General features: G+C 39.9%; 2 protein-coding genes and 1 long non-coding RNA gene across 4 annotated transcripts; 1 reads left to right on the top strand and 2 right to left on the bottom strand.

Annotated features, from left to right (window-relative positions):
* Positions 1-21,511: 21,511 nt before the first annotated feature.
* LOC146502172 (uncharacterized) lies at positions 21,512-21,963 on the bottom strand. The gene is made up of 2 exons (XR_014869321.1): positions 21,799-21,963; positions 21,512-21,574 (listed from the first exon to the last, which is right to left on the bottom strand). It is a non-coding gene; the product is annotated as an uncharacterized LOC146502172 (long non-coding RNA).
* An 11,279-nt stretch (positions 21,964-33,242) lies between these two features.
* On the top strand, positions 33,243-43,300 carry txlnba (taxilin beta a). Of its 2 annotated transcripts, none has more exons than XM_085133813.1 (11): positions 33,243-33,396; positions 36,177-36,405; positions 36,524-36,605; positions 37,340-37,425; positions 37,537-37,707; positions 37,977-38,171; positions 38,421-38,540; positions 39,293-39,367; positions 39,980-40,072; positions 40,313-40,408; positions 41,680-43,300. In XM_085133813.1, the coding sequence occupies exons 2-11, from the start codon at positions 36,193-36,195 to the stop codon at positions 42,931-42,933; spliced, it is 2,385 nt and encodes a 794-aa protein (XP_084989939.1). In that variant the 5' UTR covers positions 33,243-33,396; positions 36,177-36,192; the 3' UTR covers positions 42,934-43,300. The 2 variants fall into 2 exon arrangements, with proteins under 2 accessions (XP_084989939.1, XP_084989940.1); XM_085133814.1 differs by lacking the exon at positions 39,293-39,367 and adding an exon at positions 39,169-39,243.
* A 14,165-nt stretch (positions 43,301-57,465) lies between these two features.
* slc35d3 (solute carrier family 35 member D3) lies at positions 57,466-71,628 on the bottom strand. Its single transcript, XM_085133743.1, has 4 exons — positions 70,498-71,628; positions 67,575-67,785; positions 63,406-63,563; positions 57,466-63,325 (listed from the first exon to the last, which is right to left on the bottom strand). Exons 1-4 carry the CDS (start codon positions 70,720-70,722, stop codon positions 62,594-62,596), a joined length of 1,326 nt encoding a protein of 441 aa, XP_084989869.1. The 5' UTR covers positions 70,723-71,628; the 3' UTR covers positions 57,466-62,593.
* Positions 71,629-72,089: the final 461 nt, after the last annotated feature.

Here is a 72,089-nt window from a genome sequence, read left to right as displayed (position 1 = left end):
CTTATCCTTTAAAATGATTTATTGCTTACTGATTTAATGAAACCGAAACTTGGGGTTGTACAGGGTCACCTGGGGACCCTGTACAACCAATGTCTGGATATCCACACAGGCTTTTCATGTCATTCTGAGAGAAACTGGCTATGCCATTTTTCAAATGTGCCCTCTGAACTTCAGATGAATTCTAATGAAGTTTGGTTTAGACGATGGGGATTCTTGCCTCTTGCTTCGATGTGCTCTGTAGCTGATGCAGTATATTAATTTTGGTGCTGACTGGATTCACATATCTTGCCATCTTCTGAACAATCACAAGAAAATCAGTAAAACGCAATGCATATTTTCAGTCCTGCCATTTTAAAAACTGTCTTGCTGCCATAAAGCATGTAGTAAAACTAAAATGCAGCTCGGTTTGACATCTCTTCTTTTCCAAGTTTTTTCCATTAAATTTGCACAATTTTTGCTGCTTATGTTAGAATTATCTTAATCAAATAATGTTTAACTTGAAAGTTAGTTCCCAAGGCTCTTAAACAAGCATTATTCCCACTGCATATACAGCGGGTAAAATAAGCATTTAAGCGCCACCAATTTTCTGTGTATATATATTTCGAAAGTTGCAACTGACATGAAATTCTCACCAGATGTTGGTAACATCCAATCCACACATGTAAAGAAATCAAACTATAGATGTCCATAAGTTAAGTTATGAGTAATAATGAGAAATGACACAGGGGAGAAGCATTGAAAACACTTAGTGAAATGTATTTAATACTTTGTACGAAAGCTTTTGTTGGTATTGACGGTTTCAAGATGCCTCCTGTATGGAGAAACTAGTCGCATGGATTGCTCAGGTGTTATTTTACTTAGAAAAATTTGTGATGTGTTCGATACTTATTTCTCCTGCTATAAAACCACAGCCTTTACCTATACCCAATAAATCCATTGGTTCATGTCTAGATTTTAACCACTGTTTGAAATTGCGGAGGTGTTTTTTGAAAGCTCAAGGACCATGATAGTGGTAAGATTAATAAAATCCTATATGATGTCTAAATAAATACTGATGGTTTACTGATTTTAAGCTTTCAGAAATTGTTTTCCAAACTTTTCAAAGAAGAGAATTCTTGCACAAGTTTTGCTTTCCTACATTGATGTTTTTTATGGGTGGGTGGAGAGTGCCACTCTCAAATCTCTAGTGGCAATATATTACTTAGTGTTGAGATTCATCACTGGAGAATTCATATTGGACACACCTTTTCTTCTAAAAACACTGGCTTGCTGTTCATTTAATTTTGTTCATTCGTTTTATTTATAATTCATCTTGCAGCCTATTAATCTTATTCATTGCTGTTAAGCTTTGTTGTGCCACTTTTTGCAGCGCTGATATATGCATACTCGTACAGGCTGCACTGTTAGATTTCTGTAAGATACAAATGGTATGATATCATTTATAGAAAGATTTTTAGGTGCAGAGAGCTTCACAGTAACTGATTCAAACTACAGATCTCGTACTATACAGACCGTTACACGATGTAGGTCAAAATCCTTGGGGAAAAACATACATAACGTATTTATTTATGCTGCCATGCATTAATCAAAAAAAAACTTTTTGTCTATTTCAGGACTAAAAAAACAAAAACAAAGGACAAGCTTATTTAATTTTCAGAGCTGAATTCAAATTCTCTTAAGTCTTGATCTATATAGGCGTCAGTTTCTGTGTTACCAAAATATAGCTCGGTAATAAAAGATGAGCTTGAGGGAGCAGCTCATCCATCTAACCATTAAATATACATTTTTTCCTCAGTAACATTTATAATATCCTGACTCAGGGAATGAAATAAAAATAAATCACCTCAGCGTCTCGACAGACGAGCAAGCAGAATCCATTTTCATAATGTGAACAAAAAGTACTTCCAAACACTTTGAGGGTCAAACGCTCCATAACTTCTGTCAAACAGCTAACAGGCTGAATTATACCTAAAGGCTACCAACTCTCTAAGAACTGAACAAGACCTCTGAGAAATAAAACAAAATTAAAGCACACCTCTCTTTAACTAGTGCCTCTGCCTGCTAACCCTGAAGCTCCCGCATCACCATTCCCTACGCTTCCTTTCCCCCCTTCAATTTATACAAATTAAAAGCTCTGAGCTGTGGTTAGATCCGGCATTACCACAGATTAACTTACTCTCACACTAACGGATACAGTCTCCGCAGGCTGGCGGCCTCCTGCATGCAACATGGCGCCCATGACTTTTATCTCAGACTGACAGAGGCAGCAGGGCGTGCAGAAAGGATGCTAAATAAAGGACAGAGCTTTAATTATGCCACTTGATGTATGCACAGGGAAAATTAGTGGAGAAATTGATGCCAAAAACAGACGCTAAAGCACTTTAGAGGTTACATAAGTAGTGATTTGTAATGAATTTGGGTGTTATTCCCCCAAGAATTAATTGTCTTTATAAAATTAGTACAGCCAGTTAGTACAAATCCGCTCTGACCTATATACTTTAAATCCAGCAACAGAGGCTCAGCTAAGAGGCATAGTTTATTTTAAAGATATTAACATGCGTTAGCGACCATAGCAAATCACTGTAAACAAGAATGAAGAAAAAGTACTGAAAGTCAGAAAAGGTGCACATCAGTAAAAAAGTGGAAAACTGATGAAAAATGAATGCTTCTGTCAATAGTTTCGATTCATCACAAAAATTATTGTCCTTCTTTGGATTTTTTTTAGCTTTTGTTCTTTGATAGAGTCGCATAAAAGTAGGTTAAGCATCTTAGAGCTGATTAAAAATACAATTATAAAATAGTAATTGTGTCAGAAGTGTTTCTATAGACATTCACAACACTGACTTAAACCAGCATTTTGCACCACAGTCAACTGTAAACCTTACAGACTCCATACAGGCAAAAAGGTGATGACTTATTTTTTCCACTTCCAGTAATGAAAGAGAAACTTTATGATATCAGTGTCAGATGTTACATCACACCTACCTTGATTCAGTGTTAGAAAATGCATTTAAACTTATAGCATGAAGTATTTATTCTGGGCACTAGAGAAAGAAAGTGAAAAGAGTTTTGTGTTTTAAAAAAATTAAAAAAAAATTAACAGAAAAAGGCTGAGAAGAAGAATCTCATCCAGGTGTGGATCAGACAGCGATTGTGTTGATGAAAGGCACAAAGCAGAAAAACAACAGAAGTGGGCGAGATGGAGAAGGCCGCTTTTGATGTTTCCTAATAAGTATGTGACTAACAATGTAATAAAGATGGGTCTGAAAAGACAGTCTGCTTCATCTCTGGTGAATCAGCTCAGTCCCCTTTTTCCACAGCCACACCTGGATCAGGTAATAACCCGTCATATATGTTCCTGCAAAATCCAATAATACTGTTTGTGAATGTCTGTGATCCCTGGTATTAGATGCATAGCTGTTCAGATTTACACACATGTCTGTAGACTAAAGAACTTGATTTTCTACTGATTTTAATGAACTAATTTTAGTAGAAGCAGCAACTCCAGCATACCACAGTAAAGTCAAAGTGCTGAACAACAATTAAAAAGCAATACAAGTTATTGAACAACAAACACAAAGGGATAACAATAATAATTAAATTGTTAAAAAGAGAGTAAAAAATATAAAATGATAACAGTGAATATTAAAAAATACAATAATAAAAGCAAAAGTCAAGCACTGCGGAAAATAACTCAGTAACCTATAGCTAGTGTTACATACCGGTCTAGGGGTACAGGAGCACAACATAGGGGTTTAAAAGGAAGGTAACTCCGGCCTGGTCCCCGGAGCCATACCCAGAAGCCAATTAGCAAATTAAGGTGATTTTATTGTTACCAAACTGAAAGCTTTAACTCCGGGGTGAACAAGGGCCAAAATAACAAACAAAATAAGCTATTCCAAGAAGGCAGGTGCTACCTAAACCCTGTGTGAAACAAAAACCAAACAAAAGACAAGCGCTACCCCTAAACCCCTAATCGAATAATTTATTTTACTTGTTTCCGGTTTAGACATAATGATTCCCTTGTTCCCCAATAGATTCTCCTACTTGCACATAAATCTGTCATGAAAGTAAAGCTGTCAGACAAATGTGTATGTGGGTATAGCACTACCAATTAATGTGACACAGAGCAGGGGTATCTGGTGATTTGTTAATGACGTCTGAGCATGTGAATGAATATACGCCTATAATTAAAATAGTTAGATTTAAGCTACAACACTAAACTTTGGTATAGATCAGGAAAGCCAGGATACAAGTCTTGAGCCATCTTTGATGACATTTTGCATTTTACCAACAGTTTTGCTCAAAAAAGATGCTTTTCCACCACGTATAAAAAGAAAGAAAATGGACACATTTAGGCATACTTTTATCCTCTCCGTAATAATCAGTATAGTACCTTTTGTGCCACTAATGTAAAGTCTGTAGTATTATTCTTCTAGTCTATTGTTTGATTTGACAGCCAGTGAAGACAGTTACCATCCGTTGTTTTTTTTCCACCTGGTTTTTATTTGATGTCTTAACAGAAAATCATAGGTAGATCTGTTTTTGAGTTGCAGTGGAAACAATGGTTTCCCTCTGAGATCACTAAAATATCAGACAGTTTGTCTGCTTTAGAAAAAAAAGCAATGTGGGAGACGGACCGTCAGGCTTTTCTTTAAATACAAAAACAGTGTGTACTTGCTTTTATTTTTGACAGGTGAAATTACAGCAGACCCATCTTTTCTAAGGCATTTGAGCTAGAGTTTAATTAAACTACATCTACAACTGAATCTTGAGCTCCTGTGTAAGTGCAAATGTGTGTAACATTTTAACTTTAATCATTTATTGCAACACTCAGTTACTCTGCTGTAAAAAAAAAATCAAGGTTCAGGGTTACTGCTAAGCATGTGTAATGCACTTTTATTACTGTAAGAAATAAAAACAGCAATACGTTACTGAGAAAAAGGCATAAAAGCATAAGGTCTATTAGCTTGTATTAGCTTATGTTGTGGTGATCCTTGGGTTGAGGGATGGGTGTTCATACTGGAGTGCAAAATTAAAACCAATGGAAGATGGACAAGAAAAGTTCAAAGCCATCAGGGCCTCAGTTTAGAGAAAAGAAGAGGAAGAGAAACGAGCAAAAGATACAGATAAGCAGATGTGTCATTGGATAATGGCAGGTTTGATTTGATTTGATTTGATTTGATATACCTTTATTAGTCCCACAAGGTCATCCTGAAACAATCAGAATCAGAATACTTTATTAATCCCTAAGGAAATTATGTGCGTTACAGTTGCTCCAAGAAGAAATGGTAAAAATAGTAACAGTAACAGACTAAACTCCAAACAATACATTATGTTACAGATTTTAAAATTAATTAGTCTTTGTCAATTGTTGATTTGTCCTGTTCTCATTGTATGACGAATTATGATGGCTGTTTGGTAGCCGTTTGCATACTATGCATACTCTCTCTCTCTCTTCATGTGTGTGTGTGTGTACAACAGCTTTATGTTAATGTACAATCCTTAATATGTTTTGTCTGTGTGGGTGAGTGTGTGTGTGTGTGTGGGGGGGGGGGGGGGGGGCAGAGGGAGTGTTCGCCCAGGGCGCCATACAGGCTAGGACCGCCACTGAGTATAACTTATAACTTAACTGACTTAACTGAATATAACTTATTCAGTTACGCCTTATAAGATATCAGCTCAGACAGTCCCTGCAGCAGAGGCTAAATGCTAAAAATACAAAACAAGAAACCCCACCTGCTTTATTTTTCAGGTCTACTGTGCATTGCAAGCTCTTTTTTTCTCCTTTTCTGAAAGTAATCCTTTTTTCCTATTTTTAAAAACTTATTCATTTCAAAAAAATTTGTATTCGCATTGTAAACCATAAACCAAAGTTTATTTTTGATGATCTAAGGTGGTTTTTGTTGCAACAACAGTCTCCCCCGAGACATGTGAGAACTTATTGATAGTCCAATAAAATAATCTGTTCTGTGCAGGGAGATTCTGTAGCACATGAGTGCTATGAGTCTAAGAGACTGATCAAGCACACCTTGATAAAACTGAGTAAAAAAGATCTAAGTGCCTCCAGCTGGTGTAACAGAAGGCACACAGCTTTGTGTCATACAGCTGATTGAGAGTCAACATAGGAAATCCTTCAGACTGATGAGAAGATGAGACTTCAGGGCTGTTGACTTTTAGTGTGAAGCAGCTTGGAGTTGTTTGTTTGACTTCGCCGCAATATAAATACATCTGTGATCTGTTGTCAAACAAGCTCTGCTGGCTGAAGGGGATTTTGTCTTGTAGTAAATATTCAGCAGTTGTGACAGTTGGCAGTATAAAGACAGTGAGTCTAAGAAAAGTTCAACCTGCTTCATTCACATACTGAGGAAAGTTCATATATTAAACAAATAAAGTGAAATGAGAAAGTCGGATTATCTGATTACAGCCGCAACTCGTACAGTCAGTGTTGTGGCTATTCTGTTACTCTGCATGTTGGTTCATGACATCAGCTCTAGAAATATGCACTCCCTTGATTTCATGGTACTAACAGAAAAGCCTGAAATTTTTTATTAAAATCTGTGTAGCAGGAGCCGTAGATGCAGGTTATGGTCAGTGTCTGTCAATAATTGTCATTAAATTATTTTTGCCATTATTATAAGGTTTATGGGAGCAGGAGTAAATGACTTTTCCTTAAACCTTTCACAGTTATGTATTTACACCTTTTGTGTATTTTAATGTAATTCTTTCCCTTGTGCTGCTGGTCAGTGCTCAGCAGAGCACAGTAGGCTATCAGCCTGGAGAGGTTGGGTTAAAAAAAGCACAAATTCATTCAGCCCACTATCTTGCTGCCTGAGTGGGAGCCATTAACCCTACAGCCGCCCACCCAGCACGCCCCTGCGGGCGGTTTATCCTTCAAGCTCGGGTCCTCTACCAGAGGCCTGGGAGCTTGAGGGTCCTGCGCAGTATCTTAGCTGTTCCCAGGACTGCACTCTTCTGGACAGAGATCTCTGATGTTATTCCTGGGATCTGCTGGAGCCACTCGCCTAGCTTGGGAGTCACCGCACCTAGTGCTCCGATTACCACTGGGACCACCGTTACCTTCACCCTCCACATCCTCTCGAGCTCTTCTCTGAGCCCTTGGTATTTCTCCAGCTTCTCGTGTTCCTTCTTCCTGATATTGCTGTCATTCGGAACCGCTACATCGATCACTACGGCCGTCTTCTTCTGTTTGTCTACCACCACTATGTCCGGTTGGTTAGCCACCACCATTTTGTCCGTCTGTATCTGGAAGTCCCACAGGATCTTAGCTCGGTCATTCTCCACCACCCTTGGGGGCATTTCCCATTTTGACCTCGGGACTTCCAGGTTATACTCGGCACAGATGTTCCTGTACACTATGCCGGCCACTTGGTTATGGCGTTCCATGTATGCCTTGCCTGCTAGCATCTTGCACCCTGCTGTTATGTGCTGGATTGTCTCTGGGGCATCTTACACAGCCTGCACCTGGGGTCTTGCCTGGTGTGATAGACCCCAGCCTCTATGGATCTTGTACTCAGAGCTTGTTCTTGTGCTGCCATGATTAGTGCCTCTGTGCTATCTTTCAGTCCAGCTTTGTCCAGCCACTGGTAGGATTTCTGGATATCAGCCACCTCCTTTATCTGCCGGTGGTACATACCGTGCAGGGGCCTGTCCTTCCATGATGGTTCCTCGTCTCCCTCCTCTTTCTTGGGTTTCTGCTGCCTGAGGTATTCACTGAGCACGCTGTCAGTTGGGGCCATCTTTGTGATGTATTCTTGGATGTTCGTTGTCTCATCCTGGACTGTGGTGCTGACACTCACCAGTCCCCGGCCCCCTTCCTTCCGCTTAGCGTACAGCCTCAGGGTGCTGGACTTGGGGTGAAACCCTCCATGCATGGTAAGGAGCTTTCTTGTCTTTATGTCAGTGGCTTCTATCTCCTCCTTATCTATCTATCTATCTTATTTATCGGGGTGGCTGTAGCTCAGGTGGCAGAGCGGATCAGCCACTAACCAGAAGGTCGGTGGTTCAATCCCAGGCTGCTCCAGTCTGCATGCCAAATATCCTTGGGCAAGATACTAACCCCATCGTGCTCTCCGATGCATCCATCGGAGTGTGAATGTGTATGAATGTTAGATACTTAGCACTTAAGCTTAGAAGTGCTTGTGGGAATGGGTGTGATTGGGTGAATGAATTAGCTGTATAAAGCGCTTTGAGTGCTCGGACAGAGTAGAAAAGCGCTATATAAGAACCAGTCCATTTACCATTTACTCCTTTGGCCAGCCTATTACCCCAGCAGGGTACCTGATCACGGGCAGGGCGTACGTGTTGATGGCCCGGATCTTGTTCTTACCATTCAACTGACTCCTCAGGACTTGCCTGACCCTCTGCAGGTACTTGGTGGTTGCAGCTTTCCTAGCGGCCTCTTCATGGTTCCCATTCGCCTGCGGGATCCCCAGGTACTTGTAACTGTCCTCTATGTCTGCAATGTTGCCTTCTGGTAGTTCAATCCCTTCAGTTCTGACTACCTTCCCTCTCTTTGTTACCATCCGACTACACTTCTCCAGCCCGAACGACATTCCAATGTCATTGCTGTATAGCTGTATAGCCTGGTAGTGTGGATCAGTGAATCGATGTCTCGTTCACTCTTGGCATACAGCTTGATGTCATCCATGTACAGGAGGTGGCTGACAACTGACAATATATTTATATATAAATATATTTATATATATATAAATATATTTATATAAATATATTTATATATATATATATATATATATATATTAGGGGTGCAACGATACACAAAATTCACGGTTCGGTTCGGTTCGATACTTTGGTGTCACGGTTCGATATTTTTTCGATACAAAAAAAATGTTCATGCCTTTTTATTAATTTGTCATTTATTAAATTTTCACGGCACATTCTGCACCACATCTCTGTGCGTTCATCATTTGTTTGAAGCCAGCTCACCTCCTGCAACCACTTTTCAGAGAATACGCGCTTCTTTTGTGGTTCGGACTCCTTCTGACATTTCTTTGGAGGTGGAGGAACATCACAGTAACTGCTTAAAGGAGCTTCTTCGACATCTTTAAGAGTTCTAAACAAATGTCTGTCCTCCTGAAAATCTTATGTACGCAAACACGCGTTGCAACTTCTTATCTTGTGCGGGTTTTTATTTTGACAGCGAATGCGCACTCTGCGGACCACTTATGTGCAGCCCTGGTTATTTAGCTCGTCATATTGCAGCCACAGAAATTCTTTTGTCCATGAAACCATAAAGCTGCACTTTCTTTTTTCCTTATAGTCTGATTTGTCATAACCTTTCCGTTTTGTGGTAAGCTTTTCTTTGGCTGTCACTTCTTCACGCTGACCTGTCTTATTTGGCTCAGCAGAACTAAAATATATATCCTGCTGCTTTTACACACGCACTAACATAACGCTCAGCGATTCTCTGCGCGATCAACCTCTCACATGTTTAAGCTGCGGGAGATTTCACTTGTCATGTTTGCATAGTAAGCTAACGATTGATAAGACGATGTCAGAGGAATTGGTGCGCAAATTATCATCACTCACCAATCAGTACTGTCGCTCTCTATACACAGTTCACGCGATTGCAAAGTGAAAGCAAAAAACAAGCGCAAATTCAAACGCGATTTCAGTATGTCACATATTGACAGTGGCCGATGCCAATGACATAATTACCCAGCTACATTTCCAAAAGAATGCAAAAGCATTGACATATATTTTTCCTTCCTAGGATAGGCCGACGGGCAGGGCAGAGATAGATTTTGGTAGCCCGACTGGAAAAAAGCCCCGTCGGGCTAGCGATTTTGCGAGCCCTGTATCTGATTGAGGAATCACTCATCTTTGGAAAAGAGAGTTTATTATGGAGAAATGTCTCTTTCCAAAATAAAAGCTATACTATACGCTTCTTCTGGGCTATATTCTCAGCAGCATATTAAACATATCAGGTCCCCATAAGGAGAATCGTGTGCTAACGGCTGTCTAAATGACTCGGGTAAAGTTTGTAGCATGCTGCTTGTTGTTTTTCTCTGCTTCCACTTGTCTTTGCACTAGGATGATGTCGGAGTAAATGTGCAGTCATATTGGTTGTGTTCCCACTAGTGCTGTCAGCGTAAATCTGAAATGACATTAACGTCACAACACGGCAAATCTCCGTTAACGAGCTACCGCGGATCACCTCATGAGTGGGGCTGGAAGACGTCAACACATTAACGAGCTAACTGCGCTAACACACTAGTTCCCACCAATTGAGCATTGCTGGCACATCCAACATACTGTTTTACTTTTGTCCATGACAGGCTTACCTTCAGGGTCATACATCACATGAAAACCAAAATAGTTCCAAACGCCAGATCTGAATGAGGGTGGGGGAGGTTCAATTTGCCATGTTGCAACTAGCCTAGCTTCTGTCTCGCTAGCTTGCCCTGCGCTCAGTGAATCTGTGTTCGACTACTCCGCCTAGGCTGCACTGTCGAGCGCAGATCCACTGAGCGCTCAACACAGACAGCATCATCAGAAGGAAAGTTGATAAAATAAATTAAAAATGTTGTATCGTTCGATACATATGCGTACCGAACCGAAAGCACTGTATCGAACGGTTCGATATCGATACGAGTATCGTTGCACCCCTAATATATATATATATATATATATATATATATATATATATATATATATATATATATATATATATATATATATATGTGTGTGTGTGTGTGTGTGTGTGTGTGTGTGTGGTGTTTCCTATTTCTATCATAATCACATGGTTACTGTTCATCTTCTCATCATCCTTGTGGCTCAACCAGCCATAGTGGCCACATTTGGTTTTTTTCTGTTTTCATTTATCCTTCCCCTTAATTCACTATATTTTCTTTTTTCCATTATTGTTAACACCTTCTACAAAACCCTTTACTCCCATTAAATTTGTTCTCTTGCTGGAAAAATGACTAACAGAAACAGTCGGTGGTAGACATATGCAAATTGTCAAATGCCTAAGGCACCTTGTATCTATGGAAAATATTTAATATTGAGATTAAATTCCTATCATTGTCTATTTGAAGATGTGCCCTTGAGCTTTAAAAAAAAAAAAAACGTAGCAATTTTTTTGACATGAAACAACTGAAGTGTAATCAATTCATGTAACAACTGCTTTCACCTCAGCTGTTCATGACTGAACAGCTTGGTTTTGGAATCAAACCAAGCCAGGTGGAGTGGAGATTGAGTTAAGGGGAAATATGGGGGAAAGTTCTAGTCTTTTTTAAATATATATTAAAAAAAAACATTATCCTTACAAATCAGTAGGGAGATAAAGTTTCCCATGTAAAAGTAACTGGGAATATACAATTATTTAGAATTTATTTAAAGCTAAAATTGCTCCTGAAACACCACATTTAAAATAAACTCTTACTATGCTTAAAAATAATAAATGATTAAATAATAACCAAAGCAAAACAAAGTCTTCAGAGTTCAGTTTACTAGAAGAACCACACACAGCTCGTATGCTGCAAAAATGCTGACTGCCACAGGATGAACTGTGTCCTGAGTTTATACTATAAAGTCTAGAAAGGTATTACCCAGGAAGGAGTAGCATGTGCAGAAGCGCAAGAAAAAGTACAAAAAAGCATAGCACATAACTGCAGTATATCATCGTAATTTTAGATGTCAACGTCTTAGATGGAGAACAGCAAATAACTGAAATATGACCTGCTACAGTGAGGTAAAAAGAGACTTGACACCCCACTTGTGCTGTAGAGGTGGCCTTTACTTGCGAGATGTCTGACTGGCGATAAATTCTGAAGTCAGATGTGTCAGATGTAAAGTTTTATGGGTTGTTAATGAAGATCACATTTGTCTTTGTTACTGAGAACATTGCTGTGTTTTTCGCCCTGAAAAACTTCATTGTAAAAATGTGAGCTGTTTGCAATTCAGACTTTATTTACATTCAAAACTTTACTTGAAATCTCCAAAGTTTGTTCAAAGATGCCAAATATGTCAGGCTAAATTTTTAGGATGATGTTTAAAATGATCTGTAAGACTTTATACTTTGTACTTTATTTAAAGTAGGATTTAAAGGATTGAGAGGTACAGCAAGTAGGAATCTCTTTATAATTACTTGGACTAGAGTTCAAACAGCAAATGTATAAGCATCTATGTTCTTTGAAGTTTACAATAACAAAGTGCAATGACCACCACCAGTAGGCAAACATGGGGTTAGTATCTTGCCCAAGGATATTTGGCATGCAGCCAGGAGGCAGCCTGGGATTGAACCACCAACCTTCTGATTAGTGGCTGACCTGCTCTGCCACCTGAGCTACAGCCACCCCCAGATTCATCTAAGAACCAGATATGTGACAACACTAATGTAAATATTATATTTTTAACTATTAATAGACCTCTCTGCACTGAATCATAGTTGTTATTCATCTCTGTCTCTCTTCCACAGCATGTCTTTATCCTGTTTTCCTTCTCTCACCCCAACTGGTCGCAGCCCCGCCCCTCCCTGAGCCTGGTTCTGCTGGAGGTTTCTTCCTGTTAAAAGGGAGTTTTTGCTTCCCACTGTCGCCAAAGTGATTGCTCATAGGGTGTCATATGATTGTTGGGTTTTTCTCTGTATGTATTATTGTAGGGTCTACCTTACAATATAAAGAGCCTTGAGCTGACTGATGTTGTGTTTGGCACTGTATAAATAAAACTGAATTGAACTAATACTGGGGAAAGGTAATGATTTAACAGATGCAAATAAAATCAGCCTACAAACAACCTCAGTGCTCGTTTAAATCTTGCTACATGGAAACTGACTTGGCTCCAAAAAGGAGACCTGAAATTCCAACACCACAATGGAAAAGTCAGAGTAAGCTCAATGCTTTCAGGGATTTGAACAGCTGGCTGTGAACTAGTTTCAGCTCCATCTCCTGTTTTCAATGGAAAAATAAATAAACTGTTATTTTGTCTCATAGGTTTATGAGACTCAGAAAGTCCATCCATTTTACCTTTTATTTAATATTGGCACAAAAAGCTGCTGTCAGCACCCTTGGTGCTGTGGGGGGAGGATGTTTTCAGCCATATGACTTCTCAAGGTTTATGCCACTTCCTCTCTTGTCAGCCGTTTCCAAGTTCCAATTTAAATAAGTCTGTGTTTACCTCTCTCCATCTTTTATTCATGCAGCAGACCTTGAAGACATCCTGAACTGTGTCAGCTGGTCTGCTGCTATAACCTCCACTAGTTTGCAGCATGCAGCTATGAAGACTCAGACAGAAAACAAAAACTCTGAGAAGCAAGAGAGAGATTTTATGTAGTTAGAGAAAGAAAAGTTAAATAAGCAGGAAAGGTTGGCACAGTATTTTGACAGAAGCTCAAAACTTTCAAAGAAGACGTGGACTCAGAATAGAATAGAATATAATAGAAATATTCTTTATTTCCCCTCATTGGGAAATTTTTTTTTTTTTTTTTAAAAAGCAAGAAGTGAGTGACTGTACAGGGCAAATTTACAACATAAAAAAGTGCTGTACAGTTATTAAAAATAGCATACTCAGAGTCAAAGAAATGTCTAAAGTCTAAGAGCTGCTGGGAGGAAGGACGTGATAACGCTCCTCTGTGCACTGTGGATGCAGCAGGTCATTAGGCCAAAGCTGCTAACAGGCTCACCTGGTAAGTCCACGAAGTCAAGACTGTGTCATGTGTTTGGAAAGATCCTCATTTCTTTTCAAGACCATGAAACAGAAGTGATGTGCCATAACTTTCACAGGCCAGAGTGAGAATGTTGTTAACAGGTGGAAATGAAACCAGTTCTGCTGTTGCTTTGAATTTGGGTTGGCTTTTCATTTTTTTTTTTTTTTGATACAAACAAAACACTGGAGAGGACATATCCATGGATATTAAGAGAGCTCATAACTTTGCCTAAAAATTTCTAACAAGGACTCCCAGCTTATAAATGCTTTGGAAAATTAGATTGTGCTAAACTAGTGTCATTTTGGGTGTGGTTATGACACGTTCTTTACAAAAACATTTTAAAAAATGTGTGACTGAAATGAGTGAATCAAAAATAGCAGTAATTTCCATTAAACTGAAATTTCCAGTGATGGACCTAATCATGGTATTTAGTCTCTATTAAGGCATGAGGATAATCAGTATGAGTACCATTTCATGTGATGAGCATCTCTAAGTGAATCTGAATAATATTTAAATAAATAAATCATCTGGCTTACAATAAAAAAATGAAATAAACCTGATTATTCAAACTCTAAAATTATTTTCTTATTTGGAGGAAAAATTCATGTTTCTAATTGACTCTAGAAGCAACTCTGTTGTTTTGACATTTTTTTCCTCTCCTTAAACTCTTAAACATATTTTATGGTCCTCTTTGATACTCCTGAAAGTTTTTCACCTTGGAAATGCCCCTGAACAGTTAAAATGCTCTATAGTTAACTTTCATCATTACAAGAATTTATCTTAGAAATTCTTATAAAATGGCATAATTCTAAGTCCTTGTTAAAATGTTCTCATCATGATCTTTGTATAGGATGGAACTTTATACAGATCCATTATTTATTCAAATATTATCTGAAACAAATAGGGGGGCAACATGCAAACTGTGAATATATTTCCCCATTTGGTGGAAAAGTGGTTGAGGGCTGTTCTGATAAACTCAAGCAGCACTATTCCTTGTCCTTTTAATCTTGTTTTTGTATTCCAACAGTAAATATTAAAATCAGATGATTAAAACTAGATTTGTCATACTTTTCGGTCATTTTCACTCAAAATGGGATCACAGTAATGTTGGCTCTTCCACATGGGTTCAGTCCCCCATCTCTTCCAATATGACAGCTGGGAAAATCCATCCATCCACAGGAAGGGTTCATCCTGGACAGGCCACAGGGCTAAACGAAAGATAGCTATTCATTCACAGTCATATTCACACCTATTTAGAATTACCAATTAACCAAGCCCCACTAACCGAATGTCTTTGGACTTTGGGGGAAGCCAGAGTACCCAGAAAGAGCCCACACAGATACAGGGAGAACGTACAAACTCCCCACAGAAAGGTCCTGGCCAGGGGATGGATGTAAATTCAGGACCTTCTTGCTGTGAGGCAACAGTGTTAACCCCCATGCTGCTCTATTAATGATGAATAACTGACATGAAATAGAAGAGCTGGGTGTAGGTGCATCATAAATCATATGCTCAGCCAAAATCTGATGTGGGCTGGCACTGAGATCAGCTCACTGGGACTGTTGGCAGAGCCTGACTTTGTGGCTTGTCAGAATTATTGCTATGCACAATTAATGACAAAGTATGAGTTTCATCACAGTGGTGCACATCAAGCAATGAGCAGGTATTTCATCATCCCATTACCACACAGTACCCTCCTCAGCCACATTTTTCCAGCCTCTAAGCTAATTGATGTGCTAAAATCTCAAATTCTCCGTTTTCATGCCATGTTTTTATATGCCACAAATGCATGTCGCGTTGCTGATCTTTGTAGAGAGGTCTTCTCCTACTTAAAGGGAGTCCAACCCAATCCTACACCCTTTCCCTTTTCCCGAGTCACCATCAACCAGCTGTTGCTGTTCTATCTTTCATTCATCCACCCCCCTAGCAAAGCTCCCACCATTTCTGGTTCGGCCTCTAATCATCATTCGTCCAGATCACCAAAGAAAAGCATTTCGTCCGGAGTTTCAGTACGATTCTCCACTAATATGTAAGCCCTGGACTCTGACCCCAAATAGAACAAAGCTGTTTGACTGATGGGAAAACTTTCATTTCAGATGGGACGTCACAATGAGGTTGGTGGCTGGAGGAAATGTGCCTTTAGGGCTGATGTTTGTCTGGATTACAAGACAGACCTGAATGATTGGATGTGATTGTGTTTAATTAAGAAGCTGTCCGCCTGTCGGTCTGGACACTTTTTTTGTTTTCGCCTAATCTAAAAGACTGTGCACAATGGAATTAACAGCAAGTGCTCGTACCTTTCTATAAACCTCCAATCTGCACCTACAAAGGATGCAACACTGCAGTGTCTACTCACTGGTGGCCTTCTATGCACCTCAATTACCTGGTGAGTGTTTTCATCAGTGTGAGAGAATGGATTCAGTAGTTTGGACTCATCGATGCCTTCTTACAAACAACTAAATTAATAATTTTAAAAGAGCTAAAAAACAACAACAACCCAAATAAACTTAATGCTGACTGGACATACAGTGGGGCAAAAAAGTATTTAGTCAGCCACCGATTGTGCAAGTTCCCCCACTTAAAATGATGACAGAGGTCAGTAATTTGCACCAGAGGTACACTTCAACTGTGAGAGACAGAATGTGAAAAAAAAATCCATGAATTCACATGGTAGGATTTGTAAAGAATTTATTCGTAAATCAGGGTGGAAAATAAGTATTTGGTCACCTCAAACAAGGAAAATCCCTGGCTCTCACAGACCTGTAACGTCTTCTGTAAGAAGCTTTTCTATCCCCCACTCGTTACCTGTATGAATGGCACCTGTTTGACCTCATCATCTGTATAAAAGACACCTGTCCACAGCCTCAACCAGTCAGACTCCAAACTCCGCCATGGCCAAGACCAAAGAGCTTTCGAAGGACACCAGGAAAAGAATTGTAGACCTGCACCAGACTGGGAAGAGTGAATCTACAATAGGCAAGCAGCTTGGTGTGAAAAAATCAACTGTGGGAGCAATCATCAGAAAATGGAAGACATACAAGACCACTGATAATCTCCCTCGATCTGGGGCTCCACGCAAGATCTCATCCCGTGGGGTCAAAATGATCATGAGAACGGTGAGCAAAGATCCCAGAACCACACGGGGGGACCTGGTGAATGACCTGCAGAGAGCTGGGACCAAAGTAACAAAGGTCACCATCAGTAACACACTACAACGGCAGGGAATCAAATCCCGCAGTGCCAGACGTGTTCCGCTGCTGAAGCCAGTGCATGTCCAGGCCCGTCTGAAGTTTGCCAGAGAGCACATGGATGATACAGCAGAGGATTGGGAGAATGTCATGTGGTCAGATGAAACCAAAGTAGAACTTTTTGGTATAAACTCAACTCGTCATGTTTGGAGGAAGAAGAATACTGAGTTGCATCCCAAGAACACCATACCTACTGTGAAGCATGGGGGTGGAAACATCATGCTATGGGGCTGTTTTTCTGCCAAGGGGACAGGACGACTGATCCGTGTTAAGGACAGAATGAATGGGGCCAAGTATCGTGAGATTTTGAGCCAAAACCTCCTTCCATCAGTGAGAACTTTGAAGATGAAACGAGGCTGGGTCTTCCAACATGACAATGATCCAAAACACACCGCCCGGGCAACAAAGGAGTGGCTCCGTAAGAAGCATTTGAAAGTCCTGGAGTGGCCTAGCCAGTCTCCAGACCTCAACCCCATAGAAAATCTGTGGCGGGAGTTGAAGGTCCGTGTTGCTCGGCGACAGCCCCAAAACATCACTGCTCTTGAGAAGATCTGCATGGAGGAATGGGCCAAAATACCAGCTACTGTGTGTGCAAACCTGGTAAAGACCTATAGTAAGCGTTTGACCTCTGTTATTGCCAACAAAGGTTATGTTACAAAGTATTGAGTTGTATTTTTGTTATTGACCAAATACTTATTTTCCACCCTGATTTACGAATAAATTCTTTACAAATCCTACCATGTGAATTCATGGATTTTTTTTCACATTCTGTCTCTCACAGTTGAAGTGTACCTCTGGTGCAAATTACTGACCTCTGTCATCATTTTAAGTGGGGGAACTTGCACAATCGGTGGCTGACTAAATACTTTTTTGCCCCACTGTATTCGTTGAATCTCTCTCTCTCTCTCTATATATATATATATATATATATATATATATATATATATATATATATATATATTTAGGTGATACATTTTTATTAGCAGATATTTTTTTACAATCAGCTGTCAGAGCAAATTTGCCACACCTTGTTATGATAATACTCTTTTTACTACCCTGCAGTATTTGGAATGATGCTTGAAATCAGATTCTGATCAGTTCTGATTTATTTGTAGTTGTGCCAGCCTTTTAATAACTTGAAATCACTTGTATCTTTTACAAAAGCTGTTTGCTTTTAGTTTAATCACCTTAGTTTTTTGCAAGACAAAATAATGGCTAACATATCATCCATGCTTTACTCCTCAACTTAAAGAGCAATCTTTGTCTTTTTCAGTGTCAGAGTCTGTCAGTGAACAGTTTAGGCACAAGGCAATAAAACAAAGTGGTTGGAATTTATTTTTTTTAATCTGTTAACAGTGCTTTCTGTGTTTGCTTCTCATATTCTTGGAATCTGGTTTAACCCTAAGAGAACTACATTTGTCTTTCTGTGTGGGGTTTACATGTTCTCCCACAGTTCAAAGACATACATGGGGTCAGGTTAATTAGCAAATTCTAAATTAGCTGTCGGTGTGATTGTGAATGTGAATAGTTGCCTCTCCGTGTTGGCCACTCTTTGTCCACCTGTCTTTTGTCATTGTCTTTGTTTAGCAGGTAAGCTGTTTAGTTGGCGTATCAAAATCGTCCTTCTTCATCATTCACAAATCTGTCAGGCTCCTCATTATCTTCTCCTGTTGCAAAAGCAAAACACAAGCTAATTTAGCGATCACAGCAACCTTTATGTGGATAATCAGTAAATGATTGAACTAAATCTATCCCAGTCAACAGGTAAGGTGTTACTGTGAGAGCATGGACAAAGCACAAGTTGGTTTACTGCAGTTAACCAGCCAGAGGCAGGAGCTGCTGTCAAGGGACAACAGCTCCTAATTTATTTAACACTTAGTGGAGCTTAGTGGAGAAAATAAAGTCATGCTGAAAGAGTCTAGAGAGAAGGCCTCTGAGGTGGGGAAGAAGAATGAGAAAATTAATTTCCTTCATGACATAACCAATGCCCCAGATCTACAATCTGCATTAAAGCTGTGAAGCAGGTGTTAAGAGGAAAATTAAAAGCCTCAGGTCCGCAAGGGAGCAGGGGAAAGAAGCACTTCACTTTCACTTTATCCCCCCATTCTGCTCCGCCTCTACTCTAATTAAGGCCATTTTGTCATACAGCCCTTTCCGTTTAACTGACTGCATCATGTTTAAACTAGATAGCTCGATAGATGGACATGCACTGTGTGTGTCTAATCTCTTGCTCAGATCGCATAGATGATCTAAATAGTGATAATATTCATACTGAAAGACTATTTTTTCCTCACAGTTCTGGGCATAATTTGTAATGCGACAAATCCTTTCTTGGTTAGCTGGATTTTATGCTTTTCACAATAAGAAAGTTGTTTCCCATCCTTTGTGAGAGGAACAGGGATACAAGACTTGCAAATAATCACAGTTTTTCAATCCAGACAAATTACCAACATCACAATCAATATGAGTCAGTCTTCACTGATGTCTTTGTAGTACGATCTTTGCAGTAGTTGGCAACTCATTGTATTCTGCTTATATGCCTATACTACAGCAAGGTTGCCAAGCACCTGTTGCTTTTCTTACACAACTGTGGAGTTGTTTCATCTTCAAATCTGAGATTGTGACTGGACTGGACTCTGAATGTGTGACATCCATGTGAATTTTTGTGTATGTATACAGCAATATATTTGCCATTTTTGTGGATTTTATCAGGTAATTAAACAGTTTACACATAAACTGTGGACTGATTGCTGTTTTGTTGCACTCTTTGTGCACCAAATTTGCTTTGAATGTGGCAGCTGACCTGGAGCACAGGGTTGCAGACACATGTCAGGATAATAAAATACAAATTTATAAAGCCAGAAATGTTAATTACCTAATGTTTAAAAATGTTGAATTCTGTCTCCAGGTTTTGAGTTTACTGTTGCTGTTTTTCAGACAGCATGCACTTCTTTGAACACCAGTGTTTTCCATATTTCATAAAGTGCAAATCTACAGTGGCACACCGAAAATCTCACAGTGTAAACTTGAAATCCTGGCCTTTACCACTAAATCGTCACAGTAGCCACTTGACAAAAATACAAATTAATCTCTTATTCTTCTTTTTCCTCCATCTCACCCTGTTCTAAGCATCCTCTTCTGTCACACTAACCCTGTTGTCCTGTAATTATTTTGATATTCTGGTTTTTCTCTTAAATTTAATTGAAAAAATGTGAAACCTATGCTGAAACCTATTTAAAACATTAGAACATCAAACAATTATTGGAACATTCAAGACACCGAGACATAACATGAAAGGGAGAATAAACAAGGTGCGTGTTGCTCTTCTAATCCCAACTGGTGATCACAGCTGACTGTTTGTATTTTCTCTCATAGACCTGGATAAAGAATTAAGGCTGGAAAACAAACCTTTCAGCAAACACTGCTGCGTTCTTGGTTCTGAAGGCTGCAGTCTGTGAAAATCCTGGATTTAAATGTTGACTTTTGCCTTTGGCAAAGATGTTCAAATTTAGAGCCGAATATAAACACCTGTGAGACGGGGAACATTTTTCTTTGACGATACAAACCAAAATGAGCATGTGAGTGCACTGTACTTGGCATCGAACTGGATTCATTGGATAAATGAATCGATCTTTATTCTAGACCAGGGGTCGGCAACCTGCGGCTCTGGAGCCGCATGCGGCTCTTTTGTCCTTATACTGCGGCTCCAGGTGGTTTGGGAAAATAAATTAGAAGTATTTAGCTGAAGTGTATTTTATTTCTGTTTAGTTCTTTTTTTTAACTTGTAGTTCTAAATTGGAAGATTATTGTGATTTTGAAATATAAAAATAAAATTATATTATATTATTTTTTCACCGCTCAAAATAAGCGTCACACTCGCGGAAGCCGGTATACCCGCCGAAACGCCATGCATTTATCGAGACTTTTGACCCCAGGTAGGCCAGTTATGGATCTTCGGATCCACATTATGTCAGCAGCTCCACCATGAACTATGTTAAAACAAACACCGCTCACGCCTCACAGATGACAGCTTAAAGTCCTGCGTAAAGATGAAAGCCCCGATTTGCAGATGCTGTGCGCAGCGGTCGGGACCATAAGTCTTATTGTAAACATATCACGGCAGACCCGACGATGTTTCCATGAACATGCTTTTCAGCATCTCTTTACTGACCAATTTTCACATACGGTTGCTGTACGCATACAGCCGGCTGTAGCTTTTCAGCTCACAGCCCGACAACACAACAGCACAGAGAACACAGACTTTAAGGCAGCGAGGCGTGATTGCGGGTGCAGCTCAGGTGCGTCCGCCTCCCAGCGGTGCTGCAGACCACGCCCCGCCACACACATTAACCAGGTAAAATACATATTTAGGCGGAATTTTGCAAATATCTATTTTTCCTTTTTTAGCAGCATAGTGCTTTTTTCCAGTTACTTTTTAAAAGTCAGGTCAAGGCTCCAAAAGCCCAAAGGCGATATAAGGGTGGTAGCTCACAACAGTTTTTGTTTGCTGGATCATTTTAGTTCAGCTGGGTGTCTTTCCTTTTGTTATATTTCTTTAAGAGTTCAAAATGTGTTAATTACATAAATAAAATGTAATTTTCTCTGTAGCACTTCATGGATTTTATAAGCAACACACCTTAGTTGCTCTGTGGATTCTTTTAAAAAGCAGTTAAAAACTTTTCTGTTCAAACAAGCCTTTTGTTGATCTACGTATTTTAGATTCTTTACATTATTTACATTTGATCTTTTACATTGTGTATAATGTCTATTGATTGTATTGTTTATTTTAATCTTTGTGTATAGCGCTTTGTGACTGCCTCTCTGTGAAAAGCGCTTAATAAATAAACTTTACTTACTTACTTTAGTTGTTCACACAAAGCATAAAGGTAAAAAAAACAATATATACAGTGTTATCTTCATTTTAGATTTCAAAAAGTATTTGCGGCTCCCAGTGTTTTCTTTTGCGTGGAAACCGGGTCCAAGTGGCTCTTTGGGTGTTAAAGGTTGCAGACCCCTGTTCTAGACTCAAGAGCCATGGAAACACAACAAATCACATAAAAACACATAAGATTGAGTTTGTGGTTGATTCTCTTCTTTTTAAGCACAGACAACATGAAGACTAGGACACTCTGTTCTGGGGTCAGTGCTGACATCACAGCTTTATTCTAAATGATATTTTCATCAAAAGTCATTTCCAGAAGCACAGATAAATGAGCAGCGTTGGAAATAATCCATTACTGAAGTGAAGTCGGTAGAGTTATGAGGGAACATCCACAATGTTGCATTTCTTTGATTGCTTCTGCAAATGGCTCTTTAATCAAACCTCTGAATCGGTCAGTGGTATTACTGCTGATGAGATGGCTCTGCCTTGGCCTACTGAAGATTGTGTATGCCCTCAGACCCATCATTCATTTTTACCTTTGTTTTATTGCTCATCATTGCCCCTCATGTCCTTCTTTTGATTTCATTATTTCCTGTTCCTTTCCTACTCTCCCATTCCAGTTTTTCTCCTCGTTGTTTCGTTTGTTCTTCTGAGTCATATAACTTCCATTATATTTTTGTTTTACCTTCATTTAACTTGAGATTGAGAAACATTTCTGACTTTCAGTGATGTCAGTTTAAAATGGGTTTTAACCAAACTCACTTTATATAATGAAAGCCAATGAGTGCCTTTTGTTACTGCTTCCCAACCCCCCTCCTCTTGTCGTATGTGCAGTTTGTCAAACCTTCCCTCCCTGTGGCAGATGGGGCTCTGTTATTTGCACTGTATGCAAGGCTTTAAAGATCAGTCTTCTGCCTGCAAGAGAAAACTCATTTAGATGAAAATCATTACTTTGTGCTTTCTTACACTGACATACAGAAAGAGGCCTTTGACCATTTTTTTAATATTACTATTTTGTGTTATAGGTGAAGCTGTTATGGAGGGAGTTGTCAATTACAGTACTTTCTGCTGCACTTTTTTCTTTCTGTCACAGGAAAGATTTTCAAATAAGAGTTGACAGCACATATAGTCACAGGCTTATTGTCCAGGAGAGAGTACCTGTAGCCCATTTGTACATTTTGTGCTTCTTTTTCTCCCTTTTCTTTCACTTTTTTTTCCATTTCCTTTTCCAGCCTGGCTCATTTAAAACAAAAGGTAGTGCATGTCATCCTAAATCACAATTTCACATCACCAACTCTGCATTCTGAAGAATAAAACATACCCAGTCTGATCAAATGTAATGCCAAAAAAGTTTTTCACTACTACCATATTTTCCATCCAAGACTGTCAACGGATGCAGATTTGTCAGATGTTGTACGTACCTCATCGTTAGGTACAACTTCTTTTATCTTTAGTGCCATTACACACTGGCAGTATTTTACAGACTGACAAACTCTGAGGTATGATGTTGGAGAGGTTTATGTGCTGGTTAGGTTTGGGCACAAAAAAGTAATGGTTAGGTTTTGGGAAAGATCAGTGTTTGGCTTAAAATACACCACAACACTGACCAAGGATACTGAAAGAGTATGACGTGGGTGGCTCCATCTCACCAATACCTTCCAAAGGACAGCTTGCCAAAGACATGCCAGCAGGTTGAGAACAGGCATATCTGTAAGTGGTTGTGATGAAGCGAGAGAATTTAAGATCCTTGGAATAAGAACAGACTACAGTTAAAGGTGGAACCAACAGGAAGAAACAAGAGAGAAAAGTTATGTAGTTCAATCTCTGTATTTCTCAGATCCTGAGTATTGGGAGCGGGGGGATTGTCTAGTGCCCAAGGATAACATCTGCTGTAAGTAAGTTCTTCCGTGCATGTCTTTAATGCCAGAAAGAAGCACGGAGATGGGGCTCACGCTGGCTCACACGCAGGCCTCTCTGCTGTGAGGTAATATAAAGTCATTTGGTAACAGTTGTCTTCCAAAGACTGATCGGTTCATGGGTTCTGGATCTGAGAAGTCTAGGTGGCACCAAATGTCACATCTACACAACATTTGTGCTGACCGATCCAAGAAAATCATCAACAGCAAGTCCCCATTGATAACGCTAGGCCAGAGGTGTCAAACTCAAGTCCTCAAGGGCCGGTGTCCTGAAACTTTTGCATGTCTCCCTTCTGCAACACACCTGAAAAATTAGCAGGTCATTAGCAAGACTCAACAGACTGCATACTGGGGTGGCAATTTAGCCATTTTATTCATGTTACAGCAGCAGGTGAGTGAATGAACAGCGCAAGAAAATTAATTTGAGAGTTTTCCAAACACTTACATTTATTTAAATTTACTTGAGTAGGGTTAGGGGTTGCCACCTCAGCATGCAATATAAGGTGCAATGTGATCGGTGGTAGTGCACATTGAGTAAGAGGTAGGAATGTTGGTTGCTGTTATAATAAATACAGTTTTTAAATAGAGGTAGTTGTCACGCCATCTCTTCAGATGCTGATCCTCCTCTCTGCAGGCTGAATCATTGTTGTACTCAGTCCTATGATGGTGGTGTCATCTGCAATGGAGTAATTTAAGCATTATGGTGAATTGTCATTGTGCATATATTGAAAGATGATAGATCCATAATGAAAAAGAAATGTAATCTTGTCACCTACTAAAAAAACATTTATGGCTTAAAGGAATGAAAAATTCAACAAAGGAGAATCTGAACTCTCGCCCCAACTGTTCGCGGCAGATGGCCGCCCCTCCCTGAGCCTGGTTCTGCTGGAGGTTTTTTCCTGTTTAAAGGGAATTTCTCGTTCCCACTGTTGCCAAAGTGCTTGCTCATAGGGGGTCATATGATTGTTGAGTTTTTCTCGGAATGTTATTGCAGGGTCTACCTTACAATATAAAGCTCCTTGAGGTGACTGTTGTTGTGATTTGGTGTTTTATATAAATTGAATTGAATTATTGCAACAATAAAAACCCAGTTGGCTTTCAAAGCTACAGCAACTGAGACCGTTACGGAGAGTTGAAGGTGTAGTACAGGAGGACTTATCCCTCTGCCCCAACTTTTTTAAAAACCTTTTGCTGGCATCAAAATAAGAATGCAGGTTTTTCTTTTTTACACTTTTTACATTTGTTCAGTAAGTACAGAATAGACATATTTTCCAGATCTGTCATGGTTGGCTGTGTGGCAGGCAAGCAGAAGTGGTTGCCCAAAATAGCAGGACTCTTGGAGACGAGAATAAACTGAAAACGCAGCTCTATTGCTGGAGGAATGATTCACAAAATAAAACTTACAAAAGCAAAACAAAACTCTAAACCAAGGTGCTGGAGGACCAGACATTACAAACACACAGCAAGTTGAGGGTACGACACAACAGGGAGCACAGGAAAACGCAGGGCTTAAATACACAGGGGAGTAATTAGGGAATGGGCAACAGGAGGGAGACACAGCTGGGGGAAATTAGGCTAACGAGACAGGAGAGTGGTAAAACTGAACACATTGACATGTGACATGAACTTCCAGAATAAAACAGGAAACTAACAGACACAGAGAACCAGACAGGACACTGAACTTGGCAGGCAGACTCACGAGCAGACACAGTGACACCATGGACAAACAGAGGGAACACAAGGCAGGCATGAAACAAACACCCTACCACATAGCAAATCTAAACAAAAGACAAAGCAGAATAAACAAGAATATAGAAGAATATAAAGAAACACCGAGTCCTCAGATTCAGGACCATGACAAGATCGTTGTATTCTTACTTGCTAATTTGCAATTTATGCAACAAATAAATACAGACCATCTTTTGAGAAGCTGGTCTGTATCGATTCGTTCAAGTGGTTTCTAGTTCACATCAGCGTGTTTGACCAGAATGTGTCATTCAGTCAGTGCCACCATGCCGCATGATTTCACACCCAAAGTGTGATTAATAATGAGACTTTAGCTGGGAGATGAAGCAAGGCAATCAAACAGATAAAGAGATGCAAATTTTTTCCTGCCAGTACACCAAAGCATATTGAGATTCCTCTTTGTGACAGAGAACTGAGCCTTGAGTGGCGGCAGTTGGAGCAAAACTGAGCTTTATTTTATGATTAAACTGCATCCTTGGACATTCTATCCACCTTTAAGTGATGATGTGATGAATACTGCTTCAGGGCCCAAAGTAGTCTGCATTTAATAAGGCTGTTCTGTTTTTAACATGTTTTAGTGCTTTGTATCTTGTTCTATTTAATCTCAACAAGCCCCAAGAAACAGTCAGTGATCACTGTCGGCTTCTCTCTGTTTTTATTACCGCTAATCACTTTAAAGCTCAGTTTTTAAACCCTTAAGATGTAACTACAGCCCAGCCCATGCAGCAGTATATTAATGGCTAACCTCGTATTGTGGGGGGATTATCTTGGTGGTTCTCCTGACTGGTCCCAGACATGGCTAATGACGTCAGACTTAATGACCAGATAGCAGGCTTTTTAATGCCTGAAAGTAAAGAAAATGATGGTGTATTTAATGTACTTTATTTTTCACATGAAGAGGAGATATAATCAATTTGTTGTCTATTCTCTTCTGCTTATCCAATTTAGGGCCACAGTGGGTGAGGAAGCCAGAGTACCCATGCAAAAACAGGGAGAATATGCGATGGAGAAAGACCCCGGTCTCATGATGGAATTGAATTTTGGACCATCTTGCTGGGAAGCCACAGTGCTAACCACTACTCCACTCTGCTGTTTATCAGTTTGCCATTTTACTTTCCTAAAATCCACTTTTTTGATTTTCAGTTCTGTTTATGTCTTCTGTGTCTGCGTCTTAATCTTAATCATCTACAAGATGTCTGGTGGTATTTTATATTCTGCTTCACAGCATGTATTTAATAATCAAACAACTTCTGTTCTATGTGCAAACTTAGTCATTCACATTCCACACACACAAACACATTTGTGATGCAAACTGATAACAGATCCTCTTAGTTTCTGTGTGAATGAGCTTGATAGAGAAATATTTTCAAAACAGAAATAGAATGACTGAGAATGGAAGAAGAGAAGAAAAGGTTAAAGATGAATAAAAGCAAAATTGGAATAGAAAGTCACTGTAAAGAAATCAAAGAAGATTCTTTAAAAAAAATGGATGTGTGTGTATATGATAGAAATTTCAAATTTAAATAAATAACATGTAGAAAAACAAAAGTCTGAAATTTATATAAATTAGTGCATTGTTGCAGTTAGTTCAAAATACAGCTGCTCGTATTATATTCAGAATTAGATCCACTGAACATGTAACACCTGTTCTTAAACAGCTCCATTGGCTTCCAGTTCACCTATGTGTTAATTTCAAGATCCTCCTTCTTACTTTCAAAGCTCTTCATAACCTCACTCCCCCATATATACCTGATCTTAGTTGTTCTGCCCTGAGACTTTGGAAAGCACTTCCACCAGATCTCGGGACTACAAACTCTCTCTGTATGTCATGGTCCTGAGTTTGACAACTCAGTGTTTTTTGTTTCTTTATAATATTTTATGTTCTTGTTTATTCTGGTTATGTCTTTCGTTAAGATTTGCTATTTGTTATATTTCTGTTCTGTGCCTCTCCTGGTCCCACTTCTTTGGGTTACCTCTGTCTATCCATGATGTCATAGTGTCTGCTCATGAGTTTGTGTCTGTAAAGTTCAGTGTCTAGTCTGGATCTCTGTGTCTGTCGTGTGCTTCCTGTTTTACTTTGACAGTCTCTCGTCTGTGTGTGTTATGTTGTGTTTGCTCTTTTCCCTGTCTCATTATTATTAGTAGTATCAGCTGTGTTCCCTGTGTGCTCCTACATCCCTCGTTAGCCTTCTGTGTTTTTATGTCAGAGTCTCCCTTAGTTCCATGTCATGTCATCCCTCATACTACTGTTCCGTTTGCCAACCTGTCTGTTAGTTTTTGCTTTCGCAGTTTAGCTAGTTTTCTGTTCTGTCTGCAATCCCGCAATAAAGCAGTGTGTTTTGAGTTCACTTTGCCTCCGTGAGTCCAGCTCTTGGGTCCACCATGTCCTACCTGCCTTCACACAGCCATAACACTGTACTTTGAAATTGTGTCTTAAAACCCATCTATTCAGAATTGCAAACCCTTCATCATGATTCTAAGTTTAGTTTTACCTTGTTTAGCTTTTATACTGTAATTCTTGTTTTTATTTTCCTTTACCTTTTTTTATGTTGTTGACCTAATGTAAGTTCTTTTAAGCACCCTCAAGGGTCTTTAAAGATGCCTATAAATAAAATGTATTATTATTATTAGTTTATTAAATGTGTACACATTTATTAGATCTGCTTGCACTTTGTTTCTTTGATTTATAGTGTACATTTTATGTATTACATTACATTTATTATTTATTAAAATAATTTGCACTACTCTCCTGCACAATGTCAGTTTTACTTTTACTGTTTTAACTAGCTTCATTGTTATTTGTTTTTTAATCACTGTTGAACATGTAAAATGTCTGCACAATATCACAGTACAAATTCCTCACTATATTTTTAATTCAATTTTATTTATACGGCGCCAAATCACAACAACAGTCGCCTCAAGGTGCTTTATATTGCAAGGTAGATCCTACAATTATACATATACAGAAAAACCATAGAAATCAAATGACCCCCTCTGAGCAAGCACTTCGACAACAGTGAGAAGGAAAACCTCTCTTTTAACAGGAAGAAACCTCTGGCAGAACCAGGCTCAGGGAGGGGCGGCGATCTGCAAGCTGCGACCGGTTGGGGTGAGATATATCTGTGGTAATTTCACTTTTACAACAAATAAACAAAATAGTTGGCTATAGATAGCAAATATCCATCCATCCATCCATCCTCTTCCTACAGATAACTTATATATTAAAATAAGTTTCTCAAAAATTCAAACAGTCCAATCCAATATGCTCACTCACCTTCACTCATATCCACTGGGGTCCAGAGGCAGGGAAGACAGGCTGGGGGTCCAGGAAGTCTGTACGAAGAAGGTTGTTAGCACTAAATAATCACAAGGAAAGCCGGAGCTACACTGACACTTGTTAGCACAACGATCCAGCGAAGAAGCAGAGCCTGCCATCTTAAGTAGTCTGAGGAGTCTGAATTTTCACGATGAGAAGCCAGTGTATGATTACGTGGATGAGCAACACGTGCGTGTAGAAGGTAGGTTCAGAGTTGGGGAGCTTGGTCCAACTCCTCCCTGGTGAACGAGGTGAGGTCAAAATCACACAACTCATCCTTCAGACCTTGAGAACCAATTGACAATTGTTATTTTATTGAACTCCCAGCATTATAGGTCAAACTTGTAATAGGTAAACATTAATTTCGTGGACATCACATCATTGGGTTGCTCTCCAGCAGACAGGAACGTCCACATACCAGGTGTTAATGGCACATCTTAAACAGTGACTGGTCTGTAATCACACTTGGATCATTACTGTGTGATGTTTATGTTTGTTTTTTGTTGTATATATGTATGGTTTTATTAATTATAACGTTTTGAGTGACCTCACCTGGGACTACAGGTGTAAATAAGCAGTTTTCCTATAATCTGGCATGTTTACACTTTACATGTTTGGTAAAGTGTTGTTTATTAAAAGGTGCTATCCCTGTTAAATGTGTTATGTTTTGCTTTTCTTTCTGTTTTTTAAAGAGAGACATTTTTTCCTGTTTGTTTGATACTGCTGCTGATAAACTTTACATTCATTTTCATTTAAGTATTAACAAGCTGTTTTCCATTTTGGGAAGGATAAGTTCACACACTGGTCAAAGATTCACGCATTTCTCAAAAAATCACATTTAGACTTCTGTATTTAACTTAGTCCTGGAGAGATTTTGGTTAATTTATTTTCCTATGTTCATTCGTCTTTTATTGGCCTCCCATCCGCCCACATTTCCAGGGTTGGCAGAATACTGAGCAATGTGATTCTGTGAAGTACTGAGCTAGTGAGGTGGTCACTTTGCTATTTCAAGTGTTATAGTATTTAAAATGTTATATAAAATGAATCTTTAAAAACCTGAATGTGAAAGTTCGCTCTGTTTGGTTTGTAGTATCTGAGGTTAGGTAACTAAATGGTGCCTTCAATTATAGATCCATTATTTGTTATTTTCTCACTTATTAAATCACTTACAATGAGACTCCAATGTGAGGATGTATGTTAAATGAGAAAATGAAGGGAAAAATGATGTAGACATTCAAATTAAGTGAAAAATGGAATTAAGTGAAACATTGAGCTAGCTCTTTGATGGAGGAAAACATGCAGTCAGTCAGGAGAGCTTTATTTTAGAGTGTCGGACATCCTTTAACTGCTGCTTACGCCAGGGAAGCATCATTCATTTATTTGGAAATAAAATCACAGAACCACAGAGGGTTCAGATGGACATTTACTTTGAGACAAGATCAGAGCCAAAAGCCTGTCAGAGAGTCGCTGATGGGTTAATACCTGCATGCTCGGTGCCAGACATGTTTTACGCAGGAAGTAAAACTCATTTTCTCTTCAAAGTAAAAGTTGGAACCATTTCATGTCTTGGGTCTTCCTTTTTTGGAGAATCTCTCGCTGTAGTTCAGATGGGCTTTCTCCATCTGTGCACCTTGAAATAGGCCACAATTAGTAAAAACGTTGAGTTCTGACAGCAAAAAGTAAAAATCAGACAAAGCTTCAAAGGTTTATCAGTCAGCAGCCACTGTGTGCCCAAGAGATGCTCTGCAGTGGTGCACTGTGTGGTGTAGAGAAACAGGAAACAGTTCAGTGCATTTAGGTATCAACTGTAATAAATTATTGATTTAAAAACAAAGGAAGGTTGTGTTCAAGGTGTTGGATACTGAAAGGACAGATTTAGCAGGGCAGCTTCAAAGAATGATTCAGGCCGCCTGACATATTTCTTATTAATGCATTTGTAGCCCTGTTGGTCGGCTGACTTTAAGGAGAAAACAGCGATAGTTGTGAAAATGGCTCGTACCTCTGTCTTATGTTAGTCTTTAGTAATAGAGACAAATTTAAGGGCAGCTGTGGCTCAGTATATGCCCCCAATACGGCTGTGTGTGTGTGTGTGTGTGTGTGTGTGTGTGTGTGTGTGTGTGTGTGTGTGTGTGTGTGTGTGTGTAAGGTAAATAGGGACAGTTACTCTCATCTTTTATGTCAGAAATGAGTGCAGAAATGGATGTGTGACGATTAAAGAAAACCCCTCTTACCAGAATTTTCTAAGGACTTGTGAGGACTTTATGTCTTCGCGAGGAAAGCAGGTCCACAGTGTACCCACAGAGGGCCATAATGTCCATGTGAAAACAGATTTATGTCCCCACAACATGTAATACAAACACACAAACGAACACACACACAGTGCTGTTTAATGGAGTTCCCTGAAGCAGCCTGGTGGCTCATTGCTGCCATCAGCTGGTCAACTACAGAATACTCACTTACTGTTAATTCTGTAAATTAATGTTGTCATTGATTTCTCTTTGGTTGTTATTTACAGTTTTCCAATACCATAAGCCAAAAAATGGAAAGATTTATGATTAAGTACATAAAAATAAAAAAATTACTTTGCATGTAAAGAAAACAAAATACTAAATGGAAAGATGTAAGCTTTAACTTACGTAATGTAAACTTAATCCAGTGTCATCCTCTTTATTATAAATCATCTTTTGTCATTGCTGGATCTAACAGAATTGGTCCTAGCACTGAACCCCGTGGAACTCCATAATTAACCTTAATGTGTGACAAGGACTCTCCATTTACTTTAACAAATTGGAGTCTATTAGATAGATATGATACAATCCACTGTAGCGCAGTACCTGTAATACCTACAGCGTGCTCTAATCGTTCTAATAGGATATTATGCTTGACAAGATTCAAGATTTTTTATTTGTCACATGTGTAGTCATTAAAGTGCAAGACATTATAGACAATAAACAATAAGTAAATTCAAATTAAAAATCTAAAAATGTACATTGTGTGAATTGAATGATAAAGGGCTTCGTGCCACATAGCACAGCGATGTATTGACAGAGCAATTCAAGAGACAAACAGAGTGACCACAGTGACCACAGTAATATAAACAGTAGTGAAGCAGCATGATCAGTGTAGCAATATGTGATGTAATAATAAATCAGATATGATATGAAATAAGACTGGGAAAGTTCTGGAATGTGACAAGAACATGATATAAGGTCCTGTTTCAGTCACTTATGGTGATGCTATGAGGGGAGTGGGGGGGGGGGGGACATTCTGATTTAGGACTCGGACAGCATGAGAATTGAAGCTCCTCTTTAGTCTCTGTTTTTGACCTGCTAGTATGGATGTCATGGTCTCCGTGCCTGCCCAGCCGGCCCCACAAGGCTACATGTGTTTGTATTCTCTCTCTCTCTCTTCTCTCTACCTGGGCGGAGCTCACTGCGGGCTCCCGCCCTTGGCCCACACACCTGTACACGATTAGCTGTCATTACTTGTCCACTATTTGAGGTTGGGACACAGATCTTCTCGTTAGTGGTCCTCTCAGCTTCTGTGAATTTGTGCTTAAGTGTTTTGTGACTTGTGAGTAACTTCTTTCTCCTGTGTAATAGTTTTTCTCCCCAGACCTGTGACCTTCCTGCAGTGCGATCGTGTGTGAGTTTGGGCGTGAAGACGAGAGCAAGTGTGAGAGAGTTTCCCCTTGGACGTTTAGAGCCCTGGACTTTTCCCCCCTTCACTGTATTTATTGTGCACTGGTGTTGTAAATAAACTGTGTTTGGAGACGTCAACCTGCTCTGCACTTGAGTCCCTGCTATTAGTCGTGACAATGGAACCTTCTGCCTGATTGCAGAAGTTTAAACAGTATCGAACGCTGCACTGAGGTCTAGCAGGACAAGAACAGAGATGAGTCCACTGTCAGAGGCCATAAGAAGATCATTTGTAACCCTCACTAAAGCTGTTTCTGTGCTGCGATGAGCTCTGAAACCTGACTGAAACTATTAGAATAAGATAATCTGTTAGGTGTTTGACAACTACTCTTTCAAGAACTTTTGAGATTAAAGGAAGGTTGGAGATTAGAAACACCAAGACAATACTCATTCATAGTCTCCAGTAACAGTGTTTTGTGTGTGTGATTGTATTGAATTGTCTCCTGCTGTTGTAGCTGAAATGTCCTAAACACCACTTGTTACTATGCTGATTGTGTTAAAGACTGTGAGTCTGAGTCTGATGATTCCTTTGACCCAACGTCACCATTACTGTTAGTTTCTTTTCTGATCCATTTCAAATTCACTTCCGCCTTTTTTTTAAAACACATTTAGCCGAAAAACTTTTAAGACCCAGGAGTTTTTAGGTGACCTGTGAATATTGGTGATGAAGTTATTTCTAAAATCACAAAAGACTCTCGGGAACCCACCCACCCCCAGCAGAATGTGTCCCCTTATCCACAGTCGCAGCACACTCTGGTGCCGTCACCGGCGTGTCCCTGAGCTGATCCTCTCATGTTATTTTGGGGGTCAGCTGTCCCGTGAACAGGACCCTCCTCCTCCTCCCGTTCTTCTTCCGTCTGTTGCTGTCTCTTCTTCACCTCCTTCACTCTGCTGATCCTGGTAAGACTTTTTCATTCCTTCCTTCCTCAGAAATCTTACTTACTTGTGTTCACCGTTCTTACTGCTGCATTTGGGTACACTTCCACAAGTGGACTACTTTGTGGAACAAACTGGAAATGTATTTTTCCTCCTGTTTCAGGCATAAATAGGGCCTGATGGTCATTTTTAAAGATGGAAAAATGTTATTGCTGCTATGTTTTCATTTTAATAAATAACTTTAATGTACAACATGGAAAAAACATGAAGAGCTTTGTAATGGCAGCCATGGTACAATAAAGGGCTGTGTCACTGTCAGTGTGTCTATATTCAGCACTTTCATACACAGCATGACTGGAATATAAAAAAATACCTGCATTTGAAGAAAGCAGTGTCTTATTCTTTAAGGATGATTTTGATAATTCAGTACAGTGAAAAATCTGATATATGTGATCATTTTAAATGTGCCTTGTGCCTCCTTTTACTTCAGTTTAGTTGGTGGACTGTTCACTTTGTCACATGTGAACAATTACTAATGTTTTGGCCTTGCTTGTGCTGTTTTTGGTTGTCTACACCTTTCTGCAGTTACCTGGTTTTTCCAAAGGTTTTCTGTTTGGCTGTTCTGGCTCATTCTGACAGTAATGTCTTTCTTTTAGTTTTGCAAATAGATCATTTTATTTTGGAGGCATAAAGTGAGGTCAGGTGTAGGATCACTTGTCCAAAACTAAGAATGTCCTTAAAAAACACAAACAAGAAACAAGCGTGACATTGATATTTTAAGATTTAGCTGATGATCAAGAACAAAGAATTCAGTTATTCAAAGTCCAGATTATGTTCATGTGGTTTTTCCATCATCCAGCTCGAGCACAGTCATCAAGTAAAAACATTGCCATGAGCAGTTTATTTAGTTGTGGTCAACAGTTTGTGATTCAGGGGGAGGGGCTGTGATTGGTTGTGTAATATAGAGGGGAGGAGCTTAGTGTATTTTTGCAGTGGCGCTGCAAAACAGTGGAAACATTCAAGCAGACAAACAAAACAAACAAACAAAAAAACAAGTTTATAATAATGTTTAGCCTTAAAATCTGTGACTGTATGCCTGGAACCATATTTGGATGCTCTCAGAATAGATGAGACTACAACAGCTGTAGCCTGCAGTGTGTGAGTGAGTGTGTGTGTGTGGATGGGGGAGGGCAGAGTTGGCTATCTCACTGTGATGGCTAATTTTAACTTGACAGATATAATAACGGTGGCAGCCGTCATGTTGCAACAGAGCTATGTGGACACACACAGAGGAAGAGGCGGTGAGCTCGATGACGCCTGATGGGAAAATAATAAAGTAATGTTGGTCGCTGATTAAAGGTTCCTTCCCCTCACTGTACATGGCAGGTTTATTAGTTTCAAAGACATCAACAAACCTACCGTGAAGTCACCGGTTGATTTATTGATTAGACAAACTGTAAATCTTTGCATTTTATAGATTCTGGGTTTTAATATGTTGTGTTTTTTCATGGAACCATATTCACATTGTCAGTTTTTGGGTTTTTTTTTTTTCAAATCATTTTCTGGACACATTTTAGAGATAAAAGTGAATGGATGATGGAAAATTAAAGAAATGTAATGAAACACAACACAACCTTATAACTTATAGACTCCTGGTTCTTGGAACATCTGTTCCAAGAAAGACTTTTGGAGTCTGAGCTTGTTTCCTGTAATAGTTGTACTTTCTCTTTTGACTTGTACCCTAAACTGAAGCTTACCGGAGACCGGAGACAGTACAAGACATGCATGTATCTTCCTGGTCAGAAAAAAGAAGCCAGTGCTGATGTGCTTAAAGTGAGATTGGATATAGCTGTAGTTGCAAAAACACTTTCGGTCTACAGAAGACTGTTCAGAAAAGGCTTTTTGATTTGATCTCTGCAAACATTTTCCTCCTGAGTCTAATAAAAAGTAGTTGTGACGCTGCTGTGATCTGTCACAGCTATCAGTGAGCTAAATTTAAAGTGACAGCTGCCAGATACTTTACATTGGATTAGCATGTGCTAAACAATGGAAAGCATGTTTGTAGTTGGTGTGAGCTGTTTATGAGCTGTATAGTTGTTAAAGTTTTTCAGTAGATTTTTCAAACTCACTGACCTCCAAACTTAAACTTGTACAGTTTTAGGATAGAATAGAATAGAATAGAATAATCCTTTAATTGTCCCACAAGGGGAAATTTGGTTGTAACAGCAGCCAAAAAGACAAATATACAAACAAACAGTACACAGGACACGGAACAGAAACATACACAATTTGTCTTACATATTTACATTAAGGACAACGGTTACTATAAACAGAGAGAACTGTACAGTTATTAAATTAAATAAAAATAATTACAGGTAAGAGGCAAACCAGGTTGTAGAGCGAATCGGTTAATTAACTTATTGCAGTTACAGCATTGATGTAAACATCTATGTTTGTTGGGAGCAGTTCTGATTGTACAGTCTGACAGCTGCAGGGAGGAAGCAGGGAGATTTAAAGAATAGAACCACAGAGTAATCCTTCTGTTACACTTGAATCAGAACATACCTCCCACATCTAAATGCACAGCTTTCAGAAACAATTGCTAGACCATCTGATTTTGTCATATAGCTCAATTAAATATTAAAGGGTATATGAATAGAGTGAAATCAAAGTTTTTTTACATGCTGCAGTTTGAATGAGTGACGTCTAACAGTTAAGTTTTACTTTGTCTTGTTAGGTTCTCTGTAAATCTCTGTATCAGCCTGGTGTAAAAAAAAAATTTTTAAAAATTCCATGTGCATTAGTTCCAGAAAACTGACAATGGAGACGTCGGTGGAAGCAGCTGAGGTGTTGGTGCCTCCCACATCTGACAAGGCGTCTTCACTGGAGCCTGAGAGCAGTGAGGGTGAGACGGCAGGTGCGGCTTGCTCCGCCTCCTCTCCTGACAATCCGGACTCTGTGGAGCAGTTCAGTCGACGGCTGGATGACATCATCCACATGTATAGCTCCGCAGCTGGCGTCCTCGACAAACAGGTTTTAAAAGTTAACAACACCTGCTCCTTGATGTCTGGCTGCTAGTGATGTGTGCCGAACAAATGTAAAAAACAAAACAAAAACAAAAGAACAATGTTTTATACTGTTTTGGATGTAGAGTGGGGTGGAGGCAGAGGTGGAAAAGGTGAAGGAGGAGGCAAAAGATGACATCACAAGCGCCATGGACACAGGTGACACAGGTGAGGCAGCCAGAGAGCAGGATGGTTTTATTCCTTTACCCAGTTCCCAATAAATACTGCAATCATCCAACCATCAGTCAACCCCACAAAAACCCAAATGAATCTGAAATGTATCTGCATGTGGACTTTAGTAAACTCTGTATTCTGGAAAGTTTTAATGCTTAAGTTTTGTTTCTGATTCAACAAGTTTTTGGTGCTTTTGAGCTGATCGCACTGACAGGTGTCAGATACAGTCTTATTAGCCCCAAAATAGAAACAATTTTTAACCAATGCACCTTAAAAGAACTGAACTCTAAAATGAAACTAATATTGTCTATTGTTGCAATATTATCCTGCTCATGCTGAGGATGAACTGCATTTACTTATTTATTATTTACTCTATTAGCTTTTAGCCTAGTTTATATGCAAGTTACTTGAGCTTTTATCTTCTTTTTTATCTTGCACTTTTAATACTTTGTACCACTGACAGAGTCTGATTCTTTTTTTATTTAGCTTATAGCGCCTTTGATGTGAGCAGCAACAACTTTTCTTTAGAAAAATTAAATTTAAAAAGCCTGAAACGTGAGAGGGTGAACCATCTCATTATTAATACAAAGTATAATTAATAAAAAAAAAAAAAAAAAAAAAAGCAAAGCGAAATTGTTTTTGTCATAGCAAAGGAAAGCTTAAATAATGAACACTATATCCTGGGTATATTATCAAAAAACTGCTAGAAACTGTATTCCTCTCTGCAGAGGCCTCTCTCATCATGCAGGCCCTGAACGAACTCTCTTCTCCAGAGGAGAAACTGGAAGCTTTGGTCAGGAAGTATGCTGAGCTGGTAAGGAAGCAGCTGAAGTTTTTAGTGTTGCTTGCTGGAAGTATTATATTATACTGTTTCTGGCACTGCGTCTTTAAAATTCATAGAAAGTGCCTCTCCTTATGTTCGCAGGCGGCCGTGCGGCGCTGCGATGTGCAGAGGTTGAGTGCTCTGCAGCAGAAGTTGTCGGTCGTGCTGGAGGAGCGGCAGCAGCTGCAGGCCGAGTATCGCAGCAGCATCGCAGCTCGCAGCAAACTGGAGAGTCTGTGCAGAGAGCAGCAGTCATTCTACAATGTTCTGAGGGTGTGGAGGATGTTTGCATTTACTTTGGCACAGCAGGAGAAACTACTGAGACATAATTTTTAATCCAATTTCACGATAAGCACAAACCGTATAAAAACGCGATTTAAACATCTCAGTGTTTTGTAGTTAGTTAGATGGTGGTTATTATCTGCAAGAACTGATTCACTTGTACAGGAAGAAGGAAAGTTGAAGCCTGACAGAACTCTGTTTCTTTCACCTTCCCCATCTTCCATTCACTTCTCCCCGACTGCCACCGCTACCTCCTCCAGGAGGAGACTCTGCAGCGCTGCAAGGAGGACGAGGAGAAGAGAACAGAGATCACCACCCACTTCCAGAGCATGCTCGGTGAGATCCAGAGCCAGATTGAGCTGCACAGCGCAAGAAATGAGAAGCTGTGCCGTGAAAACGTCAACCTGACCGACAAGTTGGAAAACCTCATGACCCAGTGTGAACGGAGGGAGGAGGTGAGAGGTCATAGGTCAACATTACACATTAAAATGTATTTTCAGATATCTTTGAATAAAAAACAAAACTTTAGAGTTACTTCAGATGAGTTTTTTCTTTTTGATTCATTGATCCACCCATCCATTCTCTTTAGCTTATCCAATTGAGGGTTGCAGGGGGGCTGGAGCCTTTACCCAGCTTTCATAGGACGAAATGCTTGAGAAAATGATATGAAGGTAAATTCTTTCCTGTTCTCCTCCTTCCTGCAGAGTTTGGAGAAGATCAACAAGCATCGTGACCTGCAGCAGAAACTGATTGAAGCCAAACTGCAGCAGGCCAACGCTCTGCTGACCGAAGCTGAGGAGAAACACAAAAGAGAGAAGGAATACGTGAGTGTGCCATTGCTTCCATTGTAACCAGTGAAGAAATAAAGGATACGCGTTTGTCCCATCATTCTGAGAATTCACCCAGAGCTCTCCAGATATCACTTATGTCAGTTTATCTACATGTAAACAAACTTTGGCATGTCAATTCTAAAAGGTCATATCAATGAATATCATTAATGGTATTATATGTCTGCTTTTAAAATTCCATTTAAACATATTTAATGTGACTTCAGCACAGCAATCTTATTGCAACATATTCTCATCTCCGTGTGTCAGCTGCTCCAGTTTGGTCAGATGTTTCCTTTTACATAAGCGATGCACTGACACTGGCAAAATTATCCACCAAGACTTTAATGATCTCATTTTTCTCAAGGTTCTGGGAAAACTGGTGATTTGAAATAAATGGTGCTTCTTTTTTTTACCAGTAACCCTACAAGCTGGAAAGTAATGAGTTGGGTGTCACAGACCCATCTCACTAATGCAATAACCACGACACTTTGTGCATAAAGGCTTTGACGGTCAGGGGATGAGAACGGGCTGCTTCTTGTTAGCTTGATAATCAAGATGAATTTTCTCTAAATCTGTTTTGAAGGCCATGCAGATTAACTGTATACTGTCTCTGTCACCTTAGTTGCTTAGGGAGGCTATTGACAAAACAAAGAAATGCTTCGCTATGAAGGAGCAGGAGCTGGCCATGAAGAAGAAGGTAAAGAAACGTCTTTAACGTCTGGCTCTGTCTGTTCTCTTCTAACCAGTTACTGGTTCAGGCTGCTGAATGGAAACTGCAGGCTCAGACACTCAGAGAGCAGGGGACTGTCATGCAGGCGCAGGTGAATATTCACTGACTAAACTAACATGCTGACCGCAGGACAGGGAGCCGAGGCTGAGTCAGGGAGATTACTGCAGGTGTCACACAAGACCACCATGAGCTGAATGCACTTATTTTGTGCATGGCGGCTTAAAACGTCTCCACACTGTGAGGAATAATATCAGACAACTGCTGTTCTCTTTATTAATTATATAAAACAAAAATAAATATTGAATAAGCTATCTGGAAAAGCTGAATTTATTAAAATGCATTTTAAAAAAACACTTTTACAGAGAAATGCGTATATGTAAGTGTCATTAACATCTTTCCGTCTAGTGCAAATATACTTAGAGTATACTTCGAATACTGGATCTTACTTGAATGTGGAGGTTTAGTCTGGGCCTCAAAAATCAATACATGGGAAAAAATGACTGCAGTTAAGTTACATTTGTTCTAAATTTGTCTAACCAAGATCTGTTTGAGGGTTTTTTTGGGGGGTTTCTTGCAGGAGCAGCGAATAAAGCTTGATTTTAGTTTGTCGTTATATTATTTGAATAGAAATTATGAGGGATCTGCTAATATAAACGTATCTGTCTTATGACTCTGACTTATCAGCCTTCCTCTCTAACCACAGCTGACCCTGTATGGTCAGAAGTTTGATGAGTTCCAGGAAACTCTGGCCAAAAGCAATGAAATCTACGTCCGCTTCAAAAAGGAGATGGAAAATGTGAGTTTTGACCTGTGTGTGTGTGTGTGTGTGTGTGTGTAAGGTAAATGGGGACAGGCACTCTCATCTTTTATGTCAGACACAATGAGTGCAGAAATGAATGTGTGACGATTAAAGAAAACCCCTCTTACCAGAATTTTTGTTGCTCTAACACGTTTTCTTGACTTTGGATGGATCTGACACAAGTCTGATTCGTAGCTTTTATTTTATTTCGTGGTTGTTGTTTTTTTGGTTTTTTAGATGTCAGACAAGATGAAGAAAGTGGAGAAAGAGTCCAATCTGTGGAAGACGAGGTTTGAGAACTGCAACAAGGCTTTGACTGATATGATTGAAGAGGTAAATGTTTACGATGCTCTAGCTGGAGAATTTACTCACAATTGGAGAGAGACACCTACAGGCCTTGGTTAATCCAAAATTTTGAATCCATGTGGTGCCAGTGCCTTATCGATAAAAACATGATTGTTCAAATTTGTACAAATTTTTTGTCCCCAGCACAGGAACGAATAATTGCTGGATTCATGTATAGTATTTCCTTAGATTCCTTTACTCTTTTTTTTACACAGTGGTCAACGAGTAGACACTCCTCCAATTTATTAGCTAATTCCTAGGCTGTCAGATTTAGTTCCACAGTATAGGTGCCTGCAAATCCATGAATTAAATTCCATTTTATTTATACAGCATCAAATCACAACAACAGTCGCCTCAAGATGCTTTATATTTTAAGGTAGACCCTACAATAATGCATACAGAGGAAAACCCAACAATAACATGACCCCCTATGAGCAAGAACTCTGGCGACAGTAGGAAGAAAAAAATTATCTTTAAACAGGAAGAAACCTCCAGCAGAGCCAGGCTCAGGGAGGGGCGGCCATCTACCACGACCGGTTGCAGAGAGAGAAGGAAGACAGGATAAAAGACATGCTGTGAAAGAGAGCCAGAGATTAATAACAACTATGATTCAGTGCAGAGAGGTCTATTAACACATAGTGAGTGAAGAACACCCAGTGCATCATGGGACTCACCCAACAGCCCACACCTATTGCAGGCATAACTAAGGGAGGATTCAGGGTCACCTGATCCCGCCCTAACTATATGCTTTGGAGAAAGTTTGAAGCCTAACAGTAGAGATAGCGTCTGTGTCCTGAATCCAAACTGGAAGCTGGTTCCACGGAAGAGGGGCCTGAAAACTGAAGGCTCTGCCTCCCATCTACTGAATCTGGTTATATAGCACATTTCTAAGATTTTCAGGGCAGAGTACAATAACCTCAATTTTATCTGAATTTAGAAGCAGAAAGTTGGAGATCATGAAATAATCCCATCTATAAATGTAAATATTTAGAGAACTGTTTTCATGGGTCCAACATATTAGCTGATAAAAAACGATAGATACAATCAAACTGACTGATCCAGCAGACAAGCTAATCCATTTTCCAATTGGTCCTGGTACAAACGGGATCTTGGGTCATGTTGCACCAGTGACCTAATTTAGATGATGACAGCAAAGCATCACCAAACCAAAGATCTTTAGCGATTCATAAATGCCCTACTCTAACAGCATTTTATGGTGTCATCTTGTCTAATTTTCTTCATCCCTTCTTGTTCTTCAGAGAACAGAGAAAGGTAGAGAGTACGATCTGTTCGTCCTGAAGATTCAGAAGCTGGAGAAACTTTGCCGTGCCCTCCAGGATGAAAGGAAAGTGCTCTATGACAAAATCAAGGATGTTCGCTACTCTAATGCCAACATTCAAACAAAGGTCTTTGGCATCTCCAACCTCAATAACAAGCCTGAGGGTGCTGACGAATCTGCCCTACTGACCCCTGATGAGATGCAGGAAATCGAGGAGGAGGACCCGGTTCTGACAGAGGGCATGTCCCGCCTGAAGGAGGAGCAGACCAAGCTGCAAGAGTTTGCTGCCTCCCTGTTGACGACAACTGTTGACAATGAGGAAGAGGAAAATAATGAGTTAGACCTTGAAGAAGATCTAGTTTCATCTGCATTTTTCCATTTCAAAGCAAAACCTCAAGTCAAAGAGGGTCTGGATTCAGTCCCTGAGCAGGTGGAAGATGTAAAGTCAAAAGCATCAGATTCAGAGCTGCCACAGCCAGTGAAGGTGGAGGAGGTTCTAGATCAGGTTGTGCCTGCTGCAGAAGCCACAACCACTCAGAAGACAACTTTAGAAACAGCATTAGATCCAAATACAGAGGCGATAAAGGTTCAGACACAAGTTGAGGCTGAAGAGGCACACCAAGCGGAGCCAGACGCAGAGATCCAGCATACAGTCACACCTTTTCCAAAACCAGAACCAGAACGAGCAAAAGCTGAAATAGGAATGGAGGCAATGAAGGCTGAGGTCCTGGAGGAGACCGGTGAGATCACACCAGGGGCACCAGTGAAAGATGAGAAAGACCAGCAGCAGTCCATTGAAGCTACATCAGCATCAGACCCTGAGAAAGCCAAGTTTGATCCACAAACAGACGCAATAAAGGCTGAGATCCAGGAGGAGTCCAGTGAGGGCAAACTACAAGTGGCTCCGCAAGATGATAAGGATCAGCAACAGCCATCTGAATCTCTACTAACACCAGAGACTGAGAAAACTAGGGCCTCTCCAGCAATGGATGCAGAAGAAATGAAGGCCGAGCTCAAGGAGGAGACCAGTGAGGTCAAGCCAATGGTGCTTCTACAAGACGAGAAGGATCAGCAGCAGATAGCCGAACCTGTTCAGGTACCAGAAGCAGTCTTAAAACCCTCAGAGTCAGCCTCGTCTTCTGTGAACACTAAATCAGCTCCATCCTCTGACGCAGACCCCAAGAAAGAGGTCCTGAAGAAAAAGAAGAAGAAGAGTGGCAAGAATGCCAGCTAAAGTTACAGTGTGTAGGTGTGTGTGTGCTGTTATTTGGTGTTAATATGTACTTTTGCAATTAATTAATTTAAATGGTAGTATCAGCTAAAGTGTTCTCTTCACTGTTATTCAGTCTCACCAAACATCAACAAATGTATTTTACAGTTTGTTAGAATAAAGATTTAATTAGGCCTGACATGTTGACCGATGGGTCTTCATGAGTGGAATATTTTCTGGTAACTAACTGCAATGAAAAGCTAAAAGTACCTTATGTAAGGCAAGGAAAATATAGCCGCTGGCTGGAGGACAGTAAAAAGTATCTAAAGTATCTCCTAACCAAAGAGTACTGTGTGCTAAAATGACTCGAATAATAAAAAAGATAATCTGACATTTCTCTGGTCTCATTTACTTTACCTTTATGAAAGTCTTTATCCTTTTAAAGCTTCAATATCAGCTGTCATATCTTGTTCTATAGCCACAGTGTACATCTTATGAGTCTGTAAATCTATGGTACATGCGAGAAGGCATTTTGTCCATTATTTGGCCACTGCAGGGTTAGTATTTAAATTTCCAACTAGGAGAATTGCCCTTTTTTTCTTTTTTGCTTCATACTGAGTTTTTTTTTTTTTTTCCATCTTTCTTAAAATATACACCTTTGTTTGTTGAGATTTATGGATGGTGGAGGGTCATAAGTGGATTTGAACTCAAATAAAGGGCATGTTTTGTCTCATTGACAATGAACCCCACAGGGTATGTCAATAGACTGGGGCAGGAGGCATCGACTTTATAACCAAAAACCAAGTTATTGCAGAAGTTGTTGCAGAATTTTACCTTCTAACGTTTGCTTTACAAAAAAATGGAGCTTTTCCCAAATCTCACCAAAGAGCATCTGAAAATGAACATAAAATAAAAACCTGAATAATAACGTCAAAAATTAAGGGACCCCAGTGTGATGCAGAATCCATCTTATTGGTGAAAACCCCTAATCCTGGTCAGGTGCACACTAAAAAATGACACTACATAGGTACCACTATGTGATGATGTGATATTAAGAGGTCCTCACAAAGCATGACTGCTTTTCAGCACAGGAGTGCCAGACTGCTGTTTGAAATGGGAAACAAACTGCTTACTTTTGTGTCAAAGTGTGGTTTGTTTGGACCCACCCATCCACCCTGACATCCACCCTGCAGTGAAACTGTCTCTGCAACTGCAACTGCTGATTAAAATAATGCTCGAAGTAATAAAGTATTTATACAAACAGCCCCATGAGGTTTGTTTTTAAATAAAACACACACACATGCTCCAAATATGGTCCTTTATTTTAAAAAAACACAGCAACAAAAATGCAATTTTGAGAGAAATGTGTCCACTTGTGCAGCTGGAAAAGCATAGTTCAGGCTAAAACACCAGACTTAACCATAAAATCAGCCTTTATGTCCCCATTTTAGCAGGTACAGCTTCCTGCACTGAGAAACATTCAGTAATACACTTCTGCAGTTGCAGTGCTTCAAAAATATTCAGATGTGAAAGGTTATACATGTCTTAATATAATCAGAATGCAGTTCAGAGTTACAGCCAGTAGATGGAGACAGAGGTCTTCAAATTCTTAATTCAAGAAAAGAATATTGAAAAAAGAAAATCAGTACTACAGGTGATGTTTTTACTTTACATAGTGTAACTGTGTGATTATGTAACTATGAATACATTTAAATTAGTCCAGTTATTCGATATTTACTTGAGGGTCCAAATACATTTCTACAGATGTTTATTGAGAGACATTTCCTGCAGATATATGTCCTTTTCTCTACAAAACAAGTTAAATTCTGTGCTGTGGGCTGAACAATCATTATGTATCCTTCTGAGCATGAGTTCAATAATAGGTGGTTCAAATGTTCATGCAAAGCTTTTGACTTGATCTAAAGTGACTTCAATCAAATTTGATAATGGAGTAATTGAAATGCTTTAAACATAAATGCATGCAGGGTCGTGTCTCTAATGAAATACATCAGAGACCACAGAAACCTTATGATGTGGAAGTTGGCTTACAAGATAAGAGGGAGAGATTCCTACCTCCAAGACTCACTTTGTTGCCATATTTTGTGCATGAAAAGAATTATTGATAATTAAAAAGTAAAAACACTAGAGAACAAAGGGTTTTATAAAATTAATTTAAGAGCTTAAAAGGAGGGCAGATAAGGGAGAGAGGGATTTGATTCTTGCCAGAAGAGAAGTGTTTTTGAAGATTTTCGACCTTGTGGCAGAAGATAAGAGCTGGATTAAGGAGTATGCGCATCTGTGCGAATTACGTTAGCGGTTAGCTAAGTAATATTCATGTCCTTGAATATAGTTCATCACAGTGGGCGTTATCCAACCGCTGGGAGGGGGGCCTTCAGAGTCTCTGTCTATTTAAATTATGATATAATTAACTTATTTCCATATTTGATGAGGTTCTCCCTGCTTTAACACTCTTTGAGGTTTGGTTTTTAAATAGATACAAGCTCCCAAAACTATTGAATCATTCTCAGCTTTCATTATGTGCTCCATGTCTTTAAGCTCATGTCTTATAAAAACCGAGCCCACGGGCTCTCCGTATCACCAGCACCATTTCATTGAATACTGCAGACAACAATCATGTTTTTCATGCCTGGATGTTACAAACTGATTATTTTATCGGAGCTGAAAGAATTTGAACCATTTTGACATTTAAGTTTTTGTTTGCCTGCAAATTTTATTAAATATTCTGCTTATAACTGTCTTTGAATATCTTGTTAATTACTTTGCTCCCAGTAACAGCGTTCAACATGAATCATATAGGAAGGTATCTTGCTGCTAAAGAATGCTGCTGAATATCCTGTTCCACATGAAACCGTCCACAGAAAAAGGTTAGACCCATAAAGACTTTCTTCCTTTCGCTCTCTGTGGGATTTATCCTTTCTGTGCAGAATGCTACGTGCCAGCGAGCATCCAGAATGGGTGCTTTCACTTGTCATTCCTCAGTCCCACCTACCTCCTGCCTGATTGGACCAGTGTCCCACTCCCTGCTCCAGCTTCATCATCTCACCTGCTTAACAAAGAAGAAGCTAGACTGTTAGAGAGGCTGGATGGGGTTACCTGTCCTTTGCTTGTCTGCAGTGATCATTAATTTAAATGCATATTGTGGTATTGACAGTGCACACAGATGTAAACAGAGACCGCTGATTTGTACCTTTGTATAGCCTCTCTGTACTTGAAGACTGAAGACTTTTTTGGAGACATTCAGGTTTAAGGGTCCTAAGTGTTTGTAGGATGTCTTTGGTGACATTGTGAGTGAGTGGTTTTGTGTGTGTGTGTGTGTGTGTGTGTGTGTGTGTGTGTGTGTGTGTGTGTGTGTGTGTGTGTGTGTGTGTGTGTGTGTGTGTGTGTGTGTGTGTGTGTGTGTGTGTGTTTTAATGATTTCAAGTATTCCAGTACATTTATACTGCCTCAATGTGATCATTGAGGTAAACTAAAGGTCAGTTTCTGCAGCACTTAGACCTTCATTTCATATGAAGAGGGAGTATTTGGATGCTTGGATAGGATTTAAGCTTCGAATTGTGACCATGCTCAATGAGAAACTGCAGGTGGAAAAGTGAAGCAGCACACACTCGTGCCTATCTGCAGGAAACATGCAGGATGGGGGTTTCTCTGTGTGGCTAATCAAACTGAGCTGCTTTTTCAGAGTCATGAGCCTGAAACACATGGATGTGTGAAATTACACTGACAGACAGAAAGAGAACAAGGAGACATTGATGTTTTACCTGCTGAACTCCTTTTAATCCCCATGAATGAAAGCCTTCCTGACTCCTGCTGCCGGGGGCCTTCATTAATAAATCATCCCATAAAATTGGGACCCAACACAAGTGTGTAACATTAACCTCCACTCATCTGGAGTCTGTCCAGCAGATGTTGAACCTGCTGCTGGGTTCAACCCTCGTTCATATTACATACATTTGAGTAACAGTGAGGTCCAGCACTGAGCCAGCTCCCTCCCGAGGTGCTGGATGGACAGCAGTTTCTTCCACACCAAATGGAAATCCACCTTTTCCTTGATGGCCCTGGATTTGTTAACTGAGTCACCGCCATGCTTAAACAGGAAGGGGCCTTCCCCTGAGTGCTGAAATAAAGATGTAAGCACACTATTGTCTGGCACATCCGTGATAATGATTAAGGGGTGCAAGCTCCAATTTGGACCCCATTGGTGAAGTGGCACCATTAAGTCTGCATAATCAGCTTTTATCAGTGGTGGTGAAGTGGGATTAGCAACAACAACTTGCTTATGCAACCTGTTTATGCACAAAGCTTTTATGGAACTTAACAAACTTCTTTAGAAAAATATTTTTAAGCATGGGAAACACTTTGGCACTTGATTGGCTGAGATAAAGAGAAGGGAGTCCTGAAGCCTGAAACACACTAATGTTGGTTATTACTAAATCTGCGGTCACTGTCTCCTGAAACTCAGAATAAATCTGACAGTATCAACAATGTGTTGCTTTTCGCTCTGCCTTTTAATTCTTTGATTCAGTCTCCTGAAGTTTTTGACTTGTTTTCAGGTTTTATAAATGTATTTCCTCAGTAGCACCAAAATACATTACAGGAGCTCTGGGAATCTCCTCCGGGTTGGAGGTCAGTGGAAGTATTTAATGCACCGGGATAAGAGCATTTTGGAAAGACTGACTGTAAATGGACTTTGACTGTAAGTTTGACGGACAACCAAGATTAATTCTACGAACGACCAAGGTTCATATGCGTTTTGTGCCGATTTGAATACTAAATTCAGCATTTTATGTAAAATATAAGACAGTACCCAATTTTTCAAACACATAATTTTCCAATAAATGCAATCGGACATTTAGTTACTACTAAAAGGTTTATACCATTTTAGGGTTGAAAATGAAACTTGGTCTTAAAGCCTAAACTAGCGAACTAAGACGTTTCATCAGCACAGATTGTCCTTTGAGTTATTCCTTGTAATTTCACTCAATTAAAAGAAAAATAACGAAAAATATGATCTTATAAAAAGTTGTGATTGGATCAGCTGCTCCTTTGCCAAATCTCCTGAAGGCACAGACATGCATGTGGCAACAATGGCTACATTTTACCATAAATCACCTGATCAGCAGGAGAACAACCTTTAAAAAAAATATCTTGCTTTTTATCTCACAAAGTTCAATTTTTTTTTCAGCATGGGGAACAAGTAGATAGTGATTTATTGATAAGAACACAGATGAGTATTTTGCTGTAGGACTAAGGTTGTGTCAGCAGTTTGGCTTCAGAAGCTTTGGAAACAAATCCCAGTCGCATTATTCCATGAATTTGTCATTTGTCAAAGAGCATTTACTGACCTTTTTCATTTTTATTGGAAAACCTAAGGTTTTCCAATAAAAACCTATTATTTTTATTGAATGATAAAAAAAAATGATGATAAAAAATGAGAACTTTATCATCAGTTCTCATTGATGATAACTTTATCATCAATGAGAACTTTATTTTAAATAATTATGACTATAGAACAACATTTTACTGACTAAGCATTGTTTACAGTGTTTCAACACATTGGTATAAGAGTTATTTAACAGTTTTAAGTAAATCTATCTTTTGGAAGACCTGCTGGATTTGTCATACATGAGATGTACACAAACATTAGATATATTTGATAATTATTTTATCTTTTAGTTTATTAGTAATGATTAAGGGTTTATTTTCTGAAGTGAATATGTAGTAATGATAGTAATTTATTATTATTAAATTATTTATTGTTATTAATGTAGTAATTTATTAGTAAATCATTATTACGCCTGTTAATCATATTTTGTAGTTAAACAAATGGCATTCAATTGGCTCTTTGTTCTGTGAAATGTAGTGCTGCACATGTCTGCCAAAATCAGCCTTGCTGACCGCCATTGGCATTTTAAGATGACATTTGTGAACAGTTATCTTAATGTTTATCTGGTGTCATGTTAATTTAAAGGTTAACCATCTGATGAAGAGATGATGAAAATCTAAAGAGTTCAAACTCTTCTTCGAGTATAAAAGTCTGATAGTGGTGTCAGCCAAGACTTTCAGTTAGTAAAATGGGTGTGCAAATAAACAACTTGTTTAAGCTCCAAACTCTGAACCATCATTTTGATAAGAAAGCAGTAACTCCTCCATTGTTCGTCCTTCCATCGTGTCCTCTTTTTTTTTTAATCTAAGGAGAGCTAGTGAACTATGTTCCAGCAGTTAACAACGAGCCTGTGCATGACTCTCAGTCTGCGATCTTTTTTCAGAGCTCACAGTTTAACCATAGCTGAGACTCGAGGGGATCAGTTTCTCTATCTGACTGCTCCCTTTGTTTGGTCATGTCCTTGTGTCGTCTGATGGAACCCCAGGCCAGGAAAAAACCCTTTAAAGAAGTCAAATTCTGTCCAAATATCCTCCAAACTTCAGGCAGATTTTTTTTCTTACTTTAAATCCTAAATTAATCTGTTTCATCTGTTGGGGATTTACATCAATCTTTGTTACAGTAAAGCACCTCCATCTACAGATGACGGTATAACTGCTTTTGAAGCGTGCTTCAGAGCGGAAGATTAGTTCGAGCTAACGTGTCTGTTCGCCTCTGTCAGACTCATGCTTCTGTGTGACAGCTCCCGCTCTCAGAGGAAATCCTCACCACAGCAGGTGAGCTACAGATCAGTGTATCCTCGTCTAATTTTTCTATCTTTCTAAAAAACTGGATTGCACTTTAATCTCTGCTTCTCCAAACAGCTGTTTGATGGTTAAGACTTGGTATTGGGGATAAAGTCTCTATTTAAAGTTGGTAGAGGTTATTGAGCCTATAACCAAAGTAAAATCTGTAATTGAATACACAGAGTCTTTAAAAGAAAGACAAGATTTCTGATTCTGGACGATTTCTTGTGTTTATAGTCTGAGTAGGACTGCAGGTCCTCCTTCATGACCTGTACTTCCTGGAGTACAGGTCATGAGTTTTTCCTTCCCACTGTCGCCAAAGTACTTGCTCATAGGGGTCATATGATTGTTGGGTTTTTCTCTCTATGTATTACTGTAGGGCCTTCCTTACAATATAAAGCAACTTGATGCAACTGTTGTTGTGTTTGGCGCTGTATAAATAAAATTGAATTGAATACATTAATTTACTTTATCAGTACTTGGAATTTCTGTTAAACAAATTCCTCCAAAAACCATCAAAGAATATAAATAAGGTTGACAGCAGGTAGTTTTTCTTAAAAGACTGTTAGGAAAAACAAAGACACAAAACAATGCAAATAAAAATGGTAACAACTGATCTTAAAAGATGCAAAAAAGGCAAAACCAAGAACAAAAGAAACACACTGATTCAAGGTAAATGCTAAATGAGTACAGATGGATGTAACCAATTAATATGAGCGCCTGTAAAGAAGTCACTAAATGACCACCCAAAGCTTCGACACTTCTTTCTTTGTTGTAATGTTTTCTGGTCCAGGTCAGTTGTCTCGTTTCTCTGAAGGCCGTGTGGGGGTGGGGTTCATATCTTTGTGTTCCTCCTGTGTATGTGTGTCTCTGTATTGCGGTGTCCTGTCATTATTGATGCAGTGTGTAATGGTGTTGGCTGTATTGAGCTCTGTACAGCTCAGCGCGCTGCTGATGATGTGTGCCTGGACTGATGGAGACATTATCTGCTGGATGCTACTGCTGCCTGTGATGAACACACAATACAGTTAAGCTTTACACAGAGGGCTGTGCAGCACACTGTGGGCATTGTTTAGGGTTTTTTTTCTTATAATATAACATTTTATTTTAAAGTGGTCGTGACCGGATCAAGCTGCTCACTGTGGCTGTAATTCTGCCTTTCAGACCTTCAGCTCAGGGCAGTCTGACATGCTGCTCAGTCGTGATCGCGCCCGCTGAGTTTTTCCTGTCAGACCCTTCAGCTGTGTCTCCGTCCTTTTAGTCTACGGACTGTTTCATGTGTGGACACATGTACACCCATGCACAGACGGCCACAGGAGAAGATCCACCCAAACTTTCTTAAATGAAATACTTGCATACGTGGAGCATGCCCACTGTCTCGAGCTACAGCAGGACACCAGTTTGCTCTTTGTGGCCTGCTCCAGCATTAGTATCCTGATTAATTTAGTTGAAGCATAAAAAGAAAAAAAGGGAGAAATGACAGAATCGGATTATAATTCCACTAACTGACTCGCCAGGATAATCCCTCGAATAGGAACAAACTCACTAACAGCAACTTTCTTGAAGCTCCACTTAATTGATTCTCTATATGGCAAACATGCGAAAGGGAATGTTGCATATTTATCCTCCAGAGGTTAAATACCTGAGACTTCCACAGCTTCTAGAAACAAAGGAGCCTTTTGGATGAGAGCTGGAACATCATCATAAATTTAAAAAAAAAAAGAAAAAGAAAAGAAGAAGTCCTCTAAATCGAGCACTGAGGAGTCCCGTTAATATTGCTCGGTGTTTGGTGCAGATCCCTTTGAAGTGTCTCCCTGAATGTTAAACTTGTGCAGTGTGAAGCTTTTTCTTTGGGCCTCAGTCTCTGGAACAAACTGTGACTCGGAGTCAAGTCAGCTAAATGACGATGTCTTCGTGCTGGAGCTGCTAACTGTGTGAAATCATTCAGCGTGAATAGTGCTGGTGCAGCTCTCCAGCTGCGAAACATTACTGCTGATGTTGAACGCTCTCCACTTAATCAGTACTTTACCTCAGTTCACCTGCAGGCTGCTGGAGAGGAGATGCTCACAGTTACCTGCCACTGATCTTGGTTTTCACACCAGAACCTTTACTTGAAAATTCTTCCTTGTTTTTATTTTATTATTTATTCCGGCATAAATGTTATCGCTCAGATGCGATTCTTTTTGGACAGGCATTCATCATTCCCAGAGGATAAGGAGGGTGAGGGTCCGCAGTTGAATTTAATGTCTCGTGAAGTATTAGATGGATTGGCTTCATTTCTGGCAGGCGTTCAGAATATGCTGTCACCTTCAGATTAAACCTAAAATTTTCAAATTACATTTGTTTAAGACCAAATAACAGCTCAGGTGGCTTTGGTTTGGTTAGGGTACCTGCACACTGTAAGAGTCCATCAGTACCGTGCAATAATGTTTAATCATGGTCTCAGAATCTCTACAAGGTTTACCGTTGTTGAAGTCATGATGTCTTGTTTTGATATTTTTTTAACAACCTAGTGTCCAGTGGCCATGATCAAAGCAATCACAAGCAGGTTTTTAGTGCAGCACTGTGTACTACTTTGAAATCACCAACCCCTCACCAGTCAGGAAATACACATTTTTTCTTAGATACCAATGGTCACCTACCATCCTCTAGGCCTGCGTAACCGGGTCCTAAACTACATTCTCAAAAATGTGTTGAAGGAAACAAATTTTTTAACAACAACTCTTGTTTTTGACTTCCTGAAAAAGTTCCTATATATATAAATTAGACAAATTCTTTATAAGTTTATGCGTTTCTCATCTTTAAAACACATTTAAGAACATTTTTGTTTGTTTTTATGAGAATATATATTTAAGGGTCATTGGCTACAAAGATCATTGTAAAATGCAGAAGCTTTTTATGTTCGTGGAGTCAAGAATTTGAATAAACATCACTTATGTAACAAACTTTTATTCATTTTGTCACCCAGTCCAGTCGATGTGGTGTGTGTGTGTGTGTGTGTGGTTGTGTTGCTCTTAATTCCGTCGTTACATATTTTAGTATTTTTTTCCGCAAACACATGGATTTGAGCTGGAAAGCTTAGAAAGCCACATTACATCAATTTCTTCATTATTCTTCATGTATAAACAACAAACAGTGCTGAAGGTCCTCGTCCCGCTGCTGTGTGATGACTAAACCTATGTTTAAACTGGGACGTTTGGCTGCTTTGTTTTGAAAGATTTTTAGTTTCCAGCATTTTATTTCTAAGTAAGTCACATTAAAAACTCTCAGCTTCCAGATTTGATGGTTTTCTTTGAACATTACATGAATCTTCTGCCATGCAATACAGTATTGAGCTATTTCTGCTTATTATGAATAACCTTTCAAGAAGAGTACTTAAAAAAAACAAAAAACAACAACAACAACAAAAAACGGTTCACAGGGCAGTGATCACAGAGCCTAGAAACTAATCTCAAAATAGGTCTGGAAGCCACTGCACAAGTAAAATCACTGCCTGTTGGTTTCTGCCTGAATGTGAGCCAGATTCAGTTCAGTTTTACCGAAAAGATAAAAACAAGCTGTCAAAAACGTCCTCCTCCTCCTCTATGATGTAGCCTTCACACCTGGTTTCATACTCTCATTCAAAGTCTTCCTCCTCTTCAAACAAAGAACTTCAGTCACTGCAAATCTCCCATTATCAAAAGACAACCTGCAAATGATACAGTTACATGCATGTGTGTGTGTGTTCCTGTCTATCTATCTTTGTGAGGACCAAAATCTGCATTCTACTATACTTGTGAGAACCGACAGTCACTTGTGAGGACACACACACCGGTCCTCACAAATTTGAAGGCATTTTTGAGGCTCAAAATGTGGTTTTAGTGTCAGGGTTACAATTAGGTTATAATTAAGTTTAGGGTAAGGGTTAGGCATTCATTTTTGATGATTAGGGTTAGGGTAAGGGGCTAGGGCAGGGGTCGGCAACCTGCGGCTCTGGAGCCGCATGCGGCTCTTTTGTCCTTATACTGCGGCTCCTGGTGGTTTGGGGAAATAAATTAGAAGTATTTAGCTGAAGTGTATTTTATTTGTGTTTAGTTCTTTTTTTAACTTGTAGTTCTAAATTGGAAGATTATTGTGATTTTGAAATATAAAAATAAAATTACATCTTATTATTTTTTCACCGCTCAAAATAAGCGTCACACTCGCGGAAGCCGGTATACCCGCCGAAACGCCATGCATTTATCGAGACTTTTGACCCCAGGTAGGCCAGCTATGGATCTTCGGATCCACATTATGTCAGCAGCTCCACCATGAACTATGTTAAAACAAACACCGCTCACGCCTCACAGATGACAGCTTAAAGTCCTGCGTAAAGATGAAAGCCCCGATTTGCAGATACTGTGCGCAGCGGTCAGGACCATAAGTCTTATTGTAAACATATCACGGCAGACCCGACGATGTTTCCATGAACATGCTTTTCAGTATCTCTTTACTGACCACTTTTCACACACGGTTGCTGTACGCATACAGCCGGCTGTAGCTTTTCAGCTCACAGCCCGACACATACCAGCACAACAGCAAAGAGAGCACAGACTTTAAGGCAGCGAGGCGTGATTGCGGGTGCAGCTCAGGTGCGTCCGCCTCCCAGCGGCGCTGCAGACCACGCCCCGCCACACACATTAACCAGGTAATATACATATTTAGGCGGAATTTTGCAAATATCTATTTTTCCTTTTTTAGCAACATAGTGCTTTTTTCCAATTACTTTTTAAAAGTCAGGTCAAGGCTCCAAAAGCCCAAAGGCGATATAAGGGTGGTAGCTCACAACAGTTTTTGTTTGCTGGATCATTTTAGTTCAGCTGGGTGTCTTTCCTTTTGTTATATTTCTTTAAGAGTTCAAAATGTGTTAATTACATAAATAAAATGTAATTTTCTCTGTAGCACTTCATGGATTTCATAAGCAACACACTTTAGTTGCTCTGTGGATTCTTTTAAGAACCAGTTAAAAACTTTTCTGTTCAAACAAGCCTTTTGTTGATCTACGTATTTTAGATTCTTTACATTATTTACATTTGATCTTTTACATTGTGTATAATGTCTATTGATTGTATTGTTTATTTTAATCTTTGTGTACAGCGCTTTGTGACTGCCTCTCTGTGAAAAACACTTAATAAATAAACTTTACTTACTTACTTTAGTTGTTCACACAAAGCATAAAGGTAAAAAAACAATATATGCAGTGTTATCTTCATTTTAGATTTCAAAAAGTATTTGCGGCTCCCAGTGTTTTCTTTTGCATGGAAACCGGGTCCAAGTGGCTCTTTGGGTGTTAAAGGTTGCAGACCCCTGGGCTAGGGAAACCATTATGTCAATAAAGGTCCTCACTAAGATAGCTGAATGGGCGTGTGTGTGTGTGTGTGTGTGTCTGTGTGTGTGTGTGTCCTACTTAAGTGTTTGAAGGACAGTTTTCAGATGGATTTTTCAGCAGTAAAGTGCTGAGTGGAGCTCTTAGCCAATTGTCTCCTTATTCTTCACTTGTCTTCCATCCCTTCATCCCTCCTCCTCTTCCTCCTGCGTTAGCAGCAGCAGCACTAACTCACATTACATTTTGGTTGTATTTTTTGGACTGCTATGCCATCTAATTTAGCTCGCTTAATATTTTTTTACCCTCACTTCCAACTTTAAGAACACTTTCTGATTTGTAGTCCTTGCAAAGCTGAAGCCTTTCCTTCATTTATTTGATGCTGAGGAGGTGATCCATGCATTCATTTCATCTCAGCTTGACGACGGCAGCAGCATTTATTCATGTGGAAGTCGGTGTTTAGTTTCACGTATGCAGTTGGTCCAGCTGCCAAGCACATTTTTTTTGGCCTCAGTCAGGGTTTTTTAGTCACTGCATACACTGCGCTGATCAAGCCGTTCAACATCAGCGTCAGACCAGTACAGTAACCGCTACTTATTACATTATTTTTTGTGTTACTGAATAATATGGTCTGTATAATTTTTAGCTAACAACGTAACACTAAATCAAATGTAGTATTTCTTTGTGTTGCTCAGTCACCTCTGCTTTTGTTGCCTGTTGAAAGTTAAACTTTGGTCAACTGGTTGGGGTCAATTATCACACTACTGACGTAGATAATGGGTTGCTCCCAGGTAGGTGGAGGTCGCGTTTTCAGTGACAGATCATCGGTTCTGGAAAGGACAGTTTGATCTTTTCTGCCATGTTCTTGTACCGACATTCAATAAATTACAATTATTTCGACAAACTTGGAGTTCAGTCTGCCATTTCTATTCTGTCTTCCTCGTGAAATAAGATCAAGTGATTTTTGCCCATAAAAAAGGAATGCTGGGTCATTTTTATGTAGGGCAAGTAACAGGAAAACAGTTTGACACCCAGCACTGTTCACCTGCACATACCCCGTGAGAAAAGGTGGGAAGGCGGAGCACACAGGTGAAGGATGAGTCATCACAACCCAGGGATGGCTTTACCTCATTCATCCCTTCAATAGTCAGGTGAGGTTGGAGAACTGGAAGTTAAATGAGGAGTTCGGGGAAAGGATCAGTCAACAGATAACAGATAACGAGTCACATTTTGAGATTTGTTGGTGTAGAAAAAAGATTTTCAGTTTTCTTTGGGGTGAACGTTGAAATTGAAACATTGATGGTTCTTTCACCTCATCGCACACAAAAATGAAAATCGTGTTCAAATAAAGAAGGAAACATGAACACGATATAAATAAAAGCTGTGCCTCTGCATGTGTTAATATCTGACCATGGCTGAAATATAATTTTCCACCCAGCATGCATTGCCTCTGTGTTTGTGTACTCTTGGACTATATTTACGAGGACCATTTCAGGAACTCTTCCAGGTTAAACTTGGTTTGACGTGATTTGGACGTTTTACTTCTGAATGGATTATTTCAGCTGAATCTGCCAGCTTGTAGGAGACATTAATATACTCCCAACTCCGTCCTGTGCGTGTGCATGTTTTCACCTTTACGCTCTGTTTAAATTAAAAACCAGAGTGTCAGCCTAAGCAGCAAACTCCAATAACTCAAATTAATTAAACAAGGGATTTGTAAGTAAATTAATCATGGAGTCTCTCCATGAGTGGAAGGAAATGAATGCAACAGACAAACATGTTCCCAGTTTCGCACTAATGTCAAATAAGTTACCTAAAACCTGAAAGGACTTAATTTTAGTTTTTTAATTGAATATTTGTTTAGAACTGGGAACTTTTATCTCCATTTTCACTAGCAGGAACCACATCCTTGGTAACGATGGGCGATGAGGGATGAGGAAGTGTGAATAGTGTTGCGGTTTGGGGAAGGCCTTGACGGGGACTGGCGACGGCTCTCAGGCCGAGCAGATTCCCATGTACTAACGAGAAATAAATGGAGGAAAGGAAGAGAGGAGAGGAGAAGAGAGGAAAGAAAAGGGGGGACGGGGGGGACGGGGGCATGAAAATGAGAACTGCAGGTATTGGAGAAAGGGGGGGGGGGGGGGTTATAGTCTGAGGCCGGAGGGGACATGAAGGTGGAGTGGTCCCGCTCCTGAAATTCAGATGATATCTCCACTACAATTACACATATTAGTGCATCTCAAAAGATTCAACATAATAGGGAAGTTTGTTTCTCCTACACTTTAGTTAATTCTGTATTTGTAACATTTTATTTAATCCAGTATCTCCCAAAACAGAATATTTGGGTCTAGTTTGGTGTACGTAATCAGAGTTATTGGCAATGATCATCGACACTCCTCAAGAAAGCTATCTTAAAGCTTGTTATAGGAAAGTTGAGTGGGAGGGAAACATGTGAGAGGAGTTTCTAGAAAACTGGAGGTTCACAAGGAGTGGACAAAGGCTTGTGTAGGTGCAGTGCACCTACACAAGCCTGCAGATGTGGTGCACTAAGAGCCGCACCACATCTGCAGGAAAAGAGTTATAGCTGCCCCTGATGCCAAACCCCTCCTGAACCAGAGACAATCTTTTGAAATATCAGACTGGCTTTATTTCAGAAAAACATGACAGCTCTTTTATAGAAAGACAGAAAATATTTCTCACTTTTCATGCACAACACACATCACATCTCTTTTTTAAAGACATCAGCTCTTTTCACAATATTCATGACATCGGGCTGTTTGTCACAACTCCAACATGCTGCTGAGTCCCACTTCACACCTGATGGTTTGTTTCTGAAACACACTGTGGTTTAAAACTAAAAGATGTGACATGATCTTGGATGGATTATGAAGAAACGGGCTCTTCAGGAAAGGTAACTCCCACAAACCTCCAGGAACCAGACACAGATGGTATTATGAGGCGTTTCAGTGTTGGGAGAGTCAGACTGGAACATTGTGCCTTAAGGCATTAAGGCAACAACCGATTGGTTTTAGGTCAGACATTTTGTTCAAAATATTGTAACTCTTTTCGCGTTGGAATTCTTTCAGTTGAGCGAAAGGTTCAGGACAGATGTTAAAAAAAAAACATTGCGAAACACATATCTGATGCCAGAGACAGGTTAGGGATCTGTCACTACAGACTTCTCATGTGCCTGCAATGCCTTAAACCTACTCAGGAAGTGAAAGCATTAGTAGAAAGATACTGTAAATAAATCAGAAAATACTGAGTAAAGTGCAAAGACTCAGAACTACAGTCTTAATGTCTCCATCACTGTTCAGACTTCCTGTTTTTTTGACTTGTGTCTTTATGGTTCTGTTGTTTACTTTTTTTTATAAATGCTCTTACCCGGGATAGACAAGAGACCTACTCAGTATTCCATCCACCTGTGATGGTGATGGTGAGGCGCTGCACACAGTACTTTCACAGACAACAATACAAGACTTAACAGTGACAAAAAGCCACCCATACAGATGTTTCAGCTGTTCTGGATTTTACTGCATCCACTTAGATTCACTAAAAATATTTCAGTGATCCAGCTCTAGTTAAAGGAAACATAAGAGACTTTTAATGACTGTAAGATTTACTTTCCACATATTAAATTAAACTCGGCCAGAATTTAGGATTTCCCATGTTCGGCTGACCTGCTCTGTCCTGATTTACATGCTGAGACAGAAATCAGTGGGAAGCAAACCAACTCTGTTTCACCTTTCATAGGTAACAATTTACATTCTATAGTACAACCAACTAACCTGCTAAGACCAATAATAAGCCTATTATGCTAATTTGGCCTCAGGTTGTTTTTCAGATTTTATTTTCAAATGTAAGACCTGTAAAACTCTACTTAGCAAACACGTTCATGCACTTTGTGGCTTCTAATTGTTCATGCTTTCGAGTCATTATCACCCCTAGACACCTTTAAACCAACAAATAATCCACATGTCCTGCTTTTTCAACCATATTTATCTTTTCTGAAGTGTTAAATCTGGACAAGGCGCCTCAGCGAGGCTCCTTCAGAGAGCCCACACCCAGCTCTCTGCAGCTCCGGGGGACATCACATCTCATGTAGCATTAAATGAAGTTTGCAGAGTGTGAGGAGGAAATCAATATCGATCTATACCAGAGGTTGACAGCTTCTTCTCTTCACACAATTCACCATGCTTGAAGCTCCTCCTTTGTGAAGGAGCCTAAGATTGGACGAGAGCAGATAAATGCTCCCCGTTTGTGTTAATAGTCTTTGTGTCTCTGTTGTAGCTCAGCTTTGATTGCAGGGACGCCGTTAAAGCTAACCTTTGCAGCTTTTCAGCTCTAGAGGTGTCACAGAGACATATAAGTCCTTTCCTGCCTCTGTTGTTTCCCAACAGAGGCAGGAAACGATCCAGGCTAGGAAAGCTCAAAAGAGAAGATAAGGAGAAACACAAAACTTTCAACCAGAATGATCAGGTTTGTGTTTCATGTAGCTGAATTTAGCAAAGGATTGTGAAGCTTTCACAACAGTAAACATGTGGTTGAAAGCTTTATCCTTCCTTCATTCCTGTGCCTCAGACGTGCTGATGTTAGTGCCTTTCTAAAGACGTCAGTTGTTTTAAGCTAAATGTTGTTAGTAGATTTATAAGATTCTTCCAGCCTTTGAACCAAGTGGTTTAAAAACATTAGGATTAATCAGTCAACTTGTGGAAGAATAATCAAAAAGTGCTGAAAAAGTTCACTGTATCATAAACCTTTTTACACGAAAATTCAGATTTTCTCTTCCTTTAGTGTCTTGTTGTTTAAAGATTTGCCTCTTTTATCTTCAACACAACAAGACATCAGCAGAAGTTGTGATTTTGGATTTCTATTAATAATAATATTAGTTACAGCGTACAACCATCTTATCTTTAATATTACAACAAATAAACAAATAAAACAGAAGCTATATTTTTACAGGGAATTAAATTGCTTTGGCAAAGTTTCTTCACGTTCATGTCAAAAGGTTGAGCACAGTCGCTCTCAAACGACATGTCAGTGAGCTGTGCTTTAGCAGATGCTAGCTGTTTCCATCTGCTTGCAATATTAATAATAAGCTATGCTGAGCACCTCGTGACAGAGACTGATACTGGACTAGATCCACAGAGCTTCCAAAACTATTTCTTTAAGTTCCTGTTAATATTTCTACGTTTTCATAAAATAGTAAATATTAAAAAAAGATTATGTAAGGTTATTTAACTAAACTTTGGTATCTGCTGTTATATTTAGTGGAACAGATGTGATCATTAGCACCAAGCCCTACTTTAAAATGTCTGCCCACAACGGCGGCTCAGCCCACATGTGGAGGATGCTTGAATAATTCCTTGAGACGTGTGGTCGGCTCAGTGGCCCACACATCTCCCTCAGAGCGGCTGATTTTCACCGATTTCATTAGAAACTGTCGGTGAATCGCCTGGAGGAGAGCAGTTAGCCTCTCCAGTTCTCTGGTGCACCAAGGCCAGATAGTTTTGCTTCCTTAGTTTCTTTTCTGAACCTTTGAGCAGTGGAAGGTTGGGCTTGTTGTTTTACTCTGCAAAGTCAGGCTAATCACACCACAACCAAACAGTCACTGACTGCAAAAATGAGCTTTCTTCAAATGATTTCACTGTTTTTATTTCATTGATTATCCATAACCCACACGCAGACATTGTATACCTCACCAGTGGGGCACATGTCACTGTTTCTTTGTAGATATGAAATGATGTTATTGAGGCTGTCAGAGGAGCAGTTTGTGTTTTTAAAGCAGATTATATTAAATTCTTTGTAACCAGTATTCTCTTCAAATCCAATCACGCCAATCTGGCGAACAACAGTTAATCATGAAGCCACGTTTTCTTACACCTCCTACAAATCTTTTCCCGAGCCATTTGTAATCCCGTCCCAAAATAACATATTAGAAAGGCATGAAGAATGACATAATCTCCAGCAAGGTGTGCGTTAAGGGATTCATATGCATATCACAAAAGCCACTGGAGGCTTCTTTGTGCCAGATGCCTCTGCACAGACCTCCCCGTGGGCACGAATTTCTACTGGAGGTAGAAATAATAAAAAAGTGTTACTACTACAGCATCCTTGCTGGTCCAGTCATTGTAATAACACTGGTGTGATGACAAGTGAAGAAAAGGTACTTTCACTTAAGCACGTTATGCTGTGTGGTGCGTGCTACCTGAATCACAGTCCATAATTACATATCAAGCCTCGACATGAACTGAAATCAACATTAAAATCATTTTAATTATTTCTCCTGCGGACTTTGAAACGTCAAATACAAATTCTGGAAACAATGACAACTTCACAAAGCTCGTTTAGTGCAACCAGAACTCAAAATTATTGTGTCACTGAAGAAGGACTCAAAAGTGAAATAAGTGGAAATCAGAACTATAAGGCTTCACATTATAATGTCTCATTTTTTGCAGCTGTATTTAATTGTATTCATACTGTGTATACTTTTAAGTACTTGTATTTGAAAACATCTTGTTTTATAATATATAAAGCAAAAAGAAACCTTTTTTAATGTACCTAGCTGACAAAAAAAAGCATAAAATGAAAAATAAATACAAGTGTTTAAAACGGCCATTATGCTCTTGTGTTTCCTTTTGGACCATGGTGCAGTTTTTCAGTTGATCCTGTTTAAAGAAGCTGTTGGAGTGTTTTTAGTTCTCTCTCTCTCTGTCCCTGTCGTTAAATGCATAAGCATAGCTAGTTGGGCTTCTGTGCTCAAAGCCTGAACTGAAAGGCTGAGATGACCATACAAGGAATATCTGCGCTCACTGACATCATAAAGATCCAAGGATAGAAAAAAAAGGTCTGAGCTCTCCTCTCACAGAGATCACCTTTACATACACCAACATTAGTTCTGAAACTTTGGCCGTTTTCTGTGAACATCCACCAGTAGAACAACACATATATAAAATTAAGGAAAAGACACAGAAAAGAAAATGAGACAGAAGCGGAGCGTGAAATGACAGGATTATTATTTCACTTAATATTGCTAAAGTAAACACAGAAACAGGAAACCAGCAGTAAAATGTGACCGTAGACCTGCAGAGTTTGAGCTGGACAAACTCAAAGAAACCCGGAGTGATCACAGCCATAGAGTCGCTCGCATGCCCACAGCCAATCAGAAACAAGATCAAAGCACAAAACAGAAACCTTTAGTTGTGTTCAGCTCCTCCCTGATGGGTGTGATTTTCAAGTTTGCACAAGATGCACTCTTTTTCTACAAGGCTTGCTCTCATTCTGCAAGCTGGAGACGCAACCCACATCACGCTGCCTAGCCCCAACCACACCACCGCTGAGCCGAGGGACACGAGAGGCAGCTCTGCCCAAAGCTCTTCATCCACTTTTCTCCACCAGAAACCTCTTTTCACTCATAAACAACAAAGAAATATAGCACTCAGACTTCTGTGTGATGAAACAGAGTTTTTGGCACAAAAGATCTCGTCGAGGTAATTGAAGCAACAGCGGTGAACACGACCAACGAGCATTCAGTAAGCACTAAGAGGTTCCTGGCGTACATACAGTAGAGGTTCAGTCATTTTCTTCTTCTCTGGTTTCCTTGACGTTTTATTAATTTCCTTTTTTTTTTTTTTGGTTCGGCTCTTAGTCCCGCCCTCACGGACTTTGCTGCTCCATGTTTTCGATCAAGGGGTCTTTCTTTAGGAACTGCAGATGTCTGATGGACCTCCACACTCCGACATAGCTATCACTGAGTGACGTGGCAGCAGTGGTGTTCTCTTTGTGGAGGTGCTCCCTCTGCATCTCCAGCGCCTCTTTTTCTGTCATGACATGAGAATTGACACCTTTCTCACCTTCTCCCGTCCACAACTGTCCGTTAGCCAAATGGGCCGTGGCTGCTGCCTCCTCCTTGTCGTCACTCCTCGGCACTCCTTCTGTCTCTGGCTGCTCTGGATCAGATCCTGTAGTGGGACCGCTCCCGTCCAGCGGAGGTTTCTCTCTGTAAGGCTTGCCCGGCAGCCCGTTGTCCTTTCCCGCCTCCTCCAGGTCCTCGTACGAGCTCTTCTTCTTTGTCTCGTAGTATTTAACCACACAGTAGGTGATGGAGCCGATGGTGTTCACCACCACACCGCCAATGAAAAGACTGGTGGGTGCAACGTCACTGAAGGCCAACATACCGACAGTGATGGTGGCGATGCTCTTGACCACACCAACGAAGCTGGTGGTGACAGCCGAGTTGATGTAGGTGCAGTGCAGCGTGGTGAAGTTCATGGCACAGCCAATGAAGATGCAGAAGATGAAGATGACCGTGATGTGAGGGTCCGTCCAGCCCTTGTATGACCAAATGTTGATGGCATCCATAGAAATGAAGGAGCACACCAGCAGCACCTGAGAGAAGACGATAAAAATACAAAATGAGAAGCGAGAATAACGATGGCAGTAAAGTTTGAAAATACACCACTTCATACCGGTGAGGCCATGATGGCGATGGCGTACTGTGCGGTAAGCGGTCCATACTCGCTGTCCAGACTGGTTTTCTGGATCAGAACCAAGTAGGAGGCATGGATGATGACGGCTAAAACACCGGTGACGTAACCAAAGGGATCACCTGTGAGATCACCGGCACCTGCGGAGAAAGAATTTAAATCAAGTTTTTACATTTTTTTATTCCAACATCTGTGAAGTTTCTCTCGATTTTATTTACATGATATTTTTCTGAACTTTAAGTTCAGTATAACTGGGATATGGTATGTTTTATCCACAGCCTACATCAATATTAATACAACTTTTCGTAACAGGGCAAGAAACAATAGCACTCTGTCGAGTGCTACTTCAGATGCCCGCTAAGTCTACGTTCCAATATTGAAGGGCGGGGCTTGTTGGATCAGTTTAGGAAGTCAAAACAACTTCCGGTCAGGAAGAGATGGTAGACTGGGTCCAGTCCCTTCACAACAGCAATTCCCAGCAGCTTTTGTTTTGTTAAATGGATGATTTTTTATTTATTTTTTATTCATCAAGACGTCTGTTTATTTGATGGGTAATTTGCTATTGTAACCTGAAACCACACACTGTCCGGGGAAAACATAAGTACACACTGTAACTAAATTGCTTATAAAAAGAATTTCGGGCACAAATACTCGAAGAATTCATTATTTTCTCATGTGGTTGTGAAGGAATTTTGCAGGCATTCATTCATTAATTCCACAGCATTTCGATCGTGTTGGGATCTGGACTTTGTCTGTGTGATTGCAGCATTGGGTTCTAGAGCTTTAACATTACTGTGAAATGTTGAGCAGCATTTCTCAGACAGCTTCTCCTTCTGTGTCTGAGAGGTTTCCTTGTGGTTTAGCATATCTGTGATATCAAAAGATGGGAGATTGTGGGAGTTTGTAGGTGGGAAAGCCGAGGAATGGGGACAGATGATAAAGAAGGAAAGATGGAATTAATCCTGTGCTGAGCCTGTATGCTGGAAGCTTGACAAGGACGCTTCTCATACTGAAAACAAACTACACTAACTGAAGCCTCGTCTGCCAGTGTGATGTCAGTGCTCGTGTTGTCAGTGAAAACCGACCAATACACTTGGTCAACCTGCCCATCAGTTTTGGCAAACACACAGCAGTCACTTCCATTTTTTTACATATTCCATCCTGCTCCCTGCTAGAGCAACAACTTTGGATTCATCCACTGCTGCTGACTGTCCCTTACAAATGCACAAGTTTCTCCTGTTTGAGAAAGTGGTGCTCATTGCTTTTAGAAAACTGCTGGATTTTCAAAGCACACAATAATACATGTGACTGTGGATATTTTTAATGTAATTGGCTTTGGGCTGGCAAGTCAGAAGTTGTTACTTAGAAACGTTTCTTGTTGGTAGAAATCAGGAAAAGACTAAAAACTACAATGAAACTCATTAGGAACTTGAGAAAGATGGTATTAAAATTATTTTATAAAAAACACACAAACTTTAGTGAATCGGGTGCTGACTCATAACGACTTCCACTGTTGCAGTCGCATGCTTCTGCTGGCCCATCATCATCATCTGCAGCAATACAATGTTGCTCTTCTTCCACACGGCCCCTTTTCTACGTGAGCTTTTTAGACATTCTTCAGTACTGCTGATGGTGCAGAATGCGCTCTGATCAGCAGCAGTGAACACCAACCATTTGTAGCATTTGCACCTTTAAAGCTCCATAGATGCACGATTTATTCCTGCAGGTAGGCGGAAGGATTTTTATACTACCTCCTCACCTCAGTGATGTTAATCCAGGATAGAGTGAATGTGACCAATTTTCCAATTCATTTAAATTCAATTCAGTTTTATTTAAACAGGACCAAATCACAACAAGAGTTGCTTTGTGGCATTTTATATTGTTATATTATAACAGCTGTAAAAACCAGCTGTTTTAATAAAATCCGTTTTTTTTATTAAAATGTTTAGCTGTTCCTTAAATTGATGTCACTAAAAGCACATAAAACAACCATTAGAAGCTACTTTATATGTTCATGGATGTGCAAACATTGCTCAGTGGGTTATCATAAAAACACCTTTAAACTCAGAGAGAATATATAATTTGCATTTTCTATTATTTTAAATCAAATTTAGAGATGACTATCAACTTCTAAAATAATTCACCATGTATAAGGCGCCACAGTTGGTCTATTATCTTTCAACTCAATGTAATTGGTGTAGCTGTTCCCCTAGGTCTTACAATTGAGTGTAGCATCCCTGATAAAGGATGAGAGGGGGGCTGGTAAAGTTGGATGGGGATCCTGTTCCATCTCAGGCAGCCATCAAAGCCGTTCGTGCCCACTAAGCACTTACAAATCCACCAAATTCTCACCAGCACTTTTCTGAGTTCATATGATTCAAAATGGGGTCAGGTATAATTTTCACAGAAGCTCAGCAGAGAGAATTGAGTGAATTTTCAAAATAAAAGCCCGATGCAAACTAAACACAGGTGTGCTCCTGATGTGATCATCTGTCCCTTGTTAAGCATGGGTGATTTTTTTTACAACTTTTAGAATAAAGTTTAAAATCTGAACAAAGGCTCTGAGGTACAGTATGTGCCAACATACAACAGGAAGTAGACCCTGAAAAACATTCGGCTCAAAAGACTCGCTGCACAACAACATCAACCATCACAAAGGCTTATTAAACTTGGGGTGGGGGAAGGGGTCATAAGCTATCTCCCCCATAATATTAATCATGGCTGAAAGATGTGCCTCATACGCAAACTATTGACGTGACAAACAATCCAAATGTTGCAGAGATTTGGCTAATCCACAAGGGACGCATGGAAGATGCACATCTTACATTTTTTTGCGAGAAGCGGTAATTACCATGAAGATTAAAACCCAGGATGATGAATCTGTCCATTAGATTCATATTCTGCAGAGTTCACAGTCCATGTTCCAGCAACCCCCCATCCAGAAGACTGGATTAATCCAGGAAATGAATTGTGCATGGAGGTTTTCAGAATCATTATCGCTAATGGAAGGGCAACATTTACTGCTGAGAATGATGATTAAAAGATCTGTATAAGACAGATAACTTAATGTTTAAACAGCTTTAACTGTTGTTGTTTTTATGGATCAGCTTCAATATTTTCTTCTCCTTTATGAAAAAAACAAAATACATTAAAATAAGATGTAAAGGCAGAGTAAACAAGTTAACAGAGGGATGAATGAACAGCAAGAGAAGGCTCTGTAAAAAGTACACGCTACACCTTTGACATTAGACCACGGACAGATGGATTTGACCTGAAACACTTGTGTTTTCTGAATTAGAGTGAGGGAGGGAGTGAGGGATTGTTTCCCACAAACACAACACAAGTTAAAAGCTGTTTGAGAATCAGTTTACGGCACATCGCTTTGGCTATGTGGGTGTTACAAGCCAACCAGCCAACAGCTTATAGGACTGTGGGAGCTGCTCAAAAATAGAAGAAAACAGGTTCCTGGCACAACTTCACCAACTTCCAAGGTGCTTAAAGAAAAGCCAAAAATGTTAAAACTCATTGATATAGAAACATTCAAAATGTTTTTGCAACTATCCTAACACCTCTGTTTTTTAAGAAGAAGAAGGTGGTTAAAGTAATCAGACGGAGGCTATGTGGACCAGTCTGACAATAATAGACATGACTGGAGTGTCCTCTGCTCTTTCATTTTTTTAACTTTGCAAATCAACAGCTGTTTCAAGGCACTTTATATTGCAAAGTAAAGACCTTAAAATGTTAACCCCCCCCCCAAAAAAAAAAAAATTGAGACAATCCACTACAAATAGCACTCTGACAGTGGAAATGAAGAAATGCCTTTTAAAAGGAAGAGATCTCTGACAGAACCAGACTTGAATAAGGGCCGCTGTCCAAGGCATCCAGGTAAGGGTGTAAGGGGGAGAAAGAAGGAGAGCATTTTGATGCAAAGATGGACAATGGGACAAGCAGCTCTGGTGGGGTAGTGTGTGTCAGCACGTTAATGGGATGTGGAATATTCTTGGACTTGGGCTAAAACCTGTTAGCATGTTAGTAACAAAGACATAAACAGGACTATGGGCGGTACAGAACCCTGAGCACCTTAAACTGCCTCAGTGCACCAGTTTGTCACTAATTAACACTCAAGTGTGTATGTGTTTGTTTGTGCTCACCAGCTAGCGCAGCTCCCCCGGTGGTGATGAGCACAGCGGTCACCACCCCGACAGACGGCACGCCGTTCCTGAGCACGCACACGCCAATGCTGAGCGTGAAGAGCGGCAGGCAGCGCTTGAACACGACGTACATGGGCAGGCTGAGGCCGCGCAGAGACCACAGCGTGAGCGTGGACTGCAGCGTGGAGAGGATACACACTGAGGCAAACTCCTGCACAGACAGGAAGAGACAAGCATCCATGGTGACACATTAACACACATTCACTTCACGGAGGACCTGACCACTTTACTCGAGTATCTTGAACATACTGGAGCAATAACAGAAATCTGCTTCCTGCTCAAGCTGATGCAAACACACATTCTCAGGCCTGAAACAGACTTGAAGTGTTTCCATGTTTCTGTGACTAAAATTAAACTTGTTTGCATCTACATAGGGCTGCCACAAACGATTATTTTGATAGTCAACTAGTCACCGATTATTTTTGCGATTAGTCAACTAATCAGATCATGCATCCATTGGACGTAGAACGTACAGCTTATTGCACCAGCAGCATCTGCTCTTATATAACTATCATTAGCTTACAGCTTTAAGTGTTTAAGGTGTGTGCTAACTAAAAATAAAGACAAGATGACAGTTTTTAAATTCTAATGAAATTTGCAGATTGTTGCAGTGGAGTTTAATAAACTCAGCCGTCTGCTCCTTGCTAATCTTGCTAATCTAAAATATAACAGGACACCGGAGTATGTTCTCGAGCATCTCACACTTCTGATAATCAGTTGTCTGCTTGACGTTTATTCAGCTGTGTAAAAACTATAACTTTAATCTCAGCCAAACAGATTTACTCAGGAACAAATGAAAACCAAAAAAAAGCCAAACAATATCATTTTTAAGTTATCTAAGTAACTTATTTATATTTAACCTGAGTACCGAAAGACGGCAGTGGGTTTGAAAACGATTTGCCGGGAGTCCGGTGTTCTCACGGGCTCTAATGAGCCTTGCTATTGAGCTGGTGGGTAACAGACGTCTCCGAAAACGTCAGAGCGCTTTTGAAAATATGTGGTGTCTTGATAAACTGAGCAGATATTTGAGGTTTACACAGCTACATTCTTCCCTGAAAATATGTTAAACGTTTATTTTGTGACCCAGAAAGAATAATAAGAGTAATATTAAAACTAACTAGCTGCCGCCATTGTTGGAAACTGAGCAGGGCCACGCTATGAATTCTGGGATATGTTGGGCCACGAAGTATACACCCGACCCAGCCTTCAAATCTGGGGAAATGAAGGGCGCATTTGCCGGAGTCTTCGAATTTGGACAGTCTTCGTCGTGTCGCTGTAACGTAATTGGCCTACAAATGCGGGCACAGCAGGATGCGGTTCCTGAATTTGGACACAGCTACGATACCGGACACTGCTTCTGCGATGTGGTCAGTATTCAGATAATCTTCGAGCGGCACAGTACTTACCACTCCAAAACACTGGGGGCACTGCACTAAAGAACTCCACTTTTATGGTAGTAGTGTCAGTAAATCGCTACACTTCAGAACTACACTACAAGTACAGCATTTCCCCTGAAATGTAGCAAAACAGAAATGCCTCAGATTTACACTGAAGTGGCAGTAAAGCAGCAATGAGTGCCGCTGGAGTTAATGTGCTGTGCCTGAACGTGTAGTATTTGTACTTTCATCCAGAAACACTCGTTGTGTTTGACGGATCAGGCCTTGGGTCTCAGTGGACTCTAACCCACAGCCTCTGTTTAATGTACATCGACTGTCATCATTTTTCACTGTCGAGGAGGCGAATCGTACAAATGCAAGAAGAGGTGGAATGACCGCAGTCGTGTCTCTGTGTTGTTCTGATGCCTCGTTTATGCCCTGTTTCACTGAGTGAGAGATGGGAGGCCTGTTCTATGTAAAAACTCACATTAATCATGAATGATGAGTTTTGTTGTCATTGTAAGCAGAGCAAACGGTGAGATTTGGATGGCAGCTCCATTACAGTGTTTAAACTTAAAGATGCAGCTGAAGTGAAGAAGAACATTAATAATAAAATAAAGATAAATAGACTATAAGCATCCAGTATGACGAGTTCAGTTCTCAGATCTGGACGTTTTTAATGAATAAAAAGAATCTTGTGAACAAAAAAGTCGTTGATTTCTGAAAAGCTCCTATTCCTAAAGGCTTTGGCAAACACAAGCTTTGAGCAGGTGTCATTTATTTATTCTAATTACATTTTTTTTAATGATGAAGTAGTAAAAACTGAGCCGTCCAGAGACTGCTGAATTAAACCTTACAGGGTTTAAAGGAAAACCATCTTTGTTATACAGTGTGTGTGTGTGTGTGTGTGTGTGTGTGTGTGTGTGTGTGTGTGTGTGTGTGTGTGTGTGTGTGTGTGTGTGTGTGTGAATAACAGCTGAATGAGTCCATGCAGAATATACAGTCTGTTATTACAGTTATTGTAGTGGGGACATGAATGAAAAAGTACCATATTCAGGTTCACGCTCGTCCTCCAGATTATGATTCCGTTCCATTCACTGCAGTCTCTTTAATGTATCTTGTCAATCAGCCAGTAATTAAAGCAAAATGTTCAACTCTAAAACAAATTTCATTCAGTCATTAGTTTTATTGAGGCAGGCCTGAGCCGATGATTAAGCAGTTTCCTCTATTTCAAACCGTAACTTTTACAAACTGCAGTTTAAATGAGTGACCGTGGATTTAGAGAAAAATCCGTTAAAATGCTCCAGAAACTGATTTCACTACTTCGCTAAGTATAAATACTCGAATCTGTGTATTTGTTATATAATGAATACATTCTGAATAGTGAAGTTTTGATTCAAATAAAAGAAATATTAAATTTTTGCGAGCCTCTAAATGAATAAAGTGAATAAAGACACTTTGTGGAGACTCCCTGTCACACTGGTTACCTTGGCGAGCTGCAGGCTGAACGGGGGGATCTCGACCTTCCCCAGCCGCCTGAGGGTCTCCAGGGTGAGCATCGCGGTGCTGCTGGTCAGAAACTGTATAAGCGTGAGGAAGCCGAAGTGATAATTACTGATGAGGAACTTCAGCAGGATGTTCAGGGAGCCCGAGAACACGCCGTGCGCCACGGCCACGGAAATTCCCAAAAGTCTGCTCTTGAACACATCCATGACGGGGGCCAGAAAGGAGTCGGTGTCGGGGAGCCCTGTCACGGTGCGGCGTGGACAGGTTGGGTGCTGCCAGGCGCGGGAGAGGAAGGACTTGAGGCTGCACAAAGCCCGCTGTCACCGGTGCGGGTCCGCGTTCAGGAGCGTTCAGACGGAGAAACGTAGCAGGAGCTCGCGCTCGGAGTAGGTGCTGCACGTGACACAAACTTTAGTTTCCACTGAATCATCATCACCCGTGGACATTCACCTCTGCTTCTTTCTCGGAAAATAAAATCAGACGAAAAAGTCCCGCAGAAGTGGGAGCGCGGCGCAAACAGCGCAGCAGCAGCCTCTCCTCGGAGCGCGCTCTCTGTAATGACATTTTGCCGCAGAGCCTCTTGGCTCAGAACCGTGGCCAGTGGGGGGTGGGGGGCAGGGGGCGGTGTTTACCCGCTCCATCAATGAAGTCACGGAGGATACATGACTGCGAGTGTCTGCGTGAAAATGTCTTTATCTTTGTCTTGAGAGGCAGTTTAAATATTCATGACTTTGATTCGGCACCCTCCTCTTCATCAGAGAGAATAACCCTCACGAGCCAAAACCAAAAGATGAAGATATTAAATACTCTGTAATATTAATTCCAGCTATGGTAAACATTTCTGTGTGCAGGGATCGGACCAGTGAGAGCCCATTCATCGGATTTTTGAGTCAACAACAATTTACTAGATTATTTATCCATGCTTTGGTGCGTTCTGTAGTTTGTTTCTTTGTGGGGGGGGGGTTTCGTGGCTTCTGATTATTTCCTGGTTTTCCCAGAGTTAGTACTTGACCCCATACATACATGTCTCTGTGTGTTTGGTAACACTTTATAATTTGGCTTGAGACTAAGGGCTTCATTTCTGAGTAATTAATCAGGATTTATTTGACATGATAATGTAATTATGTTTATGTACAATTACTTAAAAATTATACTGTAAGTAAATTTGAAGTAAAGTATAAGTTAAAAAAAAAGGACAGTTAAACAATAGAAAAATCCACGATTTACATTAACATAATAAATATCATATATCAATAACAAAGTAAACAAAAATAAAGATGTAAATGGCAAGGTTTTATATATATATATATATATATATATATATATATATATATATATATATATATATATATATATATATATACACACAAAATTTCCTTGTTTTCTATACAAATCTAACTTGTTACCTCCTTATTCTAGTCTGTTCAGTTTTATTTATACAGTGCCAAATCACACCAATCGTTGCCTCAAAGTACTTTCTATTTTAAGTTAAAGACCTAAATAATACACAGAAAACAGTGAAAAGCCCGACAATTAGATGAGCAAGCGCTTTGGTGTCCTTTTAAGAGGACGA

The sequence above is a fragment of the Neolamprologus multifasciatus genome, chromosome 15 (genome assembly GCF_963576455.1).
Source record: "Neolamprologus multifasciatus chromosome 15, fNeoMul1.2, whole genome shotgun sequence".
NCBI classification, from domain to species: domain Eukaryota; kingdom Metazoa; phylum Chordata; class Actinopteri; order Cichliformes; family Cichlidae; genus Neolamprologus; species Neolamprologus multifasciatus.
The sequence above is the reverse complement of the archived record's forward strand: the minus strand, read 5'-3'. Positions and strand labels throughout refer to the sequence as shown.

Excerpts from the sequence above, each read along its gene's own strand:
- txlnba (XM_085133813.1), top strand. The coding sequence starts at position 36,193 with ATGGAGACGTCGGTGGAAGCAGCTGAGGTGTTGGTGCCTCCCACATCT. Across the intron at positions 38,172-38,420 it reads AGTGTGAACGGAGGGAGGAG|AGTTTGGAGAAGATCAACAA; the intron begins GTGAGAGGTCAT and ends TCCTTCCTGCAG. Across the intron at positions 39,368-39,979 it reads GGACTGTCATGCAGGCGCAG|CTGACCCTGTATGGTCAGAA; the intron begins GTGAATATTCAC and ends CTCTAACCACAG.
- slc35d3 (XM_085133743.1), bottom strand. The coding sequence starts at position 70,722 with ATGGATGTGTTCAAGAGCAGACTTTTGGGAATTTCCGTGGCCGTGGCG. Across the intron at positions 67,786-70,497 it reads TCAGCCTGCAGCTCGCCAAG|GAGTTTGCCTCAGTGTGTAT; the intron begins GTAACCAGTGTG and ends CTGTCTGTGCAG. Across the intron at positions 63,564-67,574 it reads CGGGGGAGCTGCGCTAGCTG|GTGCCGGTGATCTCACAGGT; the intron begins GTGAGCACAAAC and ends CTTTCTCCGCAG.